Source organism: Arachis stenosperma, chromosome 1 (genome assembly GCF_014773155.1).
Source record: "Arachis stenosperma cultivar V10309 chromosome 1, arast.V10309.gnm1.PFL2, whole genome shotgun sequence".
NCBI lineage: Eukaryota > Viridiplantae > Streptophyta > Magnoliopsida > Fabales > Fabaceae > Arachis > Arachis stenosperma.
Window position 1 is genome coordinate 43,945,674 of NC_080377.1, and position 72,089 is coordinate 44,017,762.

At 36.0% G+C, this 72,089-nt stretch overlaps 4 protein-coding genes and 1 pseudogene across 5 annotated transcripts; 2 read left to right on the plus strand and 3 right to left on the minus strand.

The window, feature by feature from the left end:
* Positions 1 to 6,630: 6,630 nt before the first annotated feature.
* On the plus strand, positions 6,631 to 8,734 carry LOC130966134 (60S ribosomal protein L15-1). The gene is made up of 4 exons (XM_057890906.1): positions 6,631 to 6,741; positions 7,085 to 7,251; positions 7,910 to 8,107; positions 8,195 to 8,734. Exons 1-4 carry the CDS (start codon positions 6,738 to 6,740, stop codon positions 8,438 to 8,440), a joined length of 615 nt encoding a protein of 204 aa, XP_057746889.1. The 5' UTR covers positions 6,631 to 6,737; the 3' UTR covers positions 8,441 to 8,734.
* A 434-nt stretch (positions 8,735 to 9,168) lies between these two features.
* Positions 9,169 to 13,107, minus strand: LOC130966124 (uncharacterized). Its single transcript, XM_057890896.1, has 7 exons — positions 12,783 to 13,107; positions 12,342 to 12,512; positions 11,220 to 11,384; positions 10,980 to 11,144; positions 10,222 to 10,356; positions 9,905 to 10,002; positions 9,169 to 9,591 (listed from the first exon to the last, which is right to left on the minus strand). The coding sequence occupies exons 1-7, from the start codon at positions 12,957 to 12,959 to the stop codon at positions 9,390 to 9,392; spliced, it is 1,113 nt and encodes a 370-aa protein (XP_057746879.1). The 5' UTR covers positions 12,960 to 13,107; the 3' UTR covers positions 9,169 to 9,389.
* Positions 13,064 to 14,539, plus strand: LOC130979071 (probable methyltransferase At1g29790; annotated as a pseudogene).
* A 7,957-nt stretch (positions 14,540 to 22,496) lies between these two features.
* On the minus strand, positions 22,497 to 23,675 carry LOC130944095 (uncharacterized). Of its 2 annotated transcripts, none has more exons than XM_057872287.1 (3): positions 23,554 to 23,675; positions 23,249 to 23,397; positions 22,497 to 22,912 (listed from the first exon to the last, which is right to left on the minus strand). In XM_057872287.1, exons 1-3 carry the CDS (start codon positions 23,557 to 23,559, stop codon positions 22,894 to 22,896), a joined length of 174 nt encoding a protein of 57 aa, XP_057728270.1. In that variant the 5' UTR covers positions 23,560 to 23,675; the 3' UTR covers positions 22,497 to 22,893. The 2 variants fall into 2 exon arrangements, with proteins under 2 accessions (XP_057728270.1, XP_057728346.1); XM_057872363.1 differs by having other exon boundaries at positions 23,245 to 23,397; positions 23,554 to 23,654.
* A 662-nt stretch (positions 23,676 to 24,337) lies between these two features.
* Positions 24,338 to 26,794, minus strand: LOC130979082 (uncharacterized). The gene is made up of 4 exons (XM_057902441.1): positions 26,571 to 26,794; positions 25,270 to 25,543; positions 24,880 to 25,059; positions 24,338 to 24,679 (listed from the first exon to the last, which is right to left on the minus strand). Exons 1-4 carry the CDS (start codon positions 26,792 to 26,794, stop codon positions 24,338 to 24,340), a joined length of 1,020 nt encoding a protein of 339 aa, XP_057758424.1.
* Positions 26,795 to 72,089: the final 45,295 nt, after the last annotated feature.

Consider the following 72,089-nt stretch of genomic DNA (forward strand, 5'->3'; position numbering starts at 1 on the left):
TACACAAAACGATAGAAACGTTTTGTATGTGACTAAAGTTTTTTTAATGGTCTAAACAAAAATGGTACTGCCGTTTTGTGTAAAAATAAATAATTAAAAAGAGATAAAAATGGAAAACGGCGATAACATTTTGTGTTAAAACGAATTTTTACCGTTGAGACTAGTCAAAATGGTGCTGATGTTTTGTAGAAAAGTAAAATCATCGTCGACGTTTAGTACTAGTATGAATAAAAAATTATAAAATTAACTATAAAAGGTGCTTGGTGTTGTGCTGAAACCACTTTGAGCAAAGTAGAAAGTGAGCAAGACAAAGTTTTTTGTCTTTAAATTTTGAGAGTTCAAAGCTCTTAGTTCTTTAGTAGTTGAAGTTGTTCTTCATTTGTTGAGTGAAATAAGTTGTAGGTAAATGTAGTAAGTATATAAAATGGAGAGTTATGTTAGTTTAAGAATATATTTCAATAGTCAAATTTTACATGATACACATGAGGGTGTGAGTTTTTTGTGTGAGAATCCATGTGTTATTGTTGTTCCTCTTCCAATAACATATGAAGGACTTAAAAGTGTACTTTGTCAGATTGTAGATCATCAAAGCCTAAAGAGAGTGACAAATATTTTGTACAGGCAGTCTATGTTAGTATTTGATGATTTCGTTCAATTTCAAATAATGCATGTGGCTGATGAGGCTGGGATACAAGGAATATTTTTGACCTATCATCAAACTAGAGCACGAGTCTCACTTATCAAATTATACGTTGAGTTCAAAGAAATTGAAGATGATTTTTTAGAACCCAATATAGAATAGATGGATTATAATACCGAAAGTGAGAAAGAATTTGAAAGTAATTATCAAGTTGTTGGTCCAACTGAAGATGTGAATAAAGATGATATATCAATTGAAGAAATTTGGCAGATGTTGCTAACACACTGATATATCAACATCTATCTGGAGAGCCATTATTTATGCATACTTTGAATCTTGATGTTATATGCTTGTACCAGAATTTTCTGAATATGTCAATACAAGTAAGTTTATTATTATTATTATTATTATTATTATTATTATTATTATTATTATTATTATTATTATTATTATTATTATTATTATTATTATTATTATATGTGTAATTAGGATTATTTGAATTATTATTATTATTATTATTATTATTATTATTATTATTATTATTATTATTATTATTATTATTATTATTATATCATTCGTGTAGTGTCTCCTGTTGTCGCAGACAATGAATTCGTTGTTGGAATGGAGTTTAACTCCAGAGAGGCTGTGATTGCAGCAGTTAAAGAGTATACCATTCAGAAGGGTGTCAATTATAGGGTGTATGAATCAGAACTGACGATATTTTATACTAAATGCATATAATACGGAACAAGTTATGATTAGCTTATCAGAGTTAGTCTTATAAAAAGACAGTATTGTTGGGTGATAAGGAGGTATAATGGTAGTCACACGTGCATCATATTGAAAGCAATATGTGCATGAGGTATATACGATGGGAGAGATCCAAAAGGTATACAGAACCCAATTCAGGCCACTAGGAAATCCAACAACATGGTATGTGTATCAAGGACCACGACTAGTTCCCTATCCTCACCTCAAGCGAGTAGCCAAATGTCGTCCTAAAAAAACACGCTTTTTGAATGAGATGGATGTGCGTGATTTGCGTGGTCCGAGGCGTTGTAGGCTTTGTGGTGGTGAGGGTCACAGCCGAAGTAAATGCCTGCATCATGGGGGAGCTAGTGCTAGTGGCTCGGCTTCGAATGAGTAGTTGTCAGCTTGGCTTATTTTTAGTTGTGTCCATTTATCTCATTTAATCTTGTATTCATTTGTATCCATTTAACTCACTCTTATCTAATCTTATTTTTAGTGGTGTCCATTTAACGTATTTAGGGTGATATTCAGTTGAAGTTTGGTTCTTTCAAGGCACGTTTCACACAATTCAATCCCCTCAGTCTCCTCCTCGTCAACTGCATCGTCAGTCTCCTCCTCGTCCTCTTCAGGCATAAAAATCTGTATTAGAGTCTGGCGACATCCAATCCCCCTATGGACACTCCTACCAGAATTAATAGAAATTCTCTGCATAGAGTGCTCAAAATAGGACTGTGGTGGACGCCTCCCATCCAAAGATAATCGATCAGGAACAACTTCAGGCACCGACACCTGTATAATGTCCTGGGTAGAGAATAAATTATTTTCCCACTACCTTGAACCCAATCAATAATGTGCTTATATTGATCCTCATCATGTGCCGATGTCCCTGGTATTTGTGTCAACGAAAAGTGCAGGACCTGGGTCGGTATGTATTCCTCACGCATGGTAGAGGGCTATGTATATGGCTGTACGGCAGGCTGAGTGGAAGGTTGTGCTATTCCTGTGAGTATGGTGGATATGATATAACAGGATGAGTGAAAGGTTATGGATATTTTTCTGCATATGATGGGTATAAAATTTGTGGTGGGTATGCATATGGTTATGGATGTGGTAGGCATGGATATGGTGGGTATGCATATGGTTGTGAATATGGTTGTTGTTCTTGCTGAGGTGGGTGTTGTTGCTGAGGTAGTTACTCTTGTTGATGTGATTGCACTTGCTGTGATTGTTGGTCTTCATTGGCATGCTCAGAGAGACGCAGGTGATCACCGAATTACGAACATACCAGTCCAAGTACTGGTCAGATGGTTGGTAGTGGTCGACATATGCACCGGTCAATATGGATGCAGGACTGTTTAACCATTGTGAGATCCATTCTTCGTGTTCCATGCCCTCGTTCTTGTTTTTTGGACCCGTCAGCAGTATGTTATGGGACGCGCCGAGTTTCATAGGTCCGACTGGTAGGTCTTGATGAAAGCCAAACTGTCTTCTGATCCTATCAGTGGGATGCTACTCCATAGCCTCAAAGTATATTAAAGGCACAGTCGCACTCTAGAAATCTGCACCATCGTTGATTTCAAATGGAATAACATGCGACACAATCCGGTTGGGACCGTATGCGTCCCACACAAACTGTAAAAACATATCAAATCTCAAAGTTATAAATGCGCAATCATCAATTTAATTTAGCATAAGAAAAAGCATAAATGACAAAACACGTACCTAGTCCAGAGAAAGATCGTCCAACCTGCTCCTGACCTCCGCAGTTGTCCAATTTTTATACTGCTCCATAGCTGATTGATAATCATTGCACCTGACATATTGCAACAACTCGTATTTTTATAAAAATTCGGACATAACCTCCCCTAAAAGTGGACTTAACCACCTTTAAAGATTCCCTCAATTCATAAATCATTTCAACCATCAACCACAATATCATCAAATTAAATCATAAATTATTCATAATATTAGTTACTACAGTAAAAATCACTAAATCCGTATCTTATCTAAATTATATCTGTGAGTGAGTAGAAAGCTAGTATCCATCGGTAGTGGTCCTATTGACGGCATTCATATCCATGCCCATACAAGGAGCAACGGCAGAGCACCATCTATGTCCTTACAATCATACCTAGATGCCCGACATAAAGATCGATACATTTGTGCAAGGCAAGGTGAACCCCAACTAAACTTATGAATCTGAGAAAATTCACGAAGTAACGACAAATACTTCTAGTGCATAGGGATTTCAAACTTGTCACTAAATAACGTCATTCCAAATAGACACATTATGTGACATTTTACATAAATTTTCTTACTTACTGGGTCAGTCAAATGTTGGCGCCACTTTAGGGTGCAGAACCATGCTAGCTTGATTCCGCTTCCTTTGTGGTCGTTCGGGCCAGGAGCACTACCAAATTGGGTCATGCACCTATTCTCTAATCCACTTGTGCTGTAGTTAGTTGATCCAGTAACTGGCAAGCCGTGAGTTCAGAATCCAAAAATCATGGCGACGTCCTCCAAGGTAATCGTGCACTCGCCATGTGGAAGATGAAATGTGTGCGTTTCAGGCCGCCACCTTTCAACCACTGCGTCTATAGTTGGACCGTGAGTCATGATCCTCCCAATCTAAGATATATGATAGAACCCACTCTCTCTTAGTTGTTCTTCTACCTAGCATCATATGAGTCTATTTGGTTTAATTGTCTCGTGTGCAAATTTCTTAAACCTTGAAAACAAAAGTAATAACTAACAGTCAATAACCAGAACTAGTCAATAATTACTATTACTAAATTAATACTCGGTTTAGTAACAAATATAATTAATAATTACTAAAAATCCAAATAATTTATAATCACTAATTGAATTATTAATTATTAAACACAACAGTAAACATAAAAATTACTTACATATACAGAATATTGAAGATATTTTGATATATGCTCGTCAGCACGTGTGATGTCACATTTTCACATTTTTATCTTTAACTCTACAATAAATAAATATACGACCGTTGCTTATATTTTTCTTTTTCCTTTTTTACTGAAAACATTAATAATAATAACTCTTAATCTATTTACTAAACACATATCCTAAATATTAATAATTATCCGATCTAAATTTGTTTCTATTCTTTTAAAATATATATTGCAAAAAAGCCTAAAATTAGTAAACATAGATAAAATTTAATAACAATAATTCTATTTTTCAATCAATAATTAAAATAAAAAAGCCTAACGGTATATATATTAATAATTAATAAGAATTCGGTTTTATTATTAATTTCTAAACGCACTACACATATAAATTAACTAGAAATTCAAATGAATAAAAACTAAAACATCTAACATTTTATATAAAAAATTCTAAAAAGAACCCATATTTATTAAATAATAATCAAGGCTAAAAAATTATTTCCTAATTAAATAAATAATTCTGTCTTAAAATCAATTATTTTAAACAAAACTAAAATTGCTAAATAATTATGTTTTTTAATAAATTATTTAAAATATAACTAAAGTTATTAAAAAAGTGAATTTTCAAAAAAAAAAAACTAAAATTACTAAAACGGGCTGTTTTTTAAAAAAAATATATATAAAATGAAACTAAAAGTAATAAAATTTCTGTTTTTTTTAAATTAATTAAACTAAAAGTAAAATTTATACTAACACAATTTATTAATATTATACACTAACAGAAATTTATTAACACTAACAACTAATACTACTATTATAACTACAACGAAAAAAATATATTTTTAAACTATTCGGCACTAATAATTAATTTATTTATCTACTTAATAAAAAATTAATTTAAAAAAATTATATACTGTTTGTTTTTAGAATATTTAATTTAAAAAATAAGATTAACTTTAACTAACTACTAATAAAACGTATAAAATACTAACTTTTATTTATATATCATTAGCTGTCGCTTTTTTTTTTTGGTTATAGGATAAGAAAAATCCAACTTTCAGAATTTTGTTCTTCAAATAGAATGAGAATGGAGATGGAGACTCGACTGAAAAAGAAAGAATGAAGGAAGAAGGGAGTTGGCGTTTGGGTTGACATGCGGCAAGAGAGAGGAAGTTGCCAAGTGTCGCCAATAAAACGTCGGCGATGTTTTGTTCAATATGTCAGTGATATTTTTCTTCATAACGACAACAACGTTTTCATCACGACTCTCATAACGCCATTAATCATGCATGCTAGTTCATTTTGGTGGGTAACACCAATATTAAAAACAATATTGACCCAATATTAAAAATAAAAAGTTTAAAAACTCTCTATGATTTTAAATTATTTTTTATTTAATAAATCACAGCACATCTCAATTTTATAAGTAAAAAGTTTTGTAATTCAAAAGTTTTAAATTATTTTTAATAAATTTTAAATTTTAATTTTTTATATTAATAAATTATATCAATTCTTACTTTTTAAATTCATCTAAATTATACTATAAATAATTTTATTTTAAGAGATTATATTTTATACCTACAACTACTTATATTTTGTTTATAGTGGAATACACATATATCATGTACATTATTTTGAATTTAGAGTTTTAGATTTATAATCACATAAAATTTAGTATATATCTTATTTGTATTCGAGATACTTTTTAAAAAAATATAACATATTTCGGTTACAGTACAAAAATTGATGTAATAGGAGATAAAAAGTAAATATTCACTAAATTACATATTAATTTATTTATTCAAAAAAAATCCAATGATCGAATTATTGTAGGTATTTTATAAACAAAACATTTAGGTAGCATTTGTTTTGAGGTACTAAGACAGAGACTGAGAGACTGAGATTCAGTATTGTGTTTGTTAGTTCAGAGACTGGTACTAAAATTTCTGTCTCTGTCTCTAAAATTTCAGTATTTCAGTACCTCAAAAAAGTAGGGACACAGGGGACTGAAATTTTTAGAGATGAAGACTGAAACTTTAATAACATTTTATACCTAAAATACTTTCATTTCAATTAATTAATTCCAATTTTACCCTTTGTGAAAATTAAATTAGAATTTCATTCTTGTTTCAATTCCTGTCTCCCATTTTGCACCAAACAGAATACTGAGATTTATTTCAATCCCTGTCTCTTAGTCTCCGTCTTTCAGTCTCAGTCTTTCTGTCTCTGTCTCTCCACCAAACGCTACTTTAGGGCTTATTTCCTTGCGACGGGAAAACCATTAAATTAAAAATTAATAAATAAAAGGGCTCAGAATTCGCTTCACTGTAGCTGGCCCTGTCTATAAAATGTTCGAGCAGCACCTTCAGTTACATTTCAAACCCTAAAGCACCACCTTCCTTCACTGCGACTGCGGGTGTTCCTCCGCCACCATGGGTATTCTCTCTCTCTCTCTCCGCTGTTGTGTTCTTACGATTCAACGACCATTTCGCATTGATGCCCTCGTGACGTTTTAGTCTATTCTCATTGTTAATATTGGCATGCATGATGTTTAGTTTTCATGGAAATTGTTTCCATAGTGATGGACATTGGTATATCATATAGCTTGAGATATTTCGGTTTCAGATGATAACAGTCTGTTCCACTTGTTTGTGCTTTCGATTTCCTTGACCGCAGTGTGCCTAGCATTTTATTTGTATCTGTGAGAGAAATTAATGGTTGTTATATGATTTGGTATTTATCTTGCGTTGTGTTGTGTTGGGTATGAATACTTGAATAGGTGCTTATAAGTATGTTTCGGAGCTCTGGCGCAAGAAGCAATCGGATGTAATGAGATTCTTGCAGAGGGTAAGGTGCTGGGAGTATCGTCAGCAGCCTTCCATTGTCCGTGTCACTAGGCCAACCCGCCCCGACAAGGCTCGTCGCTTGGGTTACAAGGCCAAACAGGTCAATTTCCGTTTATGTGATGGTTTTATTGCGTATTGCACTATTTATGTTGTGTTTTTCTTTGCTAGAATTTATCTTGAAGTGTGCCAACAATCAATTACCAAGTAATAAGAATGATAAATTCTTTCGTCGTTCTTATTTTTACTTGTTTAGGAGTTAGGAGTAAGTGAAATAGTTGTTTGATTGAGTGACCTTTGTGTATTTTACCATGATTATGATGAGATGCTGGTTATGCGGTGTCCTGAAGCATATGCATTTCCCCCATGTGGGATTTTTCATGTGCAATGATTGGATGCTTCCTGAGACCAGCTATAGTGAAATTCACAGTCGGTCAATACCAGGCATTCTTTTTCCCTTGATATAGAATTTGCATTTGTCAAGATCCGACACAATTTTTGTTACTGCGATAATATATATTGTTTATGAGATCTTGAAATAGATTGGGGGTTAAGCGGGTGTTGTGATTCATTATGCAATCTCTCTTGTAGAGTTGCATAGATGCAACAATTAGACTCTTTGTGAGGGCTAAAGCAAACTAAGCAGCCAATCATCTGACCAAGCAAATTTCTTTATTACAAAATTTGCTTTTGTCAAGATCTGGCACAATGCTTACGCATTCGATACTATCTAATTTTGACTGTCTTTTGTAATATTCCAGGGATATGTGGTTTACCGTGTTCGTGTGCGAAGGGGTGGCCGCAAGAGACCTGTTCCAAAGGGTATTGTTTATGGCAAGCCCACGAACCAGGGTGTTACTCAACTGAAATTTCAGCGAAGCAAGAGGTCTGTTGCTGAGGAGAGGGCGGGACGGAAGCTAGGTGGCCTCAGGGTCCTCAATTCTTATTGGGTGAATGAGGTTTGTTAATTTCTCACATTTTTTAAGTGAGACATGATTATACACCAGTCTTGTTCATCACATAGTGCAATTGTTTCATGCTTACAGGACTCGACATACAAATACTTCGAGATCATTATGGTGGATGTTGCGCACGCAGCTATTAGAAATGATCCAAGGATCAATTGGCTCTGCAATCCGGTCCATAAACACAGGGAACTTCGCGGCCTCACCTCTGCTGGGAAGTCTAACAGGGGTTTACGTGGCAAGGGACATCTTTACCACAAAAATCGTCCTTCCCGCAGGGCAACCTGGAAGAGAAACAATACCCTTTCCCTCCGCCGTTACCGTTGATTTCACTTGTTATTTTATGGTGCTTCATTACTTTTTGGAATGCATTATATGTTGATGGTGTTTTTATGACTTGGATATTGATGAGTTTTGAACCAGTAGGTCATCTTTCTCCGGAACCTCATTAGTGTTAAAGTAGTGGAGACCAATATTGTAAGGTTTGTTATATGCCAGAAATTTTTTCTTGTGTTGCTTTCGTAAGTTCTTTCTCATGGGAAATCTCGTGCTATGGTAATTTTGGGGTATGTACTAGACTTGTAATTTTAAGTCATGGAATTTAGATTCACGTGAGAACAAGAGATGAATGTAAACAATGAAATAAAGCGCCTTTTAAGGAATGCAGGAAAAAAGAATAATTTATCCAACTGCACTGAATGAAATTATTGCAGGCGAGCTTTCACTACTAGTAAGCCGAAGTTGATCATTTGCAAGTTTCATGATTTAGATTGATGCTAAAACTTTGAAATCTTAAAAAGTCAAATATCGTATGTAAATATGTAATTGAGAGGCCAAGTAACTCGGATTTTTGCGGATTTAAGAGCCATGTATAGACATTACTACATTAGAAGCCACAGTGCCACACTATATCCCGGAAATTATCAAGTAATGAGAACAGAAAAAGTACCAGACTAATAAAAGGACTTTTTTCTCTCTAGCGGCTGAGTTTTCAGCGGTTACTGATTTGGATGATCTGAATCAAGTATATTGCACAATCAATTATATTAACCTACAATTATATCAGTAAATAAAATCCAATAATATCTGTTGGCCAAAGAAGCCCACTATTTCTGAAATAATATATTGTCAATTAACAATTCAGTTTTCCTGAAAGTATATTGCATGAGCTACGAGCTAAATTTCGCAAAGTACTAAAACATAGCATCTGGGTGGAAGGAATGTAATATTCACAAAGTATTCAAGTACTTCTATTTACGTAGTGATAGTAGACATATCAATTTTTAATCTCATCCATAACTTCCTCAATAGTAACAAATCTTCCATATTCTATAGAGAGCTGTGCTGCAACTCCCATTGCAACAGATATCAATCCATCTTGCAAATCTACAGCAGGACCCTTTTCACCTTTGGTCCTTATTGCAGTTAAGAAGTTAAGGTGTTCCAGATAGCTGGACCCATGGTGCAACCCATCATATCTGTAGATGCATACAAAATACATGAATAAATGATTATATTCACAGATGATAGCTCATGATCATATACATCAGCAACAATTACAAAGTGATATCCCACTTGGATCAAACTACATTAAAGTGCTTTGTCTTAAATTATATCTTTGTTTAGCTCAATTATATTAAAAAATCTTAATTTCTTCCTAGACTTTGTTGGGTCTCCCTCTATGTATATAGCTATAGAACTATACTCCAACTGATCCATTAAATTCATTTAAGCAACTTAAATCTTATACTGATAATGATGAACTAGTTAACAGATAGAGAAGCCACCAACTTTATTCTGGGATCTTCAGCCTTTAAAGTCTGAACACCATCTCTCCCTGCTTGACGTGTACCAAAGTGCACGATACTTTCAGGAACATAAGCCTCTCCCTGTTAAAAATATTTTGAATTCAGATGCAAAGAATACTAATAACCATCTTGACATGAATAATGGATGAAACTTTCTTTTCTAGCCTTAAATGAACTATATCAGTGAAAGAGATCAAACTGCAGCATAATTGATTGGCTTCAAACAGTCAAATTTGTTGTTGTCTTAAGCAGGTTACCATAAATTAAGTACATTAAGTGGTGAAAGGAAGAGTAATTTACCTTTCCAACATCACCAACAACAGATATTTCTTGCTCATTTTTACTTCCTTCAGCAAACATACAAAGATCAAGCATTCCTCTAGAACCATTATCAAATTCGACAATAACATAAGCATTGTCAATGATATCTGGCACCTGTCCAAAATAATTTTTTTCAAGTAATTACAATATAAAAGGACATTGCATGAAGCAAAAACCTGATGCTAATTGCAGTTTTTAAAACACAATCACATCATTCAGTTGGAAGTTAGAACTGTGACAATAAGAACTTAAGTTCTTAAATCTGAACCTGGTAAAACAAAATATATCTCAACATAGCAAAAAACCAGTCAGCAGTATTTTACCAACAAAGAAAAAACACCAGGGAACTTCAACTCTGTTTAATCAAGGCTTCATGTTAATCACATATTTAATCACTAATGTCTCTCTAACATACCTGCCATGGGTGCATAAGATTAGGATATTTCAATTTAGCATTCTCTCAGATTATTACATTCATTATTCAGAAAGACTTTTGCTCAGTCCTATAAAAAGGTTATCTATTATACATTTAGTTCACTATCATTTGAAAACTTTAATTTGTTCAATATATCATGGAACTTAAGCCAGCTTAGTGCAATTTCTATTTCTGGATTGAAGAATGATTTTAGATATTATAAATATTATAATAAGTCAGTAGTAGTAAATCATATAGGCCACTAATAATATTGTGATTAAAAGTTTGGTATCACTGTAACTAAATGCAGCATCAGATCTACCTTCCCATCATATATTTCATCCTTGTGATTAACATCAATAGCTCCAGAAGCCATCACACGAACAGGATTTGTACCAACAAACAGCCTCATCAAATCGAAGAAGTGGCAACACTTCTCTACTAGAGTTCCCCCAGAGTTAATATTGAACCGATTCCAATTGTTCACCTATGATCAGTATCAGCATTTCAGCTTACTTGCTATGAAAACCAAAACATATAGTCTTAGTTCTAAAAGACTAACCTTCACCAAGAAAGGGAAACGGTGCTCCCGAATCGCTACCATTCTGACCTGTCCAAGGCTTCCTTCCTTAACTATTTCTATCAATTTTGCAACAGGTGGCATGTATCTATATTCCAAGCCAACTTGTACCAATATATCTGGTCTCTTTCTAGCAGCTTCAACAACCTAATCCAAAGACATAGGAAAACAGATTAGTGCATTTCCAAATAATCAAAGGAAATATAAACAGCATTATTTAACATCTGCAACTAATGCTTCAAATCATCATCAAAAGATGCATCGTACCACATACGGAAATGATATACCCTCCTAAACTCCATCCTAATTATCCTCCTAATTTCTAAACAAGGTAAAAAGTTAAATGTACTTAGTCTCTTGAAAACATAAAATACACTCACTATCTTCAATTCGAAACCAGGGTGACAATTTAGGAGTATGTATCATCATTTATCCAAATATTCTGCGTGTTGAATTTAGAGAGATGAGAATGCTAGTTGTATTACACCGTAACCATGGCATCTACTCATTTGCCAAAGGAAAAATGTTTACGACATTTATGTAGCATGCTTCATTGGTTTACATACTACTACAATTTATATCAAAACTCTGCTACCAATAATTCTAACTTCAACGGTAAAAGTATAGTTGATATCTCCGATCTTGATTGAGAGACCAACCAAGAAGATAACAATCTACAAAATCTTTTTTTTACTAGTCTGTCCTTAATGTAAAAGTACATTAAAAGAGTAAAGCTTCTTTCTGGTTTTCAAGATTCTCGCAATTGTTTGAATTGGTCATCAAGATTTTAAAAATATCAATTTGATCCCTAAAGTTACACTTTGTGATTCACTTTGATCTTTCTGTCAATGAGCATTACTAAATGTGAGGGGCGTCACTTTGTACCTTCTGTATCACAAAGTGACACATAATCACCGTTAGTGAAGTACTTCAATGCAAAGACCAAATTGAATAGAGGAGTGTAACTTCAAGGACTAAATTGCTATTTCAATATCTCGAGGACCAATTTGAATCTTCGGGTCTAGGACCAGATTGAACCTTTACTCATAATCATAACCCAGTTGACCTGTTAGCAGAGACAAATCCATAGAATGAAGATCAAACCTCTTTGCAGTGAGAGACAGTGGTGCACAGTGGCTTTTCTACAAGTACATGATGGGGTTTAGGATAATTGATTATGTCCATTAGAATTCTGTAATGGGTCATGTTAGGTGTGGATACCACCAATACATCACACAGTTCACTTTCCAACAACTCCTTGTGACCTGAGAAAACCTTCACAGCTTTCAATGTCATTCACCTTATAAACAGCAAAATAAGATTCATGAAGAGTTGATTTTTCAAGATAATTGCAGCAAGAAATTTTCAAACGGAACTTCATACAATAAATTTCACCATTCGAAGTAAAGATATTATTATTAATATTATCACCAGTGTCCAAGTTTATCAAAAAGAATTCCTCAGCTGGTAAGATTTTTATGCTTTGGGACCTAAACTTGTAAACCCTAAAAATGATGAATAATTCAAAAGAATGATTGATGATACCTTGAGAGGCCAACTAAAGGAATGTGCTAATTCAAGGGAGAGTTGCTGCGACGGAACATGAGGATCAGCAACCGCCACAACCGCCACGCCTTCGCCGCGAAGATGGTGTAAGTTCATCAGATGCTCCCTTCCCATCATTCCCACACCTATGATCCCATACTTCACTATAGCAGCCATGGATTCTGAATTTCTGAAACCACTAACTGTTCCGAAAACTAAAAACTTCACACCTAAGTTGTTGTTGTTTATGGAGTGAGTAATCTGACAGTCATAAAGGAGACATGGAAATTGAAATCCATTTATTGGTTGTTCGGTATCCGACAATATTACAAGTCAGCATTAACCAACTGTTTGACATCTTTCACTTCTCAGCAAGGTTTACATGGCTCGGTCCGGTATGAAGACTTATCCGGATCTGAAGCATTTTTGTACATATTGGTCTGGATTTGAAGCGGCTTGAATTTAATTCGGTAAAAAAAAAAATAAAAAACATTCAGAAGAATACTTCAATCGAATTCAGATCATATTTCGAATCACCCGATTCGGTGAGGATACATATTCTAAAATTATTGTTTTGTGTTTAAGAATTAAAAAGTATAAAATTTTAGACTAATATATAATATTTTATATTAGAGAAAAGGATAAATTAGTCTCTGACTTTTTATTCTGGAGACATTTTAGTCCCTGACCATTGGAAAATACTTTTAAGTCTCTGACATTCTTAAAAGTTGGACGGATCAGTTCCTCCGTCCATAAGCCACCGTCAGACCCAACGGAAAAGGCTGACGTGGCTCTCTCCTCTGCTTACCTTGGCATCACAGCTTCCCACGTGGCACATTAGTGAGATGGAGCTTTTGAAAAATGGACACATAAGTCCCTGTTGCTCAAAACGACATCGTTTTATGTGCTACCCTAATCCTTACCTTCTTCAATGACACTGAACCTTGTTCTTCTGATGGCAATGGTGGCCACCAACATCCTCTCACTCTATCACCTCTCTTCAACTCTCCAATCGCCAAAATCACCCCCTCTCCCGCCGCCGCTAGCTACTTCTCCCGAACCGTGCCGCACAAACTCTCATCCCCTCTCCCTCAAGCCCTTTCCCTTCTTCACTCCCCAATTTCTCTGTAATTTGGGACCATTACCCTTGCAAATCCTTCGATTGTTTCCACCGCCAAAACCCTAACCTAGGCTTCAACCCTTCCTCTGATTCGTCCAAGTTCACAACCTACAAGACCGACCTCGATCTCCCGATCTCGCAGCTCTTCCAGATTGCCAAGTCCACAAAGTCAGTCATCCGGCTGGGCTTCGATGTCGGTGGCGGCACTGGGTCATTCGCCGCCACGACGAAGCTCCGCAACGTGACAGTTGTGACGACGACTATGTGCATGGGTGTGCCATACAGCGAGGCGGTGGCGCTAAGGGGGCTTGTGCCACTTCACGTGCCGCTGCAGCAGCGGCTACCGGTGTTCGACGGAGTGGTCGACCTTGTGCGGTGCGGGTGTGCCGTGAACCGGTGGATTCCAGTGACGATGATGGAGTTCTTGCTGTTTGATGTGGATAGGATTTTGAGAGGTGGAGGGTACTTGTGAATTGACAGATTCTTCAACAAAGGGGTGGACTTTGAAAAGCTGTATGCGCCATTGATTGGAAAATTAGGTTACAAGAAGGTGAAGTAGGCCGATGGGAATAAGACTGATGCTAGTGATTTTTTTTGTGCCTGTAAGCTACATTGTGAATTTTGGCTGTGTACCTAAATTAAAAAAAAATTGTGAACCACAAGTTATTCGAGTGAGTTGCAGCTGAGGCATATTTTTTATTCTCAGGGGAAAAAATTGGTTTTTGTTGTTGATCACAGGGAACTAAATCTTGTATCTTTGGTGCATTTAAATACCATAGAATGAGCATATACCAGGGTGAAAAAAAATGCTGGCTGAGGCACAAATCTCGGTTATTCCGGATACTAACCTTAACCCGGAGAATGCTGTTTCAATCCAAAATGGGGATCCTGTTGTTTCTTCATCTCTTTCAAATGCAACCACAACTCAACAGCCAGGTTGCTTGTTTACTTTCGTCCCTAATTTGTTTCATTATAACTTATGAGTGATGTCAGGCTTTGGTGATTAATATGTTTCATGGTTGAGAAGTATAGACGAAGGAAGATCGACGAATCTGCACACTGTGTTCTTCAATGTTCTAAATCTAAACGCTTCGTTTCCAGTCTTTGAATTTTTTTTAAGTACAGGGACTTATTTGTCCAATTTTTAAAAGTACTCTTCCAGTCAGCAGTCCACATGTTAATCCGTCATGCCACGTCATCAGAACGGAGCCACGTCAAACTTTTCTGTTGGGTCTGACGGAGGCAATTGGACGGAAGGACTCATCCGTCCAAAATTTGTGAAGGTCGGGGATTTAAATGTATTTTCAAATGCTCAGGGACGAAAATGTCTGCGGGGCAAAAGGTCAAGGACCTATTTGTCCTTTTCTCTTTATGTTATTTATATGAGACTTACATATTTGGTGTTATTAGTATTAATTTATGATTATGTTTTAATTTTAAAATTTGGTTAGTATTTATTATATTTTTTAAAATAAATTTTGTCATATAAAATAATTGTTAGAGATTTTGGACTACTCTCATACTAGCATTTAAGAAGATAATACTTTTTGTCTTGAATTTGTGTTTTTTAACCAATATTGTTTAAAATTAATTATAAATTAATCTATTTATTTTTAATAAAAATAATTGTTAAACTAGGATAGAAATACTAATGCGGAGTTTTACAACACCACAACTCAACAAGTACACCATATCGTATCAAGTAATATTATGGGAGTAAGTTATCGCTCTCACGAGAATTAACAGACTGAGCATGCAAGAGTTAATCGATTATTCTAATTACACAATAACAAATTAGAATTTTGGAAATATCCATTAACACAACAGAGAGTAAACTGAAGGCAAATTGTAAACAATTAAGGAAGTAGTACAAATAAAGAAACATTAAGGTTTCAGAGATGCTTAAAACTTCAGGAAGAATGTTTTTCACTATTTACTTTAATTATGCAAAGATGTATCTTACAACGAACCCTAATTAATCAAATCTCAATTTCTTGATCAATTAATTATGATAAGAGGTGAAGCACATATACTGATTCAAAAATCACACAATTCTCAATACTTAAAACCTAGTTGATTTAATGTCACCTATCAAGCCAAGTTCAAAACTTAAAGAATTGAGAGAAGAGGTTTCAAGTTTAATTCTAACAAACAACTTTTTCAAGATGAATATAGAATTCAATTCAGATTTAAACTATTTTCCAATAGATTCAAACCCTTGTGATGAAGAACGAAAATTTAATTCTTAAAAAATATCAATACGTTAATCAAAAGTAGAAAAGTAATAACATTAGCCCATAATAATAAACAAATCTTTAACATTAACAAAGGAGATTAGTTGCTCTTAGTACAAAAACAAAATCTCTGAATTGTGAAAATGGCTGGAAGAAGAGAGCCACCTGAGTGTCTCTCCCCTTTAAAATACTAACCCTAATTTAAGATTAAAAAAAATCAAAATTAAAACAGAATCAAATCTAAATTAATTAATGTTTTTCAAATAGTTTTTCATCGTAAGTTAAATTGTAGATAATTATTCATCAATGCTTCAAATCATGGGCCTTGTGCTCAAACTTTAATCATCAACTCAAGTGCTTTAAAGGATTGGAGATTAAGAGAGATTTAGCAAGAAGTCACAAGCCCTGGGAGTGGCCCATGATAGTGCGTGAGGCGCATGAAGCCTTAAGTAAAGTGCAAGCCCAACAAAGAGGAATTAGAGGTCTCTGTTTGGTAGTGTGAAGCGCACCAAGCTACATGTGAGGTGTATGATGTGTTGCGTGAAGTACAACAACACATGCGTGAAGCGCAAGCTTGGAGGGCAGCCCTTGGAGGTGAGGTTGGGGCTTGCGCAAGGCGCATAGAGGAATACGTAAAGCGCATGGGATGATAGTGCCCCCTAGGAGAGTGCTTGGATGCTGCGTGAGGCGCATGTGGGGCTGGCCATGGAGGATACTTTGAGGCTTGGTTGTCCTTGGAGGCTTTGTGATGAACAAAACTCTTCTGCTTAGCTTGTTCTATCCTTGTCTTGCTTGTTCCTTTTCTTTTTTGTTTGTGCTTGATTTCTTTCAAGATCTCCTGTAACAAAAGAAATTCACACACTCAAGATAATATGTACTAAACCATGAATTGATTACTTAAAATAACAAGAATCATTAGTTTATGTACTGAAATAAAGAAGAAAAAACTACTAAAGATGCGGATGCATCAGATACAAAGATGCATGAAATTATGATTAAAGGCCTGGTTTTTACACGGTTTTTATCCGATATAATTGTGGTCCAAATGTGTATAAATTTTATCGCGTCTAGAGTCACATTAGGATCTAAAAAATAGGCCTGGTATATATTTAAGGCTGGATTTGAATTAGGACAAACGCGATTTCACCTGACTCATGTACACTCCTACTTCTTACCTCCTAGCGTCTTACTAAAATATCGTCTTTCACTTTGTATTGGGAGAAAGTTATACACTAACATTGAAAATCGAATATGATTTGCACCGCTATTGAGTCATTGGTCTTGAAATTTAATTAATTTAATAATAATTCAATCAAAATAATCAAATTATAATAAAATAGTTTATATAATCATAAATAAATACATAAAAATAAAAATATTTATATTAAATTGTATTTTTATTATATTAATCAATATTAATATGTTAAATTATAATTTTTCGACTAAAATTTTATATTAGTAGTGTACTATATAATCATTTGATTAAAATCTTTTGGTGATTTGTATTTTTTGAATTTGCAGTAGATTTATTAAGAATTTAGACATTTTAATCATTTTAAAATTATTTTTACCTTTTGAACACAACGTATTTTTAAAATTATACGTATTATAATTTATCTATTTAGTATTTTAAATATAGGTATGACCTATGATTAAAAAAATAAATTAAATAAATGTTACCCCAAACGAGAAAAAATCTTAATAAAAAGAAAAAAATATTTGTTGGACCTAAAAAATGACTAATTTATATTTCTATTGGTCTATTATAAGAGTAAAATATAAATTCAAACGTATCATTTCTCACTTCCTTGTATTATACTAATAACATATCATAAAAGATGACTAAATTTTTAAAGTAATATCTTAAATTTATAGCTTTTATTATTTTATTTTCTCAAATTCAAAATTTACAATACTGATTTCTCATATTTAATTTTGGATATTATATTACTTCTTGAACCTTTTCTAGCACCAAATCAATATACGAAGTGTTGAGTTAACTTTGACTTGCCATATTAAATACGGGATTAAACAACATCATTTTGTTTTGACGGTTAAACAAGACAAAATTAAAAAAACAAAAAAAATTTATATAATATACAAACTGTTTTATCTTTTTTTTTTTTAACTTTTCTCCTTTTGTTCCTCGCTTCTTAACGATCTTCTTGCTCTTTTGGTGTATACACCATTTTTGTTTTTGGAAAAAAAGTCAAAAACGGTTCAGATTTTAATTCCGATTGATTCACCAATTCTCGAATAATTTTACCGTTCATTACTAATTTAAGAATTGGATGATTTCGTCTAAGGTTTGAACTGGATTGGCTATCGATTTTTAATAGAATAGTTTGACTAAACGATTCAATTCAATTTCCAGAACCATTATTAAGATATTTAATTTTTTAAAGGCAATTGTGCTCTCTGATTGGCTATCGATTTTTAGTAGAATAGTTTGACTAAACGATTCAATTCAATTTCTAGAACCATTATTAAGATATTTAATTTTTTAAAGGCAATTGCGCTCTCTTATGCCTTTATCCAAATGATGATTAGATTTTTGACGGTTTAGAATTCACAAATGAATTCTCGTTGCAAGTATAGATTCTAAACCAACAAAAATCCTTTCATACAAAAGATTGTTTGTCACAAGTAACAAACCCCTAAATTTATAAACCGAAGTATTCAAACCTCGGGTCGTTCTCCCTAGGAATTACAATAAAGTGTCTTGTTATTGGTTAGAAATGTGTTTTGGGATTTTGGATAAGAAGCATGAAAAGTAAATGGCAATGAGAATAAACTAACAACTATAAAAGACTCTTGGCAAGGTATGAAAATTAGAAGTCCTATCCTAGTTATCCTTTTCAATTGTGATGAGAATTGTTCATTGCTACCACTTAGTTAACCCTTACTAAATGAAGGAAAGTCAAGTGGATGAATTGACTTGAGCCACAAGTCCTAGCCAACTCCCAAGGAAAGACTAGCTTTAGTGCACTCCAAACCAATTAGCAATCTCTCCAATTACCAATCAACAAAGGAATTAGATAACTCAAGTGTCACTAATTACTCTACTTAGGCCAAGAGGAACAAAATCTATACTATATCTAGAAGAGACATTTCAACAAACACATAAAAGACAATAAAAGTAAACAACATAAATTGCAAGAATTAAAGAGAGATCTAACTACAAAGGCAAGAGATCAACAATAGAAAAGCAAAGAAGAACAATTATTATGAATTACCTCTTATTGAATTGAAAGAAAATGGAAAGAACAATAGTAGATCTACAACAAAGTATAAAAACAACATAAAGGAAATTACAACAAAGAGTAGAAGAATGATGAATGTAACAACAAAGAATTGAGAAGTAGAAGTAGAAGAGAACATGAATTAAAACCTAGATCTAAGAACTAAACCTAATCCTAATCCTAATTCTAGAGAGAAGTGAGAGCTTCTCTCTCTAGAAACTAACTCTAACTACTTCTAAAACTAAACTATGACTAATGATCAAAAGTATGTTGACTCCCCTTCAATCCTTGGCTTAAATAGCATCAGAAATGAGTTGGATTGGGCCCACAAGGCTTCTAAAATTGCTGGCCACGAGTTGCATTAAGTGGATCATGTGCCACCATCGGTGCGTCCGTGTACTGTGCGCGTGCGCGCCTCTATGCGCGATGCAACTATAGCAAATCTTATATCGTTTCGAAACCCCGGATGTTAGCTTTCTAACCCAACTGGAACCGCATGATTTGGACCTCTGTAGCTCAAGTTATGGTTGTTTAAGTGCGAAGAGGTCGGCTTGACAGCTTTCCGGTTCTTTCATTTCTTCATGAGTTCTCCAACTTTTCATGCTTTCTTTCTTCATTCCCTTGATCCAATCTTCGCCTCCTAAACCTTAAATCACTTAACAAACATATCAAGGCATCTAATGAAACCAAGGTGAATTAAATTTATTTATTTTAAAACCTAAAAAGTATGTTTTCACTCTTAAGCACAATTAAAGGAGAATATACAAAACCATGCTAATTCATTGGGTAAATGTGAGAATAGGTCTACAAAAATACTCTAAATTCAATACAAGATAAACCGTCAAATTAGGGTTTATCACCAAACTTATTAAAATTCACCCAAATTAATATTAAAAGAATATCTAAATTACACAAGGACTTTTAGAACTCGTTAGAGAAGTAGCAAAAGTTTTTTTTTCTTTTGAATTATGAAAGGTCACGTGTTTGGTATCATTTTTAAGAAATGCTTTTAACTTTTCGAAAAGTTAATTCAGAGTTTTTGAAAAAAATAAAAAAATAGACTTTTCTCCTTCTCAAAGGTTATTTTACCACTTTCATTAAAAAAATGACTTTAAAATAAAAGAGACCATTGTGCTACTTATGATTTTGTGAAAAATATTTTCTGTTTCATCTATTAGAAGTACGGTCCCTCTACCACTTTTTTCACACAATGTTCCATTTGAACCAGCTGTTACATATGTCATTTCCAGATTTTTTTATCATTCTACCATTCTATTTTTATTATTAAATTTATATTTAACATTGTGTGTAGTATAAAATCTGTTTCATTTTTATTTTTTTCACATGATTTTGATAGTTGTTACAACAAGTTCTTGATCCCAATAAAAGTAGAGGAAATTCTAGGGAAGAATCGAAAGCGCTAGAAAAATGGAACTAATAAGAAAACAGATAAATAATCAATTGCCTAATAAAGGAATAAGTATTATTTTGGTTCCTAAAGTTTAGAATCAAAATCAAATTCGTCCCCAACGTTATTTTAGATTTAAAATCGTCTCCAACATTTCATTTGGTGTTAAAATCGTCCTTTTTAAAAAATTTTTTTTCTAGATGACAAAAATGCCCTTTTTCCACCAGTTCACTTCCATTAACAAAATTCAAAACTATAAATCCTTCTGCTTCCATTAACAAAATTTAATACAAATACTTAAATACAATTAACAAAATTTAAGATTGTGATGAACAACATTAAATTCTTCAAATCCAACAACAACAATAACATATTCAAATTAAAAAAAAAACAAAAAGAATAAAAAAAAGCAACAGCATTCAAAAGCAATCCAGAAACAATAGAACAAAACAAGAACAAAAATTATTTTTTCAATCCAACAACAACAACAGAAGATTCAAATTTATTAAAAAAAAAAAAACAGAAAATGAAAAAAGCAACAACAATCTTAAACCAAGAACAAAGATTAGAAAAGGTGGTTGCAGTGGCAGCAGCGACGTAAGGAGGGGAGCAGCTCAGCGGCGACCTCCTTCAGCCCCGATGGAAACCACTGCAGGGTTTGTGATGAATTTGAAAATTAGGGATTGTGATGAATAAGAACAGGAATTAGAAACTTGAATCTTAACTTACTTGTGATGGCAGTGACGGTGGAGCTACGTGGTAGTTGTGGCAGTAAATCTGAATAGCGGAGAGTAAGGAGGGAAGGGAAAGGAAGGCGCAACAGTGATACTGGAAACGCGAGGAATACAACCACCACCACTACCACCACCTCCCCGACGGCGACGACGAACAAGAGGCGAGGCACGGTGAAGCAAGGGCGAGGGGGCAGGCAATGCACGACGACACGAGGTCTAGGGGGAGGATTTTAAATAAAAAATAAGATTAGGGACGATTTTGATTTTGACCCTTTACCTTAGGGACCAAAACAGTACTTATCCCTTATTTTAATAGGTGAATGCTATAGTGCCTATCACTTTCTACTTAAGTTACTAAAAATGCAATAATTTACCAGCCAATCCTCTACAGCCAAGAGATAGCTTTCATATTTCATTAGCTCTTCAACAACTCCTTGATGTGTATCCACATTGAAACTCATTGCAAGCAGTCCAGTTTGCCAAGGAAACGATTTTGCCCAGTTTACATGTTTTAATGCATAACATTGGTAAAACATGCTCCTAGAAATGAATTATCAGAACTTATTTATACATTGCAAAGACACTATACCATTAACCAAGACAAGTTTCCAGCTTTATTAGAGCAGAGATGTTATGTTACTAACATTTCCCATTCTCACGGTTGCACAGAATAACCATTCACCCAGCTACCCTCATGAACCATGGTTCTGAACTTCTGATAACCTAAGGGTGTACTTGTGAATTGGGAATCCGGAGAGAAAGAGGGAGGGGAAAAAAAGGAATCTTAACAGTAAACAGACTTGGCTTTACTTATAAAGAAGCCATTCCCTTCCCTTCTTTCCCTCCAAGATCCCAAGGATTGGATAAAAAAGTTCCCATTTCCTAAATTTAAAAGATAACTTCCAGAGGCAAGTTCCATTGCCTAATAATGATAAATCCACAATCCTTCACTGTGAAAGAACCTCAAATGATCAACTATCAAACCAGCAAGAGCTTGTGTCTTTATTCTTACTATTTTGTGAAAAGAAAATACAGAAATCATGTCCAAAAAAATCTATGCCAACCATGGTACACAAAATGTAAAAATATGAATTTAAACAGTGCTGAACTGCCGATAGATGAGTTCATAGTACGCGGAAAACAACCACTTTAGATATGGTAAGTCGGTAACTAAATGCATTTACTGATTTACATTTGAAGCAATAGTAGTGATGGTTAAATTTGCTAAAAATCTTCTAATCTAATAGTAAATAATCAATCACCTCCTCCAAGCATATCCAACAAATACAAATCCACTAAGCTAGATCAAAGAGCTCTCATATCATTATCATCACAACCATCATCATCATCAATGTCACCAATATCATACCTCTCTATATCAAAACCTTGCTCCTGAAACAGCAAGAACGCACGGCACATCAAGATCTCATTATCTCTCAGTATCCCTATATTTCAATCTACTACCACTACCATTTGATTAAGCATTCACACAAAACAAAAAATAAAATAACAAGAAATAAGGAAATAAAAATACAAAGAAAGTAAAAGAAATTCAGCGTCTACTTGATCTTCTGAGTAGCCACCGGCATTTTAAGCAATTTAGTTACGTGATTTATGAATGTAACGAATCATTTCCAGATCCAAGTAAGCAAATAGAAATTTCGGTACAAAAAATTGAAAACTAAAAGAAGAAAAAAGAAAAAAAAAGAAAAAGAAAAGCACACCTACGTCTGTTTGGAATATGAAGAAGAGGAAGGTACGCGCTTGTTTCGGAACATCATGTAACCCACCGGAAGCACAACTCCGATCATCATCACGGCGGCTCCGATCAGGTACCTCAGTGGGCTTGGCGGCTCCACCTCTACCAACGTCCTTACCTGCACCATTATCGCAAATCACAATCCACAACGACCACAACGTTCCGATCCCAAATAAATGAATAAGAAAGACGAAGACTGAAAAGTGAGAACAGTAAACCCTAAAGGAAAACGACGTCGTTCAACTCGATCTGGTTCCCAATTAGATCGACTTACAGGCATATCGAGAAATCTGTGGAAGAGAACAAGTTCCTACTGCTCAGTGTCTTTTCCAAAAGGAAGCTTCTTCTCCTCCTTTTTTTTTCTCATTTAACTGAAATCACTTGGATGAAATCAATTCTCACTTATTTTTTATTGTTTCTCGCCCCTTATTTTTGTGTAAATTTCATTTTAGCCGCTTATTATTTTTTTTTGTACACGTGTTATTTTATTTAAATTGCCCGTAGATATCTTCTTTTTGGTGGCTCCATTATGTTGGATTCTGCTTTTTTCACCCTAGCCCAGTTTTGAGGGTTTTTTTTCTAATTTTAAAAAAAAATTACCTGACCCCAAAAGGAAAAAAACAAAAAATTTACTATTTTTTGTTATGAAGTAGTGTATGAACCGTCCACAAAAAATTTATAAAAGTAAAAAAAAATTGTGTGTTTGAATATTTAAAAAAATACAAAATAATTATTATGTTAATAAATTTATAAAATTATTATTAAAATCAAAATTTAACTTAAAAATAGTGAGTAATAATCATTTTACATTTGTTTTAAGTAAAATAATTATACATTGATACAGAATTTAAAATAAAATTAAAATATTTATATTAGAATCCTATTTTTTCAAAGACTTCTCTATAAACAATATTGATGGTTGAATTTGCAGACATTCCTACGTGATTCATAAGTAAAACTTTTAAACCTCTTTTACTCTTAACTAATGAAAGTGCCACATATAGTTGGCCATGTGTAAAAACTGGTTTGGACAAGTACAATCCAACATGAGATCAAGTTTATTCCTGAGGCTTATTAATTGTCATGGCAAACGATACTATTATAGGAAACTGTCTTCGTTGGAATCTAATTGGGACGGTTTCATTTGTTGGTACCATATTCATTCTTGGAATCAAAGCAATATGACCAATATTGTTACCCGTTAAGACTTCACATTTTATGACATGATTTCCAAGCTTCCTAACTTGTAGCCCTGTACCATTACAAAGACTACTAGATTTTTCAATATTCCTCATTAACATCACCGGAACACCAATCTTAACTATTAATTTATGTTGAGACAAACCGGAGTAATTTATGCTATTCAGTAATTCAGGACCATAGAGATCTAGTTGACTCTCCTATTTCCTTCATCCATACAAATCGAATCCGAACTAAGATATAATTTTTTTTCTCCAGGAATGATATCCATCAGATGGTTGTTGACCTCTTCAACGATGTCTAGCCTGGGAGCCAGTATAGTTCTTGCTTTGAAAAAAATCCTTTGAGGACTTGTTATCCAAAATATTTGGATAAAAAAATGAACCAACTCATTAAATGCCTGGTCCGAAGAAGGAATAACAATATCTCCTGGAAGACATATCTCCGATTCACCATCCATATTGTCACATATTAGACTTTCACAAACTTTCAATAACCACTCACTAAATTGTTCTGTCTCATCTTGATCTGAAGTAGTCATTCCTACAAAGAGTCTCATATTTTTTGTTAGTTTGAGCACCTGACAAAACTTCCAAAGGTAAGACATATTCACGGTTGAATGAATGATATCTTGTCTCGATCTTTGTAAAATGACAAAAAGAATTTGTCTAAAGTCTCTACCTAGTACAACCACTTTTCCTCCAAAGGACAAATCTTTTTTATATGATGGAGAAAACCTCATGATATCACCTAAGCATTTATCAAGCGTTTCATAGTAGTTCCTACTAACCTTTGGAGTCTCATCCCAAATTATAAGTTTGACTTTCAACAGCAGCATTACTTGAGAAGAACCAGGTTTGATGTTACATATAGAATTCTCAGTTATATTCAGCGGTATTTTGAACCTTGAGTGTATCGTTCTTCCATTGGAAAGAAGTAAAGAAGTAATACCACTTGAAGCAATGTTTAACACAACATCACCCCTTGAGCGAATCTCAGCAGACATAAGGTTCCAGAGAAATATTTTTCCAGTATCCCCATGACCATATACAAAGAAAAAATCCCTTCATCACAATACACAGCTGTAACAATTTAATCGAATGCATATTTCTGCTCAGGTGTTGCGATGGCTAACATGTTTGAAGCATTTTTCTTTAAATCATCCCTATTAAAGTTTAGCTCTTCTCTGATAACCCTTTCGGTTAACAAAGAACTATCAACTTCAGTTGCTAAAGGCATAGAGGATAGTCTTTCAAGGTTTTACCATAGGAATGTAAGATCTTGTCTATATCCATTAAGCACAACTGATTAATCTCATCATCTGACATGGTTAACTCTGCATATTATGCGATACTAAAAAATTCAATCAAATTAAAAATGATCAATAATGAAGAACTTTTATAATTGCAATTATAAAAACTCACTCCGCATGTTCATCACGGTTCTCTGTCGATACAAAATATCATCTGAGAGTTCATGCCAACATCTTTTCCAGACATGTTTTGGTCTTGAGATATTGTTGGATGTTAATAGAATCACAAATAACCTTCTAACTTATGATCTTGAGGCCCACAAGCTTACTTCCTTAATTGCATCCATGAATTCTCTGTCATTTTGCAAGAGTCCAAGGACGAAGCATGCATCTCTATATGTAGCATAAATTGTTCCTCCTACTGTTCTTATATCTCAAAAATTCATACATCCTATTTGAGTATTCAAGAGAAGTCGTTGGTAATATTATTTGGTATTTGCTGCAAAAAACTTGGTTACAATCTCACTTTTAAATTGCTAAATGGATTAGGTTACGTGATTTCAATTATTATGTAGCTACACATCCGCATAAGATTAATTTTTCTAAAAAATATAGAACAATTCTAATGTAGATAAATCGAATAAAATAGACGTGGGGTACATGCTGTTAAGATTTTAAATTTAAATCATAAAATAAATAAGATCAAAATTAAATATAAACTCGTCATTACCTACAGGTACATGAGTCAACCATCCAATTGCAAAGTCTTGCTTTCGAGGAAACCTTTGAAGTATCGTCCTTCCAAACAAACTTGGTTGGAAACTCAGCATAAGTCAGACTTCGAGCATAGGAATATAACATGTTCACTGTCATCCATCCCAAAAATATGGACTTGAGATATTGCTCTTTCGACGATATCATTCACATTAGAAGTTTTACTATAAACCACAGGTTGCTTATTCTCCAAATGGAATAGAAGTCTAATCACAAATGATTCTTTCTCTTGGATTTCGTATCCAAATAAACCAGACTGCCTTACATGCCGAAATTTATCTACAATCATAGTAATTCCTAATTTTGTCAACAACTTGTGTGGCTTTTAACGGATCACCAGCGGTGTATAGGGTAGTTGTTACGCGGTCATTGCCCTTGTGTACATACTTAAACAGATACTTAATAGAACTTGTTTAGTATGTGTATTCCACATTTATGTGGCACCCATCAACAATTCTAGATTATAAGGAACAATGAACTTATTGTCTAGTACACATTCCCTTTTCTTCACTGTTCGATCATTATCATTACGTCTATATTTGAGAAATCCGGCTTCATCAATGAGTGTTTGTTGTTTAAACTCTTTGGGATAACATTTTGAACAGGATCCATTCTTCATGCAAAGTGAATTCTTGTTGTACGGACCACATGGACCATGTACCATATAATTTTGAACAACTCCATGAAGATTTAGCCTTTCATTTTCATCAGGAATCTCAGCTGTTATATGTTTGTCTATGTTATCTGGTGTTTGTGGCTTGAACTCATTACTCATGAATAAAAGGATATATGCATGTGAAAGTCCTCTCTTTTAAAACTCTATAATGCAAACATCCAAAAATGGAAAAAAGACAAATAAACAAAACATTACAACATAAGATTTTAATAAGGTGTTATATAAACATAGATTTACATCCCAAAATTTTGCCAAAGATTTTTTCCTCTTTTAGGTCATCAATCAAACCATCAAGTTTGATCTTGAAAACTCGACACAATATATCAGGGCGATCTTCTACCTTCAATCCAATGGGAGTCACTTCTCTTTTTATCTCATCCCATTCAGGATTATAGGTCATAGTGATAAAATAGCTAGGATATCCTGCATATCTGCAAATTGCAAATGCATCTTTACAATTATTCATCATGTACCTAGGTTCACTAGTAAAAGTACTGGGAAGAATGATTCTTTTGCCAAGCCTTGTAGCATCTACATCCCTGTTTATAAGACTTTCATGCAGACATTTGTATTTATCAACCCTTAACTGTGGTTGTTTACACCTAAAGAATTTTATCCTCTCTGATTTCACCATTGTGTAGGCATCTACTAGAAACTGTTGGAATAATCTCTTTGATCTCAGAATTAACAGAGATTCACCTGTCCTTTTCTGTACGTAGTTGAAAAGTAAAGAATTATCGCAAAGTGATTATTTTATTTTTTTTGTAGGCCTAGCGGAGATAGAATCTGATGTTGCAATACCCAAACGAAATCCATCCTCCCCATACGAAAACAACAATGGATATTGCAAGGCTAAATAAGATGGGTGAAAAACATCAATCTGTTGGAACTTTCTAGTTTGACTCTCTATAATAATATCTCTATCTTTGGTTAACTGTTCGACATCACCAATAATCAATACAGCCACTTCAGATGTAGATGGCAAGTTGTATGTCCTGCCATCTGTAGTCCTTTTACTAATCAACTTAAGCTTTATGTTTGTGCAATTTTCCTGTTGGTACCTATCTCTTGCATAGCGAAAACTCTTTGCCAAGCTATTATATTTGTCTAGCATGTTTCTTAATATTGCCACAATTTTCTTATCCCGCTCATTTATAACTTCATTGGGACTGCAAAAAAAAAAACACAATAAATTTTATGTTATTTTCTCTCACAGATAAAAAATAACTATAATGTTTAACTGGTTGCATGAAGATTACCAAAATGTGCCTATCCGATTATCAATCTCATTTTCTGTGTCATAGATATATAGTTGGGTAAATGTTGATTGCAGACTATCCAGAGGAATAAGCTACTAATGCTTTGGTAGTTTTGACCCCAGGCTTAAAAATTGGAGCAGCAGTTCCATTATTCACCCCATGGTCAATTTTTTTGACCATTGATGTAAAACAAAACATTGAATTAAATGTCATTATATCTTTTAGAAAAATGAATACTTCTTTGATCTCCTCTAGTATGAAGCTGAATGAGCTCATTAGGAGGCACAGAAAGTAGAGAAAGCTCGATCTTTCCTTCCATACAACATAATGAAAGCTTTGGTTGGGGCGACTGTTTGAATTTAGCAAGCCTTTCTTCATACCACATCCATGCTTTACAGTGTTGACATTGATAAATAGGATTTTCTATATCCCACACATCTGCTGAATGAACTCTCTTTAGATACTTAGTTGTCATACCGATGCAATTTAATCTACGATATACACAAAGATGCAAATAAACATACAGATAAAAGTTTTACGTACCGTCTAAAGTTTCTGAGGATGGTATAAAATTATCTTCTATATTCACATCCGACATTGAATCATCATAACCATTCAAATGGTTTCAACAGCAGAAACCACATACATTCAACTCTTTCACCATCTTAGTACAGGTTAAACTGAATAGAGTTGCGGCCTTCTTATCGAACACAATAAAAGTTGTTGTAGCAGTACCATAAAAAACCAACAAATACAACCTATACCTGCTTTTTTTATTCAAAAACATCAATTAACACTTGGCCTGCCACTCTTTAGTTACAATAAAATCATAAAAATTATATTCAACAAAATTTAAATGCTCAAACACAATTTTTTTAGGCTTATTAGTTTTCTAGATTTTAGTATAGCAGAAGAGACGTTGGTATAAAATTGTTGTAGGTATATGAATTTTTTCTATGCACTCTATCTCATTTTGCCAATTTTTTTTGTGGATAGATAATATTTCCATCCATCAAAGTAATTTTTGTTTTTAATAAATTATTCTCTTATTGTTTACTAATTGTTGGTATTAAGTTAGATATTGCTAAATAAATTAAAAAGAGACATAATCAATTACATGACTATATTGCTTTTTTATGAAAAGATTGCACAAATAAATTCAATTAGAGTCGTACCTATCAACCACATTATTCACGTCCTTATTATAGCCATCGCTGAAGTATGTATTCGCATTAGCTTCTGCCTTCACGCTATAAACACAAGATTTATACCACCAACTTAAAATGGGTTCAACATCAAGAACAGCGGTAAGAACAACATAGAATCCAACTACATAGGAACAGTTTGAAAGTAAAAAAATAAACAATGAACCATACATAAAAAAGTAGATTTCTATAAGGCACTCACATCAGCAGCCGCATGTAACTCCTTTATTGTCTTCCTTTGAGTGGAATATAAAACTTCATCTTCATTAACATATGCTGACTTGCCAGAAAAGCACAGACAGGTACTGCGATATCTCTCTATAGTACACGCTATTTATCAATCACAATGCCATAAAGATACAGTTAATATGTACAACCATAAATAATTCACAATATTGGTATAATACATTTTTTGAAGCATCACAGCCTCAAGAACATCTGGATTTATCAAGAGCCTGGTACCATACATAATGTTCTGTAAAATATTAGTACCTATGTACAATAATCATTGCTTAAATGAGTTGTACAATTATACATGATAGAAAAATTATCGAATGGAAAGTAACCAAAAGTGTCCTTAGATCTAAAAAATAACTATAATCTACTGTGAACCTAATCAATTCGTAAAATTTTTTTAGCAATGAGCTATACAAAAAATATTTATTACAAATATAAAATAATAAAAAATATTATATAATAACAAAAATATAGCTTGAAATTATATATTGATTAATTAATTGTTGAGTAATTCAACATAGAATTTACAATAAAATAAATAAAAAATTGGTGATACAATTTATTCACGTGTATATAATAATATTTTTTATCACTTCAAATTTTAATTTCTAAAACGCCAGCCATTTGTCGGAATTGTTATTACTGTTTTCTATAATTTTACTTGTAATTTCATATGATCAAAAGTATTAAAATACAAAACACAATATTTATAATTTTGCTTCCACGACATGTAGTATCACACTCTAAAATTTAAAAACAAAAAATTACTATTATATATAACATCACACCATAAAATTTTAAAAGTAAAAATACCTATTGAATCACATTCCAATAATTAGTAGAAATAGCTACAATAAGATATAACCATTCGACAGTGGTCAAATCCTCACATACATTAAAAATTCTTTACTCTTGCAAATTAAAAAATAACTTCTGGTAGCTGTTGCTCACCCGCTACCATAAGACCCTTGATCCGGTCCACCATCTCTCTAAGAACAGCAATATTAAGCTTTAAACTGCAGAGAAAATGTAAATTATTTAAAAAAAATTGCTTATATAAACATATTAGGTGTTGAATAAGGACATAAAAAAACGCACTCGTCATTCTCAATATGAATGACCAATATGTCAATAAGCTTTCCATCTTTCACATATTTTCTCTCACCCTCTACATCGGTCATAACTCCAGCAATGTCTAAAATAAATATCAAAAAGAAGATTATGCACAAATCACCCGTCTTAGTGATATTTTGTCATAAAAACAAAAGAAAAATCAACTTATGTACTTGTCATAAATCATACACTTACTAACAAAAAAAAATGTTGAGGAGAGTATTCCATAATTTTTTTTAAGAGGGACCAACTTAATACCATATAACGGTATTGCATTATAGAAAGAGGGTAAGACAATAGTTCTTTTTTGAAAAAATATTAAAAAATGATGTGATGTTGTGCAGTATAACCCACAATTATTGCTAACTCTAAAGTATGTAAAAACATACACAGCTCCCTCCGATATCAATGATTCGAGCACAAATATTAGATCCTTACCTATAAAAGCATGCATAGTTATTTCCTATTTTTTTCACAAAGCAAAATATTTTATTATTCACTTTCTACACACAGTACCAATAAGATCCAACTAAGTAAACAAACAAAATTTATATAAAATATTTTTTTCAACAAAAATAACTGAATAAATTAAAAATATGATTTAATTTCAAAATATTAAGTATTAAGTATTAACTAACGGATTTATATTCACCCAAAAAAAGAATATACATATAATGGATTCAAATATTTAATATTTTAATGTATACTATCATTATATTTTACACAAAAATTTAATTATATATTAACACAATAATTAAAATATTTAATTTAAAATGATTAATTTTATTGTTTAGTGACTTTTACTTGAGTATAAAATTTTTGTACTTGACTTTTTTTCATGCAACTCATATGAAAAACAGGTTGAGAAAACTTTTGATTTATTTTTTTTAACCATAGGTATTAAAAAGAAAAAATTTGTGATGACAATTATACATGAGAATTAAGTGTTATGTAGAAGAGGGTTAAAATTAATGACAATCATGCATACGATTTAGTCATGCTCTTATTATTTTTCACGCTTTTTTCTCCATACATATTTGTTTAATGAGATTGATTTAGTCTAAAATTTTGAATGTTAAATCAGTAGAGGCTATACTCCTTGGTTCTCAACAGTCAACACTACCTGGAGATGCTTGGCACAAACTTTTCTAACACAAATCTCTCTTGGTAGTTGTCACCCATACAGGAGGAGAAAATTTAAGTCTTCAAGATGAGAATAATAAATAAAGAAGTAAGGAATAATCTTATTCTCAATTTTGTTGTGATGTGCTTTTTATTTCTTATCATAGATATACATTATGCTTTTTAAGGATGTGAAAGCAAGAGTGACTCAAATTTTGTTATTTTTGGTCGGCATAAACTCTTATATCCAATCTTCATTATTTAGTGATTATGTATCTTGGCATTAGTGCATGCCTTTGCAACCTAAAATTTATAATTTTATATAACTGTTTATGAAAATCTTGGTAAAAGTCCCCCAATCCCTCTTTTTATTGGCCTAATACAACATGAGCTATATATTAAATCTGTTTTTGGCTGTAGAACCTTTTTTTATGATGAAAAGCTTATGTTTTCTTGTAGAAAAACACAAAACTAGATTTTGTTCTTATTCTATTTTTGAATAAATAGTCCCAAGAAAAGCAGAAACTGCTGAGGTTGAAATTATGACAATTATGAGGTGAGGATCATATAAATATAGGACTAAATGTATGAAAACAGAGAAATAATTGTGTGTATGAATAAAATTAGAAGTATCTGCTTATCCATTAACACCATTTCAATGGAGCTAATGTATTTGGGGTCTTTGAATCTTGGTAAAGACCAAAGTCTGATTACTCTGGTATGAATCTTCCAACATTCTTTTGGCGGTGCAATCATCTCCAACAAATCATATCGCCTAACCATTTTTTCTCCAGTGAAAAAAATAAGAGCAAACGTAAATTCTAGCAAGTGCGTATGGTAAGATTGTAGGACCACACCTCTTAGACTTTTATAGAAATTAAGAAGAGGTATATTTTCGAGTAAATCATTTTAAAATCGAAGTGCATCCAAAATCACATATCCTCCATAATCCAAAAGAAGAAAAAATCCGTCTTAATGATTAAAAAAAACGAAAAAAGATTTAAATTGAAAATAAAACATTTATTCTACGTCATAAATACTAACAAATCAAAATGTACTGAATAAAAAAAGGGGTATGAAAATAAGATCTGAATCCATGCCTTCCTTGTAGCAGCTCACCTCCATCAATTACAGATAGAGAGTGTCCCAGTGTGATGACAATCTGAACAACAACAACATCGGTGAAAGTCTCCTCTTGCCGGACCACTATCTAACATCTCTGGTCACATTAGAATCTCCGATTGTCGTTGACCTCCTCGCCAGCACAACCCTGTCATCATCCCATTGCCGTATGAGCAACCAATATTCTCATCTTCGCCGTTCTGAAGTTGTCAGTGCCAAGACGCTGTTCTCCATTGCTGGCGTATATGCTTGCTTGCTGGGAGAGAGAAGATCCAAAAAGACTAAAAGAGGACTTTGGATGTGGGTTAAAATTAATTGTATGAGATTTAGATAGATTTTTTATCTGCCCAACTTGGAATCGAGATTAGTCTCCGTAGGCCTATATTTTGTTAAGATGCAATGGAGGCAAGCAAGACAACATGGTGTGGGTCTTATTTTTTTATTCCCTTTTTATCACAATTCACAAGTTCTATGTTTTGTTTGATTGTTGTATAAATCATGGATCTACATTGGGCCGCCTAGAAAATTAATTTATTTTGCTTACGTTTTAAAATGAGTTTAATTAATAATTTATTATATAAAATTATTTTATATTTTTAATAAATCAAATTTAATGATATTAGTTAATAATACATAGAATAATTCTATTTAAAATGAAGAAAGTTTTGTCTTATATTACTTTTGCTTACGAAAATATAAAACTTAAAACTTATATTAACAATCCACAGAATATAAAAGGTTAAGGAAATAAGGTGATTTATAAATCATCTTTAATTTATATATAATATAATTAAATTTAATGAATTCAATTAGAATAAACAACAAATTATTTATTTTATTTCAGACTTTATAAATGAATAAACCAATTAACTAATATAAGGAATTACAATTAATGTAATAAAATTAATCAAGTATTATATACTATAATAAATTACATTGATATTTAAATATCTAATCAAATCAATTAGCTAATATAATTAAGTCATATCAAAATACTTAAAAATGCACCATTCTTAATTAAATATTATATATACTATATAAACTACATTTAAATTCATTTTTTCGTGCATATATAATTTAAAGTAATTTACAATTTATTTGATTGAATATTATAATATAAAATAATTTATAAATTAACATTAATTCATATATAGTATATAATTAAATTTAATGAATTTAATTAGAATAAATAATAAATTATTTATTTTATTTTAGACTTCATAAATAAAAAAATCAATTCACTAATATAACGAATTACAATTAATGTAGTATAATTAATTAAGTAATATAAATTAGAATAAATTATATTGATATTTAAATATTTAATCAAATCAATTAGTTGAAATAATTAAGTCATTGCAATAAATTGCATTGAATGAATTAAAATAATTAAATCGAAAAACACTCTCCGGAGCATGCCACGTCAGCTCCATCATTAAGTGTAGAAACCCGATGTTTATATAATAGAATAGATTACAGAGGTGTATAATCTAATAATATTGAACGTTTTAGTTTTTTTTCTTAATAAAGAGTTTTCTTTTAATTATAATTAAACAAATTGTTGGGTACGATTTGATATATTGCACAATTAAAAATTTTGAAAAAAATCTGATTGGTCTGATTCATGAAAATTGAAATTTAAAATTTGAATTATAAATTGGAGGGTTTCGATTTGTTTGTTTGATTATATTTAAAAATTCAAACTCTCAAATCATATGGTTTGATTTATGTAAGTAATTTTTTAATTTAAAAAAATAAATCGATCAATCCAATTTGTATTATGTATGTTTTAATATAAAATTGTATGGGTATGATTTAGGAAAGGTTAATTTAAACACTTTGCCTTTTTTATTTTTGTATTCTTCTTTTTCTTTGTCTTCGTTCTTTCTTTCAGTAAAAGCTCAGCAAAGGAAAGCAAGTGACACTGAGTGAAATAATTTCCATTACTTATAGTAATGGAATTCAGCAATCTCCAAAAGGTATCCACATGTTTTATATCAGGTACATAGTATCCAATTTTTTGAGGTGGTTCAAGATATTGTATTTGGTAAAGTTTATCATCAGCATAGGTAAATAATATATTATAATTTGTGATTGTTAGCATTACAAATGATGCGGTTCGATACACATTATTTTTTTATCTATTCTATTTTGATTTCTGTTCCGAGGGTTATCTGAAACTATAGGCTGATTTCGGATGAGATCTTCTGTGAGGGCTGGAGCTGTTGTGTCCGACTTGTTGGACTTGATGATGGTGCTGATCCTTCGTCCCCGGAGGGTGGGGGGTACCTACAAGGGACTCCGATGCTTAAGTTAGCAAGGGTATTAAGCAGGTTTTTAGTAAAATCAGAGTATGAGTTATACTTGGGTGCTCTAGTGTATTTATAATGGTGTAGGGTGACCTTCTTAGATAAGATAAGTTAGTTATCTTATCTTATCTTTATCTTCGAGCGAGGTCATCTTATCTTTAAGGGAACCACCTTTATCTCTATAGGCTTGGGCCGCCCTTGGATTCGGGTCGTGTTCCTCTGCTAGGGCCCTTTTATTGGGCTTTCTTGTGACCTGGCCGAGCTCTTTAAGAAGAGGTCGGGTCATCCTGACCGAAAGAGGTCGGTCGCTTTGTCCGTAGAACATCCCGGGTCGGACACCTCGACCCAGGGTATGAACAGTGCCCCTACTCGAGCTTGGTTTTTTATCTGGCAGTCGAGTCTTGGTTTTAGGACTTCGAGCCTTCTCGGGTAAAGCCGAACTCGAGCATTTTGTCACTTTATCTTCCGTAGAGCTCTTTCTTGAATGCGGAACATTTCTGTTCCGTTTCTTCTGAAAGCGCGCGCTTTTGCCTTTTAGCGTTTTCCTTGGGAATGTGCGAGGGTTTTTAATGCTCCCAATAATTTGTTCCGTTTCTCTTGATTTTTCTCTTTTCAAATTTTTGTATCCAAGAGACGGTTTTCCTTTCCCTGTAACTTCCCTTTTCTTTCGCCGTTTCCTGTTCTGCACTTCTCGTCTCTCTGTGAAGCTTTGGCCTTCGCTTGGTGCTTCTGCTTTGTGATCGATTCTCTGCTACTCGCTTTTCAAAGTTTTCTTCCTTCTTCCAGGTTGGTTTTGATTTCTTCCTCACCTTTTTATTTCTGCTACTTTTGCTTTTGATCCTTTTGATGATGCCTTGATTTTGTATGCTTGGAAAGCTTGAACTTTTTTCTTCGTTTCTGTCTTTCGAATGCGATTCTTCAATAAAGTTTTAATTTTGCCTGAGTTGTTGTTGGAAAGCTTGCATCTTTTTGTACTACTATGCTCGACTGTCGCTATGATGTATGTTTCTGATTTTTTTGTCTTTCTGTATGCTTTCGGCTGGATTTCCTGGCTCTGGCTTCCTTTTAGGGTTGATTTCCGTACTGCCATTTTGAAAAAGGTTATTCCTTTGATAACTTATTTGCTTCGTTGATGATTTTGCTATACTGGTTGATGACTGCTCTTCAGTAGAGATGGTGGTTTTTGATGACTTTCTTTTGACTTTTCGCCGTTTTCTTCTCAGGACACTCGTTTTGTTTGAAAAGATGATTTTATCTTTGTAGCTATTTCACTCTGCTATTGCCTCCAAAGGATGCCCCTGGACCTTGGTGTGTGTCTTGGAGTTTTCCTTTTACTATTTTTGTGTACTTTAAGGTCGCGGTTGCTCGAGTTGCTTCCTTTTTGTCCAGACCTATTTTTTGGGGTTGGTAACTTGTTTCCTTTTCTTTGTAGGATTAGTTGGCCATGTCGTTTCGCAAAAATATTGTTGAGGCATCCTCTAAGGTACCTGAGGGGATGTCCGAGTGGTTGGACTCCCTGGTGTTGCTGTGTGTATTCCTAGCTAATGCAGAATGCACAGAGCTTAGGAAACACCATCGGATCTGTAGTAGCGAGAATCAAGAACGCAATTATGAGTTGGTGGAACCCGATTCTGATGATAGGGTCTGCTTTCCTACTTCAACACAGGGAGAGCGTCCTTTCTTTTATGCTTACGATTTTTTCTTTAGCCAGATGGGAATTACCCTTCCTTTTACTTCCTTTGAGACTGACCTATTGTGGTCTTGCAACGTGGCCCCCTCTCAGCTTCATCCAAACTCTTGGGGCTTTATCAAGATCTTTCAGATGGTTTGTCATGAGTTTGGCATTAAACCCTATTTAACCCTTTTTCTGTATCTCTTTGTGTTGACCAAGCCTGGGACTACCAAAAAGAAAGCTTCTTGGATTTCTTTTAGGTCGGCCTAGGGACATAAAGTCTTCTCCATGTATGATGAGTCTTTCCGTGATTTTAAGAATTATTTTTTCAAGATCCGAGCTGTTGAAGGAGCTCGTCCTTTCTTCCTGGATGAGAATGGTGAGCCTCGTTTTTCTTTAGAGTGGCAGAGGAATGTAGTTGTGTCTAGGTATACCTGGGAGATGTTAGACGAGGTCGAGCAGGCCTTCGTTGCTGCTTTAGAAGACATTTGGGGGGATGATGAGCGGATAATTTATACGCTTTTTGGCATTATTTTTAGGTTATTTTTAGCATGATCTAGTTACTTTTAGGGATGTTTTCATCAGTTTTTATGTTAAATTCACATTTCTGGACTTTACTATGAGTTTGTGTATTTTTCTGTGATTTCAGGTAATTTTTGGCTGAAATTGAGGGACCTGAGCAAAACTCTGAGAAGGAGGCTAACAAAGGACTGCTGATGCTGTTGGAATCTGACCTCCCTGTACTCGAAATGGATTTTCTGGAGCTACAAAACTTCAAATGGCGCGCTCTCAACGGCGTTGGAAAGTAGACATCCAGAGCTTTCCAGCAATATATAATAGTCCATACTTTATTCAGGAATTGACGACGTAAACTGGCGCTCAACGCCAGTTCCATGTTGTTGTCTGGAGTCAAACGCCAGAAACACGTCACGACCCGGAGTTGAACGCCCAAAACACGTTACAACTTGGCGTTCAACTCCAAAAGAAGCCTCAGCTTGTGGATAGATCAAGCTCAGCCCAAACATACACCAAGTGGGCCCCGGAAGTGGATTTATGCATCAATTACTTACTCTTGTAAACCCTAGTGGCTAGTTTATTATAAATAGGACTATTTACTATTGTATTAGTCATCTTTTGGCCATTCGGTCTTTTGATCATTCAGGGGGCCGGCCATTCGGCCATGCCTGAATCTTCATCACTTATGTATTTTCAACGGTGGAGTTTCTACACACCATAGATTAAGGGTGTGGAGCTCTGCTGTACCTCAAGTTTCAATGCAATTACTACTATTTTCTATTCAATTCTCCTTATTCTTATTGCAAGATATACGTTGCACTTCAACTTGATGAATGTGATGATCCGTGACACTCATAATCATTCTCATCTATGAACGCGCGTGACTGACAACCACTTCCGTTCTACCTTAGGCCGGGCGCATATCTCTTAGATTTCCCAACAAAATCTTCGTGGTATAAGCTAGATAGATGGCGGCATTCATGGGAATCCGGAAAGTCTAACCTTGTCTGTGGTATTCCGAGTAGGATTCCGGGAATCCGGAAAGTCTAACCTTGTTTGTGGTATTCCGAGTAGGATTCTGGGATTGAATGACTGTGACGAGCTTCAAACTCCTGAAGGCTGGGCGTTAGTGACAGACGCAAAAGAATCAAGGGATTCTATTCCAACCTGATTGAGAACCGACAGATGATTAGCCGTGCTGTGACAGAGCATAGGACCATTTTCATTGAGAGGATGAGATGTAGCCATTGACAACGGTGATGCCCTACATACAGCTTGCCATGGAAAGGAGTAAGAAGGATTGGATGAATGTAATAAGAAAGTAGAGATTCGAGAGGAGCACAGCATCTCCATATGCCTATCTGAAATTCCCACCATGGAATTATATGAGTAACTATTTACTATTTTATTTTCTGTTTATTATTTATTTTCGAACTTATCCATAATCAATTATTATCCGCCTGACTGAGATTTACAAGACGACCATAGCTTGCTTCATACCAAAAATCTCTGTGGGATCGACCCTTACTCACGTAAGGTATTATTTGGATGACCCAGTACACTTGCTGGTTAAGTTGAACGGAGTTGTGACCACACATAGTTGTGAACCATGGTATTGGCATCATGTTTTTGTCGCCATTGCTAGGGAAAGAAAAAGCAATGAATTTTACAAAATACAATAACAAATGAATCACAATTTCATCTACCAAGTTTTTGGCGCCGTTGCCGGGGATTGTTCGAGTGTGGACAACTGAAGGTTCATCTTATTGCTCAGATTAGGTAATTTTCTTTTCAAAAAGTTTTTCAAAAATCTTTCAAAATTTTTTTTATTAATTTTCGTTTTTCTAAGAATATTTTCGAAAAAAAATATAAGAAAATATAAAAAATCATGAAATCATAAAAAAAAATATTTTGTCTTTCTTGTTTGAGTCTTGAGTCAACTTTTAAGTTTGGTGTCAATTGCATGCTTTAAAAATTTTTTTCTTGCAATTTTCGAAAATTCATGCATTCATGGTGTTCTTCATGATCTTCAAGTTGTTCTTGACAAGTCTTCTTGTTTGATCTTGATGTTTTCTTGTTTTGCATCTTTTGTTGTTTTTTCATATGCATTTTTCGTTTGTTAGAGTCCATGCATTAAAGATTTCTAAGTTTGATGTCTTACATGTTTTCTTTGCATAAAAAATTTTTCAAAATTATGTTCTTGATGTTCATCATGATCTTCAAAGTGTTCTTGGTGTTCATCTTGACATTCATAGTGTTCTTGCATGCATCATGTGTTTGATCCAAAATTTTTCATGTTTTGGGTTATTTTTATGTTTTTCTCTCTCATCATTAAAAATTCAAAAATAAAAAATATATCTTTTCCTTAATTTTCTCCAAATTTTCGAAATTTTGGGTTGACTTGGTAAAAAATTTTTAAAATTAGTTGTTTCTTACAAGTCAAGTCAAATTTTCAATTTTAAAAATCTTATCTTTTTCAAAAATCATATCTTTTTCATTTTTTTTATTATTTTCGAAAAAAAAAATTTTTTTCCAAAAATTTTTTTTCAAAATATTTTCAAAATATTTTTCTTAACTTTATATCATATTTTCGAAATTACACTAACAATTAATGTGATTGATTCAAAAATTTGAAGTTTGTTACTTTCTTGTTAAGAAAGGTTCAATCTTTAAAATTCTAGAATCTTATCTTTTTAGTTTCTTGTTTGTTAAGTAATTAATTTTAATTTTAAAATTTAAATCTTTTTAAACCATATCTTTTCATCTTATCTTTTTATTATATCTTTTTCAAAATTTTATCTTTTTCAAAAAAAATTTGATTTCAAAATATCTTATCTAACTTCTTATCTTCTTATCTTTTCAAATTTGACTTTAATATCTTTTTCAACTAACTATTTGACTTTTTGTTTGTTTCTTATTTTTTTCAAAACCACCTAACTACTCTTTCCTCTCTAATTTTCGAAAATATCTCACCCCTTTTTCAAAAATTCTTTTTAATTAACTAATTGTTTCAAATTTTAATTTTAATTTTAATTCATCTTTAATTTTCGAAATTACTAACTCCTTTTCAAAAATATTTTCGAAAATTCCTCTCTCATCTTCTTCTATTTATTTATTTATTTACTAACACTTCTCTTCATCTCTTATCACCTCCCCTATCCTTACTCTTTATACAGACTATTCATCCCTCTCCTTCCATTTTCGCCTTTCTTCTTCTACTAATAATAAGGATCCTCTTTACTGTGACATAGAGGATTCCTCTTCCTTTTCTTTTTCTCTTCTCTTTCATATGAGCAGGAACAAGGAAAAAGGCACTCTTATTGAAGCAGATCCTGAACCTGAAAGGACTCTGAAGAGGAAGTCAAGAGAAACTAAAATTCAATAATTCAGAGAAAACTTTTCAGAAATTTTCGAAAAAGAAGAGGAGATGGCAGCCGAAAATAATAACAATGCAAGGAGGATGCTTGGTGACTATACTACACCTAAGGCCAGAGAAACCTCAAAAAAAAAAAAGAGAGAAAAAAAAAAGAGAAAAGGGAAGACAAAAAGCTTCTACCTCCAAGTCATGGGAGATGGAAAGATTCATGTAAAGGGTCTATAGCTCAGTGGTAGAACATTTGACTGCAAATCAAGAGATCCCTGAGATACCTCAGGGGATACATTTTCCTCCACACAATTATTGAGAGCAACTAAGGATAGGAGCACCAAAATCACTGAGGATCAAGCAACAGAGGCAAGGAAGAGACATAGAGGAGCTCAAAAAGCACCATTGGTCCTTCAAGAAGGCGCCACCCTCAATAAGGTGGACTCATTCCTTGTCATTTTTTTCTACTTTTCATTTTTTTATGTTATATGTTTATTTATGTTTTGTGTCTCTACTTTATGATCATTAGTAGTTAGTCACTATGTCTTAAAGATATGAATAATTCCATAAATTCTTCACCTCTCTTAAATTAAAAATGTTTTTAATTCAAAAGAACAAGAAGTACATGAGTTTTGAATTTATCCTTGAATTTAATTTAATTATATTGATGTGGTGACAATACTTTTTGTTTTCTGAATGAATGCTTGAACAGTGCATATTTTTGATCTTGTTATTTATGAATGTTAAAATTGTTGGCTCTTGAAAGAATGATGAACAAAGAAAAATGTTATTGATGATCTGAAAAATCATACAATTGATTCTTGAAGCAAGAAAAAGCAGTGAAAAAGCAAAAGCTTGCGAAAAAAAATGGCGAAAAAAAATTAGAAAGAAAAAGAAAAAGTAAGCAGAAAAAGCCAATAGCCCTTAAAACCAAAAGGCAAGGGTAAAAAGGATCCAAGGCTTTGAGCATCAATGGATAGGAGGGCCCAAGGAAATAAAATCCAGGCCTAAGCGGCTAAATCAAGCTGTCCCTAACCATGTGCTTGTGTCATGAAGGTCCAAGTGAAAAGCTTGAGACTGAGTGGTTAAAGTCGTGATCCAAAGCAAAAAGAGTGTGCTTAAGAGCTCTGGACACCTCTAACTGGGGACTCTAGCAAAGCTGAGTCACAATCTGAAAAGGTTCACCCAGTCATGTGTCTGTGGCATTTATGTATCCGGTGGTAATATTGGAAAACAAAGTGCTTAGAGCCATGGCCAAGACTCATAAAAGTAGCTGTGTTCAAGAATCAACATACTTAACTAGGAGAATCAATTAACACTATCTGAACTCTGAGTTCCTAGAGATGCCAATCATTCTAAACTTCAAAGGATGAAGTGAGATGCCAAAACTGTTCAGAAGCAAAAAGCTATAAGTCCCACTCATCTAATTAGAATTAATATTCATTGATATTTTGAGATTTATAGTATATTCTCTTCTTTTTATTCTATTTGATTTTCAGTTGCTTGGGGACAAGCAACAATTTAAGTTTGGTGTTGTGATGAGCGGATAATTTATACGCTTTTTGGCATTGTTTTTAGGTTGTTTTTAGCATGATCTAGTTACTTTTAGGGATGTTTTCATTAGTTTTTATGTTAAATTCACATTTCTGGACTTTACTATAAGTTTATGTGTTTTTCTGTGATTTCAGGTAATTTCTAGCTGAAATTGAGGGACCTGAGCAAAACTCTGATAAGGAGGCTAACAAAGGACTGCTGATGTTGTTGGAATCTGACCTCCCTGTACTCGAAATGGATTTTCTGGAGCTACAGAACTCTAAATGGCGCGCTCTCAACGGCGTTGGAAATTAGACATCTAGAGCTTTCCAGCAATATATAATAGTCTATACTTTATTCGGGAATTGACGACGTAAAATGGCGCTCAACGCCAGTTCCATGTTGCTGTCTGGAGTCAAACGCCAGAAACACATCACGACCCGGAGTTGAACGCCCAAAACACGTTACAACTTGGCGTTCAACTCCAAAAGAAGCCTCAGCTCGTGGATAGATCAAGCTCAGCCCAAACATACACCAAGTGGGCCCCGGAAGTGAATTTATGCATCAATTACTTACTCCTGTAAACCCTAGTGGCTAGTTTATTATAAATAGAACTATTATTTACTATTGTATTAGTCATCTTTTGGCCATTCGGTCTTTTTATCATTCAGGAGGCCGGCCATTCGGCCATGCTTGAATCTTCATCACTTATGTATTTTCAACGGTGGAGTTTCTACACACCATAGATTAAGGGTGTGGAGCTCTGCTGTACCTCAAGTTTCAATGCAATTACTACTATTTTCTATTCAATTCTCCTTATTCTTATTCCAAGATATACGTTGCACTTCAACTTGATGAATGTGATGATCCGTGACACTCATCATCATTCTCACCTATGAACGCGCGCGACTGACAACCACTTCCATTCTACCTTAGGCCGAGCGCATATCTCTTAGATTCCCCAACAGAATCTTCGTGGTATAAGCTAGATAGATGGCGGCATTCATGGGAATCCGGAAAGTCTAACCTTGTCTGTGGTATTCCGAGTAGGATTTTGGGATTGAATGACTGTGACGAGCTTCAAACTCCTGAAGGCTGGGCGTTAGTGACAGACGCAAAAGAATCAAGGGATTCTATTCCAACCTGATTGAGAACCGACAGATGATTAGCCGTGCTGTGACAGAGCATAGGACCATTTTCATTGAGAGGATGGGATGTAGCCATTGACAACGGTGATGCCCTACATACAGCTTGCCATGGAAAGGAGTAAGAAGGATTGGATGAATGTAATAAGAAAGTAGAGATTCGAGAGGAGCACAACATCTCCATATGCCTATCTGAAATTCCCACCATGGAATTATATGAGTAACTATTTACTATTTTATTTTCTGTTTATTATTTATTTTCGAACTTATCCATAATCAATTATTATCCGCCTGACTGAGATTTACAAGACGACCATAGCTTGCTTCATACCAACAATCTCTGTGGGATCGACCCTTACTCACGTAAGGTATTACTTGGATGACCCAGTACACTTGCTGGTTAAGTTGAACGGAGTTGTGACCACAAATAGTTGTGAACCATGGTATTGGCATCATGTTTTTGGCGCCATTGCCAGGGAAAGAAAAAGCAATGAATTTTACAAAATACAATAACAAATGAGTCACAATTTCGTCCACCAAGTTTTTGGCGCCGTTGCCAGGGATTGTTCGAGTATGGACAACTGAAGGTTCATCTTGTTGCTCAGATTAGGTAATTTTCTTTTCAAAAAGTTGATGCGGAATTTATAACCACACTTACTAACCGGCAAGTGCATCGGGTCGTACCAAGTAATACCTTACGTGAGTAAGGGTCGATCCCACGAGTATTGATGAATTAAGCAACAATAGTATTTGATAAAATTAGTTAGGCAAGCAGAAAAGGATGTTGGAAGTTCAAAAGCATTAAACAGTAATGTTAGACTTTCAGAAAGCAAAAGCAGCAATGAGTTGGGAATAAAATTTGTAGAAAATAGTTAAGGCTTCAGAGTTATCTATTTTTCCGGATTAACTTTTCTTACTAACTATTTTAATTATGTAGGATTTAATTTATGGCAAACTATATGTGACTAGACCCTAATTCCTTAGACCTTCCTAGTCTCCTCTAAAATTCATTAACTGCCAATTCCTTGGTCATTTAATTCTAATTAGAGGGTAAAAATCAATTTTCAGTTTTCATGCCACAAAAACTCTAATTACCCAAAAATAAGGGGATTATATGTCACGTATCCCCTTAAATCCAAATAATTAAAATTTAGGAGAATATGTTTTCAAGCTATTGTTCAAGTATAGAGCTTTTCCAAGTTATACAAGAACTCAAATAGAAAGAGAGTCATACTTCCGTTCCACCCAAATTCATAAAATAAAGAACGAAAACAATTCTTAAATATAAATCCAAGACATAAATTTAAAATAGAAAAAGTAATAAAATCAATCCATACAAATAGACAGAGCTCCTAACCTTAACAATGGAGGATTAGTTGCTCATGGAATGCTAGATGTAAATTTGTATAGAATTCCCTAATGGAATCCCTCTAATGTAATGTGTTTCCAATAAAAGAGAAGTCTCCCCTTTTTATAACTAATCCTAATAAATTTAAAATCTAATTATCTAAAATTAAAAATAATATCTTTTCCTAAAAGATAAGATTTGAATTTAAATTTGAATTAATTAACAGATCTTCAGTTGATGGGTGGGGACCACTTGATTTGTCCATTCTGCAACTTCTAATTTGTATTTTCTGGGCTAGAAACTGGGTCAAAAGAGTCCAGAAATTGCCCCCAGCGTTTTCTGTATTATTGCAGATCGCGCATGTGACGCGTCCGCGTCGTCCACGCGATTGCGTCATTTGTGCAAATTCTAGTCCACGCGTTCGCGTCAGGCACGCGACCGCGTCATTGCGATTTCTCCATTCCGCGCGGTCGCGTGAGCCATGCGTTTGCGTCGGTCTTCGCTGGTCATCTCTTTGGTTTCTTCTTTTTCTCTACAGAAACTTCATCAAATCCCTCCGAATGCTACCTAAAATAAATAAAATTGCACAAAACTCAAAATAGCATCCATAGTGGCTAAAATATAATTAATTCTTAATTAAACTCAACAAATTAGATGCAAATTTACTAGGAAAAGATAGACAAGATGCTCACGCATCACAACACCAAACTTAAACTGTTGCTTGTCCTCAAGCAACCAAAACTAATATAGGCTTTGGGTGTGAATTTGCATGAGAATGAGAGTTCGATTAAGCTCATGTCTCTTTTTATAGTGGGGTTTATAACTATAATCTTGAATAGGTTTGGCATCTCACTCTCCTTTGGATCAAGAATGTTATTGTCATTCAGAATTAGAATCCGGATGATATTATAAATTCTCTGATCTTTACATTTCAGTTTAATCCTTGAACACAGCAACATTTACTTTAATTTATTTTTCTTTGGTGCTTTGCACCTTGAGCCTAGCCTTGACTTTAAATGTTTTGTCTCAAGCTTTACTTGACACAGAAACACCACAAGCACTTAACTGGGGAACTCTTTTTGAGTTCTGATTTTTCTTTTAATTACTCCCAGACAGTGGTGCTCAAAGCCTTTGGCATACTCTGTTAAATGCACTTGGTCTCGACTCTAAGTATTCTGTCTCAAGGATTACTTGACACAATCACACCACAAGCATATGACTAGGGAAACAACTCTTTGAGCTTTTAATCATGTCTGACCTCCCTAGTCACTGATGCTCAGAGCCTTGGACCTTGCTTTTATTATTATTTATTTATTTATATAATGATTTTTTTTTGCTGTTTCTTTTGCTTCAAGGATTAAATTTTTGTTTATTTCAGAGAAGTCATCATAATTCTCTAAATTCCTATTCCTTATACATCAACATCTCTTGATTCAAATTCAAATATGCACTATTCATATCATGCATTCAAAAATCACAGAAAATACCACCACATTTAATTAAATAAGACTATTCTTAGAATTAAACTCAATTTCTCATGCAATACATCACTTCTTTTTCTTTTCTTTTTTAGATTCAAGTTCAGTGAGTGGTACATGAAACATCTTTTCAACATTAAAGCAATTAAAAGAAAACTAATCCTATGATTCTAACTAATAAAAGATCATGCAACAGACAAAGTAAAATAGCAGAAAGCCAGAACATAACATAGAAAAAAGAGGGGAGGAATAAAAATGAAAGGAACTCAACCACCTTAGTTATCCTAGCAGTCGCTTTATTCTTCAGGTTGTGCTCCTTCGTGAAGATGATTCGCCTCCCTTTTGTGCCAGAAAACCAATAAGCGCAGCGTCCAACAACACCAAACTTAAAGGTTTGCTTGTCCTCAAGCAAATAAGAACTGAAAATAGAAGAGACAAGTATTATGAGGAGAGAAAAATAAAAGGATAAAAGAATAAGAGAGAATTAGGATTGGGAGAGAGAGAGAAAAAGAAAACTGGGCGGCGAATTAGTGTGGCGCAAGCGACGCGAACGCGTGGAGCACGCGGTCGCATGGGTCGCGCATTCTTCTTAATGACGCGTTAGCATCAGGCACGCATTCGCGTGACTTGTATTTTGTGCAATTCGCGTGAAGCCAGCAGCGTGCCCGCGCGACTTTCTGTTCGCATGGCTTGGGATGCCTATTTTCATACGACGCGATAGCGTCGATCACGCTAACGCGTGGATGGCCGTTTGTGTAATCGACGCGATCGCATTGGTCATGCGTTCGCATGACCAATTCCGTGCGTTTAGCACGACTCTTGCCCCAAGCCAGCACAACTCTCTGCCCAAACACTCTTTTACGTCGATTTCGCAGGTCACGCGAACGCGTCAGTGACGCGGCCGCGTGGGCGGCAAAAAATCACAAGCGACGCGAACGCGTGGGGCTTCTTTGTGCGAAAGGCTCCATTCTCGCGCCACTCCCGCGCAACTCTCTGTCAAATTTATTTTTTTCACACACATACGTCTGACGCGAACGCGTCAGCGACGCTTTCGCGTCGTGTGTGCAAAATTTTTTTTTTTGAAATATAGCTTGAGGTGTTCGGTTCCTGGGAGAACATAGCTGCAAGATCAGAAAATTAGTAAGAACTCAATAAAAATAAAATAACTAAGAGAAATTATTACGAAAAATAGTGAAGGATACGAAATTATCGGGTTGCCTCCCGACAAGCGCTTCTTTAACGTCACTAACTTGACGGTCAATTCTGCTAGTTCAGCAGATGAGTGGACCTCTGGCGGTCAATCTCGCCTCCAAGATAGTGCTTCAACCTCTGGCCATTCACGGTAAATTTCCTGTCAGAATTTTCTTCCTGTATTTCCACATGACCATATGGTGAGGCTCTGGTAACCACAAACGGCCCTGACCAACGGGATTTCAGCTTCCCGGAAAAGAATTTGAGCCTTGAATTATATAGAAGCACTCTTTGTCCTGGCTCAAAGACTCTGATGGCAATCTTTTTGTCATGCAGTAACTTGGTTCTTTCCTTATAGAGCTTGGCATTCTCATAGGCTGAATATCGGAATTCATCAAGCTCATTCAACTGAAGCATCCGCTTAATTCCTGCAGCTTCTGAATCAAGATTCAGATACCTAACTGCCCAATAAGCCTTGTGCTCCAACTCAACTGGCAAGTGACAGGCTTTGCCATAGACTAACTGATATGGAGACATGCCAATTGGAGTCTTGTATGCTGTTCGGTATGCCCAGAGAGCATCATCAAGCTTCCTAGACAAGTCCTTTCTTGAAACACTGACAGTCTTCTCCAGAATCCTCTTAAGCTCCCTGTTAGAAACTTCAACCTGTCCACTTGTCTGAGGGTGATAGGGGGTTGCCACTTTATGACGGACTCCATATCTATACAGAAGAGAGTCTAGCTGTCTGTTACAGAAGTGACTTCCTTCATCACTAATGAGTGTCCTTGGGACGCCAAATCGGCTAAAGATATACCTTTGAAGAAAGCTCATTACCACTTTGGCATCATTAGTGGGTAAAGCTACAGCTTTCACCCACTTGGACACATAGTCAACTGCCACTAGAATATAGTTGTTTGAATGTGAGGGTGGAAATGGTCCCATGAAATCAATACCCCACACATCAAACAACTCAACCTCAAGAATCCCCTGCTGTGGCATTTCATAGTTGGCAGGGAGATTCGTGGCTTTCTCACATCTGTCAAAGTGCTTTACAAATTCTCTTGAGTCCCTGAAGAGAGTCGGCCAGTAAAATCCGCTTTGAAGGACCTTTGTAGCTGTCCTTTCACCACCAAAGTGGCCTCCATATTCAGAACCATGACAGTGCCAAAGAATCTGTTGCTTTTCCTCATCTGGGACACATCTCCGAATTATTCCATCTGAACACCTTTTAAAAAGGTATGGTTCTTCCCAAATGTAGTACTTTGCATCAGTCAATAGCTTCTTCACTTGTTGCTTACTGTACTCCCTTGGGATAAAATTCATGGCTTTGTAATTTGCAATGTCCGCAAACCATGGTGCCTGCTGAATGAGGAACAATTGTTCATCCAGAAACGTCTCAGTCACAGCTGTGGGTGGTTGTACTCCTACTTCAGGCTCAATTCTGGAAAGATGGTCAGCTACTTGATTCTCTGACCCTTTTCTGTCTTTTATCTCAATATCAAACTCCTGAAGGAGCAACACCCATCTGATTAATCTTGGTTTAGAATCCTGTTTGGTTAGAAGGTACTTCAAAGCAGCATGATCAGTATAAATAACAACCTTAGAACCAAGTAAATAGGACCTAAACTTATCAACAGCATACACAACAGCTAATAATTCCTTTTCTGTAGTTGTGTAGTTCTTTTGGGCATCATTTAACACACGATTGGCGTAGTAAATGACATGTACAAGCTTACCATGCCTCTGTCCTAAAACAGCTCCAATAGCAAAATCACTAGCATCACACATTAATTCAAATGGTAGATCCCAATCAGGGGGAGCTATAATGGGGGCAGAGGTAAGGTTTGCTTTTAGAGTTTCAAAAGCATGCAAACAATCAGAATCAAAGATAAAAGGAGCTTCAGCAACCAAGAGGTTGCTTAGAGGTTTAGCAATTTTAGAAAAATTCTTTATAAATCTTCTATAAAATCCTGCATGACCCAAGAAACTCCTGATTGCCTTAACATTAGTAGGTGGTGGTAATTTTTCAATTACCTCCACCTTTGCTCTATCAACCTCAATCCCCTTACTTGAAATCCGGTGTCCAAGAACAATGCCTTCTGTAACCATAAAATGACATTTTTCCCAATTTAAAACAAGGTTTGATTCTTGACACCGTTTCAAGACAAGAGATAAATGTTTAAGGCAGGATTCAAAAGAATTACCAAAAACAGAAAAGTCATCCATAAATATCTCAATAAACTTTTCAACCATGTCAGAAAAAATTGAAAGCATACACCTCTGAAAAGTTGTTGGAGCATTGCAAAGTCCAAATGGCATTCTCCTGTAGGCAAATACTCCAAAGGGGCATGTGAACACTGTCTTCTCTTGATCTTGAGGGTCCACTGCAATTTGATTATATCCAGAATATCCATCTAGAAAACAATAAAAAGCATGACCAGCTAACCTCTCAAGCATCTGATCAATGAAATGGAGGGGAAAATGATCCTTCCTTGTAGCAGTGTTGAGCCTCCTGTAGTCTATGCACATTCTCCATCCTGTGACTGTTCTTGTAGGAATAAGCTCATTCTTTTCATTCTTGATCACTGTCATCCTGCCTTTCTTGGGAACTACCTGCACAGGACTTACCCAAGGACTGTCAGAAATAGGGTAAATAATTCCTGCTTCCCATAGTTTCATTACCTCTTTTTGGACCACCTCTTTCGTAGTTGGATTGAGTCTCCTTTGTGGTTGCACAACTGGTTTGGCATCATCTTCAAGGAGGATCTTGTGCATACACTTGATTGGACTAATCCCTTTCAAGTCACTAATGGTCCACCCAAGAGCTGTTTTATGGCTCTTGAGCACAGAAACAAGCGCCTCTTCCTCTTCAGGCTTCAGGGAAGAGCTAATAATCACTGGATAGGAATCATTTTCACCCAAAAACACATATTTCAGAGAAGGGGGTAAGGGTTTGAGCTCAAGCTTGGGGGCTTCCTTCCCCTTTATAGGCGTGTTCATTAGCTCCTTTTGGGGTGGTGAATCATCAACTTCAACTAATTCATATTCAGAGATAGGATCCAGAACATCATCTAGTACCTCAGCTTCCAGTACTTCTTGAACAAGTGGTTCAATAACATCTATCTTCATGCACCCCTCAGAATCATTAGGGTGCTTGAGAGCTTCAAAAACATTTAGGACCACCTGTTCTTCATTGACCCTCAGGGTTAATTCACCCTTTTGTACATCAATCAGAGCTCTACCTGTAGCTAAAAAGGGTCTACCAAGTATAATAGAGGATTTTACCTCCTCTTTCATGTCTAATATAACAAAATCAACAGGAAAAATAAATGGTCCTACTTTAACAAGTAAATCTTCAACCACACCTACAGGTAATTTAATAGAAAGATCAGCAAGTTGAAGAGAAATTCGAGTAGGTTTTACCTCCTCAATTTGAAGCTTTTTCATCACTAAAAGTGGCATGAGGTTGATGCTAGCCCCAAGATCACATAAAGCTCTCTGAATGGCGACTTCTCCAATGGTGCAAGGAATGACAAAACTCCATGGGTCTGGCATCTTCTCAGGAAGGGTGTGTTGAATAATAGCACTACATTCCTTGGTTAACACCACGGTTTCTTGCTCCTTCCAATTCCTCTTGTGGGTCAACAATTCTTTCATAAATTTAGCATAGAGAGACATTTGCTCCAGAGCCTCTGCAAAAGGGATGTTGATCTGCAGCTTCTTGAAGACATCTAAAAATTTAGAGAATTGCCTTTCTTTGGACGCCATCTGAAGCCTCTGAGGATATGGCATTTTTGGCTTGTATTCAAGGGCTTTTGGTAAGGTGGGATAAGTGTCAAGAGAGTCAGGAAACGGGTTGTCTGCACGCTTAGGTGGGGCGTGCTCTACCTCTTCCTTTTTCTCCTCTGGAGCTTCCTTTTCAACTAGATCTTCATTGACCTTGGTCTCAGAACCAGCTACCTTACCACTTCTCAATTGAATGGCCTTGCAATCTTCTCTTGGGTTCACCACTGTATCACCAGGGAATGTATTTGAAGACCTTTCAGGTAATTGCTTGCTCATTTGACCCATTTGCACCTCCAAGTTTCTAATGGAGGCTCTAGTTTCTTGCATGAAGCTCATCATCATCTCCCATTTAGAATCTTCTTGAGACTTTGAATTTGTCTGCTGAGATGGTTGTTGTTGCTGAGACTGAAATTGGCGGTTATTATAGTTGTTCTGTTGAAAACCGCCCTGAGAACTATTGTTGAAGTTCTGAGGTCTCTGAGGTTGATCTCTCCACCCAAAATTTGGGTGATTCTTCCATCCCTGATTGTATGTCTTAGAATATGGATCATTGTTGGGATTTCTAGGACCACTCCCTATGTAATTCACCTGTTCAGAAGAGGGTTGAGCATAATCATAATTATCATTTTGCACAAAGTTACCTGTCATGTCATAGGATGTATCTTGGGGTGGATTTTGAGTGTTGATAGCTGAGACTTGCATGCCACCCATCTGTTGAGTAAGTAGATTTATCTGCTGAGACATAAGCTTGTTCTGAGCAAGAAGAGCATTAACAGCTTCTACTTCCAACACGCCTCTTTTCTGAGCGGCCTCAGAGTTCACAGGATTCCTGTTAGATGTGTATAAATATTGGTTGCTTGCAACCAATTCAATCAGCTCAATAGTCTCCTCTGGTGTCTTCTTCTTGTGCAATGAACCGCCTGCAGAAGTGTCTAGGCTCATCTTGGACATCTCACCCAGGCCTTCATAAAAGATATCCAGTTGGGTCCATTTGGAGAACATGTCTGGAGGGCATTGCCTAGTCAGTAGCTTATATCTCTCCCAAGCTTCATACAGAGTTTCACCATCCTTCTGTCTGAAGTTCTGAACCTCCAACCTAAGCTTACTCAACTTTTTAGGTGGGAAAAATTTTTTGAGAAACTCAGTAACAACCTTGTCCCAAGTATCCAAACTCTCCTTTGGTTGGGAATCTAGCCATAGCTTTGCTTTATCCCTCAGAGCAAATGGGAAAAGCATGAGTTTGTACACCTCTGGGTTTACTCCATTTGTCTTCACAGTATCACATATCTGCAGGAAATCAGAAATAAATTGATTTGGATCTTCATGAGGAAGTCCATGATACTGGCAGTTTTGTTGCACCAGAGTGACCAATTGTGGCTTCAACTCAAAGTTGTTTGCAGTTATAGGGGGCGCCACTATGCTTTTTCCATAGAGATCCGCAGTAGGGGTAGAATAAGAGCCAAGCACTCTTCTCTGCTGATCATCCCCATTCGGATTTACCACATTGGCATTAGCATTATTATTTGCCATAGTGGATTCTACAGCCTTGCAAAGTCTTGCTTGTTGTAAACGTCGCCTGAAAGTTCTTTCAGATTCAGGATCAAAGTCTAAGAGATGTTCTTTGTCTCTGTTCCTGCGCATAAACAACCAGAAGACAAGAAAAGATGGGACTCTCTACGTTAGAGTGTAGAGAAGTCCCTGTGAGGTAACCTGTGTAAAATAATAAAATAAAAATACTAAATAAATAAATAAAAAATGCGAAAGTTTTAAAAATAAAAATAAACAGGAATAATTAAAAAATAAAAATAAATAGAGAACACCAAACTTAATTTCAGAAATTTTAAAAAAATATTAGTGCTATTTATTTATTTAATTTATTATTATTTTTTTAAATTAAAGGTAAAAATAAAACAAAACTAATTATAGAAAAAATCAATAGACGGAAACAAAAAACGAAAACAAAAAAAATTAAAAATAAAATAAAATAAGAAAATAAAATAAAAAAATAAAATAAAAATGAAATAAATAAAAAAATTAAACGGACTAAAGGAAAAAATATTTAAAAAAAAAACAAAAAAGAAATAAACGAACGGGGGGAACGAAAAAAGGAAAACAAGGGAAATTTTTTTTTAATTTTATTTTAAATTTTTTTTTGAAAAATAATAAAACAATATTTTTTTAAATTAAAATTAAAATTAAAACGCCTAATCTAAACAATCAAACAACTAATAGTTGTTAATCACAGTCAATTTCCGACAACGGCGCCAAAAACTTGATGCGGAATTTGTAACCACACTTACTAACCGGCAAGTGCACCGGGTCGTACCAAGTAATACCTTACGTGAGTAAGGGTCGATCCCACGAGTATTGATGAATTAAGCAACAATAGTATTTGATAAAATTAGTTAGGCAAGCAGAAAAGGATGTTGGAAGTTCAAAAGCATTAAACAGTAATGTTAGACTTTCAGAAAGCAAAAGCAGCAATGAGTTGAGAATAAAATTTGTAGAAAATAGTTAAGGCTTCAGAGTTATCTATTTTTCCGGATTAACTTTTCTTACTAACTATTTTAATTATGTAGGATTTAATTTATGGCAAACTATATGTGACTAGACCCTAATTCCTTAGACCTTCCTAGTCTCCTCTAAAATTCATTAACTTCCAATTTCTTGGTCATTTAATTCCAATTAGAGGGTAAAAATCAATTTTCAGTTTTCATGCCACAAAAACTCTAATTATCCAAAAATAAGGGGATTATATGTCACGTATCCCCTTAAATCCAAATAATTAAAATTTAGGAGAATATGTTTTCAAGCTATTGTTCAAGTATAGAGCTTTTCCAAGTTATACAAGAACTCAAATAGAAAGAGGGTCACACTTCCGTTCCACCCAAATTCATAATATAAAAAACGAAAACAATTCTTAAATATAAATCCAAAACATAAATTTAAAATAGAAAAAGTAATAAAATCAATCCATACAAATAGACAGAGCTCCTAACCTTAACAATGGAGGATTAGTTGCTCATGGAATGCTAGATGTAAATTTGTATAGAATTCCCTAATGGAATCCCTCTAATGTAATGTGTTTCCAATAAAAGAGAAGTCTCCCCTTTTTATAACTAATCCTAATAAATTTAAAATCTAATTATCTAAAATTAAAAATAATATCTTTTCCTAAAAGATAAGATTTGAATTTAAATTTGAATTAATTAACAGATCTTCAGTTGATGGGTGGGGACCACTTGATTTGTCCATTCTGTAACTTCTAATTTGTATTTTTTGGGATGAAAACTGGGTCAAAAGAGTCCAGAAATCGCCCCCAGCGTTTTCTGTATTATTGCAGATCGCGCATGTGACGCGTTTGCGTCGTCCACGCGATCGCGTCATTTGTGCAAATTCTAGTCCACGCGTTCGCGTCAGGCACGCGATCGCGTCATTGCGATTTTTCCATTCCGTGCGGTCGCGTGAGCCATGCGTCCGCGTCGGTCTTCGCTGGTCATCTCTTTGGTTTCTTCTTTTTCTCTACAGAAACTTCATCAAATCCCTCCGAATGCTACCTAAAATAAATAAAATTGCACAAAACTCAAAATAGCATCCATAGTGGTTAAAATATAATTAATTCTTAATTAAACTCAATAAATTAGATGCAAATTCACTAGGAAAAGATAGACAAGATGCTCACGCATCAGGGGAGCCTCCTCATCTTGAGACCAAGAAATTTCTGGGGGATCCGTCCTTGATTCGTGCTATTCTGGGTATTTTATAAACTGTGTTCCCATGTCTTTTGTTCTTTGCTTTCTTTTCTGGATATTCACAAGTTGTTTGTATTTTTCCTGTTTTTCAGAGATGTCGAAGAATAATGATTCACTGAAGGCCTTTAAGAAGGCGAGGAAGGCTACCGCGGAGCTCAGAACATCCCGACAAAGGTGGTCGGGGAAGGGTCTTCCCAAGTTTTATCGAAATCGTCCATCTCGAGCTCTCTTGGGCCGAGGAGGATGATTTCGACTCCCCGGATTCGTTTGGTCGACCCACCTCAGCCTTCAGTGGGTACCTCTGCTCCTCCAGTTGCTCCTCCTCCAAAAAGACCTCGGACTGTCGAGCCGTTTAATCTTGGTGCTCCCAATTTTAATGCCGTTGGGTTTGTAGACCAACAAATTGCTCCCTATGGTGTGATGCCTACCGACGATGTATCCATTCTTCATCATCTAGAGTTTATTACTCGGAGTGGTGTTACTCTGGCACACATGGGGGCGACTTTGTACCGAACTACTCAAGATCTTCTTATTCATACTACCAAGGCTTTTATGGAGGAGGAAAAATCAGAATTTGACCGAATGAAGGGTTTGAAGGAGGAGCTCGAGGTGGAAGTGGCCGAGCTGAAAAAAGAGCTAAAGGGGGAAAAAGCCCAGGCTGTTGGTCTGGCGGCTGCTGCGCAACTGGCCGAGGATACGGCCCAAAAGCACAAGGATAGTTATGTTACTACTTTTAAAGAGGTGATGGAGCTCAGGAGTAGGTTGGAGTCTGTTCAGGCCGATTATTCTGAACTTCAAAGTCATCTCGTAGGAAGTGTTACTACGGCTTATGAGAATCTGAAAGAGAAATTCCAAGTTCTTGCGCCAGATCTCGACTTTTCCCTTATTAGTCTGGATAATATTGTTAGGGATGGTAAGATTGTCCCTGACGACCCCGACGATGATGATGATGCCGTCCCTCCTCCAGTTGCTTCTGTCAAAGCCTCTGTTGTCCCGTCTTCCTCAACCTCGGCAGTTGAAGATACTCAGCTGGAATCTGATCCAGACGTCCAGATTTTGAACCGGGATGACGGGACAGTGGGCGCAGTTCCCTTTCAGACTCGCCCTCCTTCTCCCCAAGATGCTGCTACTGGGAAGCCTTTGAATCCTCGATAATTTTTCTGATATGTTTGTGTATAGCCCGGTTTTTGTGGGCTTTTGAACTCTTTATTTTTGTAAGTTTGTGATCTCTGACTTTGGATGCTCCAGTTGCTACTTTAGCAACTTTATTTTGAAAAACGAAATAGTTTCTCTTGCTCTTGGGGTTGGCTTCAAGCGGCCTCTTGAGTCTTTGCTTTATGGTAACTGCCTTGTTTTTGTGATATGCTTGCTTGCAGCTTTCTTTAGCATTTACCTGGAGTCTTCGGAGTGTTTTTTATCCGACCTCTTTTGATTGCCTTTGTGCTCCTCGTTTTTGCCTTAGTTGAAGCGTCCGTTTAAGGCTAGCTGTTTGTTTGAGTATTCTTTTGATAGAATACTTTTTTGATTGACTTTGGCAAGGTTGAGGTCTATCGGGTCGAGTTATCTCCCCTCTGTTGGTTGATTCTCTCAGTTGATCTTTCTTGAGTTATTTTTAGTAACCCCTTGGGATTACTTTTTATAACTTTTTGTAGCTTTAACCTGACTTCTTCATGTTGGTCCCTGTTCTGTTATCCTTTTTCTTAGATCTTGTTTAGATCTCTTTTGAGGCTTTACCTTTTGTAACTTTATCTTTTTTGGGCCGACTTTGTCATGTCAGACGTCGTCGAGTTACTTGATAATCCTCTTTTTTGGACCTTGTTCAGGTCTCTTTTAGGGATTATCTTTTGTAACTTTATCTTTCCGGGCCGACTTCATCAGGTCGGGCCCTGTCGAGTTGACTTGATAATCCTCTTTCTTGGACCTTGTTCAGGTCTCTTTCAGGGATTACCTTTGTGGCTTTACGTCTTTCTAGGCCGACTTTGTTACGTCGGGCCCTGTCGAGTTACTTTGATAATCCTCTTTTTTGGACCTTGTTCAGGTCTCTTTAAGGGATTATCTTTGTAGCTTTACATCTTGGACCGACTTTGTCATGTCAGATCCTGTCGAGTTACTTGGTAATCCTCTTTCTTGGACCTGGTTCGGGTCTCTTTCAGGGATCACCTTTTGTAACTTTTATCTTCCCGGGCCGACTTTGTTACGTCGGATCCTATCGAGTTACTTGACAATCCTTTTTCTTGGACCTTGTTTAGGTCTCTTTCAGGGATTATCTTTTGTAACTTTTTGTAGGAGCCCGACTTCATCATGTCGGGCTCTTCGAAGTTATAGTAATCCTCTTTTATAGGGTTGGCCAGACCTCTTTCCAGGGCTTTACTTATAACTTGGTTTGTTAGGGCTGGTCCGACTTTAGGTGTCGGCCAGCCTTTAAGCTATTTTATAGCAATCTATTTTATTAGGACCTCGTCAAGTCCTTTCTATGGATCACTTTCTGTAGATTCTTGTATTATTCTATTTTCATCTTTGCCAATTTTGTAGAATTTTGGGTTTTAACCCTCGTTTTTATCGTGATCGCACAGTGAATTTGGTTTTCACTTTCTGTCGATCTGTAGCTTTATAATCGGGCGATGATTGTTTTTAGAATAATACGACTTGAACGTTTGTAGAAAATCTGAGAAAAATTTTATTAAGAGAAATGCAAATATATACATGCAGGGGTTAGTTTGTAGGTCTTGGGCCTGGCACCTTGTTAAAAAGCCTTTTCAGGAAAAAGAGTGTGCCTTGTCTCAAGATCCCTTATCCTCCCTAACATAGTACCTTCTTAAGTTGCAGGCGTGCCATGACCTTGGCAGCTCTTGCCCGTCGAGTTCGGAAAGCCTGTAGTAGCCCTTCCCTAGTACTTCTATGACTCGGTAGGGTCCTTTCCAATTTGCAGCCAGCTTTCCTTTTCCAGGTCGAGTTGTTCCAATGTCATTTCGGATTAGAATGAGGTCATTCTCCATGAAGGTCCGCTGTATTACTTTTTGATTGTATCTGGAAGCCATTCGTCGCTTCAATGCTTCTTCCCTTATCCGAGCTCTTTCTCGGACTTCTGGGAGTAATTCGAGCTCTTCCCTTTGAAGTTGGGAATTGGCGTCTTCACTATAGTAGATCACTCTAGGGGATCTTTCTTCAATCTCTACCGGGATCATGGCCTCCATCTCGTAGGCTAATCAGAAAGGTGACTCTTTTGTCGTGGAATGTGGAGTCGTTCGATATGCCCATAGGACTTGCGGGAGCTCTTCAGCCCAGGCTCCCTTTGCATCTTGTAATCTTCATTTTAACCCTGCTAATATAACTTTGTTAGCAGCTTCAGCTTGCCCATTGGCTTGTGGGTGCTCAACAGAGGTGAATTGTTGTTTTATATTCAGGTCGGCCGCTAGTTTTCTGAAGCCTGTGTCTGTGAACTGGGTACCATTGTCTGTAGTGATGGAGTATGGAACTCCGAACCTTGTGACGATATTTCGATACAGGAATTTCTGACTTTTTTGAGTTGTGGCATTGGCTAGGGGTTCTGCCTCGATCCATTTTGTGAAGTAGTCTATTCTTACTATGAGGAATTTGACTTGTCCTGATCCTTGGGGAAAGGGTCCGAGGAGATCGAGTCCCCATTTTGTGAATGGCCATGGTGAGGTTACACCGATGAGTTCCTCGGGCAGAGCGGTGTGGAAGTTGGCATGCTTCAAGCATGGCGAACATGTCCTTACGAATAATGTGGCTTCTTTTTGTAGGGTTGGCCAATAGAATCCGGCCTGTAGTACTTTTTTGGTGAGTGCTTATGCTCCGAGGTGATTGCCACAAATGCCACTGTGTACTTCTTCTAAGATATCCTTAGTATTGTAAGTCGGCACGCATTTTAGCAATGGTATTGAAATCCCTCTTTTGTATAAAGTGTTATTTATGATGGTATAGTATTGTGCTTCCCGTTTTAACCTTTTTGCCTCTTTCTCATCTGTAGGGAGGGCCTCTGTTGTGAGGTAATTAATTATGGGGGTCATCCATCCCTGATCGCGACTTGTTATGGCTAGGACCTTTTCTTCTTCCGAGATTGATGGCTTCTGTAGAATTTCTTGGATAAGGCTTCTATTATTACCTCCTGGTTTGGTGCTGGCTAGTTTTGAGAGTGCATCGGCTCGGGCATTCTGTTCTCGGGGTATGTGTCGAATCTCATGCTCTTCGAGTTGTCCGAACTGTTCCCTGGTTTTGTCCAGGTACTTTTTCATAGTGGGATCCTTGGCTTGGTAGCTGCCTGTTATTTGTGAAGTGACTACCTGTGAATTGCTGAAGATGATAAGGTTTTGAGCTCCGACCTCCCTAGCCAGCTTCAAACCTGCTAGTAGTGCCTCATATTCCGCTTGATTATTCGAGGCGGGGAACCCAAATTTGAGAGAGAGTTCGATCTGGGTCCCCTGGTCGCTTTCGATTATTACGCCTGCACCACTTCCCGTTTTATTTGAGGATCCGTCCACGTATAAATTCCATTTTGTGGGGACTTCCGATGTGTCCGTAAATTCCGCAATGAAGTCGGCCAGGTATTGAGATTTGATGGCCGTCCGAGCTTCATATTGAAGGTCGAATTCGGACAACTCGACTGCCCATTGCAAGATTCTGCCTGCCAAGTCTATTTTCTGTAAGATTCTTTTTATGGGCTGGTTGGTCCAAATTTTAATGGTGTGAGACTGGAAATATGGGCGAAGTCGTCAAGATGTTACTATGAGAGCGTAAGTGAACTTTTCTATTTTTTGGTAGTTCAACTCGGATCCTTGTAATGCTTTGCTGAAAAAGTATATGGGTTGTTGCCCATTGTTGTCTTTTCGGACCAGTGCTGAGGCTATTGCCCGATTTTCCACTGCGAGGTACAAGATGAGTGGTTCTCCTTCCCGTGGCCGACTCAATATAGGTGGCTATCCCAGAAATTTTTTGAAGTCTTGGAAGGCTTGCTCACATTCAACTGTCCATTCAAACTCCTTTCCCTTCCTTAGAGTGGCGTAGAAGGGGAGAGATCTTATTGTGGATCCCGCCAGGAATCTGGACAAGGCTGTCAGCCGCCCGTTGAGTTGTTGTACTTCTTTGATGCAAGTCGGGCTTTTCATGTCGAGTACGACCCTGCACTTGTCCGGGTTTGCCTCGATTCCTCTCTGTGTGATCATAAAACCCAAGAATTTACTAGCTTCTACTGCGAAGGTACATTTTGTGGGATTGAGTCACACGCCGTGTTGTCTTATGGTGTTGAATACTTGTGTCAGGTCGGATAATAACATCTCTTCATTTTGCGTCTTCACTAGCATGTCGTCTACGTAGACTTCCATGATCTTTCCGATGTGTTCCGAAAAAAATTTATTCATTAATCTTTGGTAAGTGGCTCTCGCATTCTTGAGACCGAAGGGCATAACAATGTAGCAGTAATTTGCCTTTGGGGTTAAGAAAGAGATTTTTTCTTGGTCAGGTGGGTACATTGGGATTTGGTTATATCCCGAGTATGCGTCCATAAAGGAGAGGTATTTGTATCCGGAGGAGGCATCTACCAGTGCGTCGATGTTTGGGAGCAGATAAGGATCTTTCGGGCAAGCTTTGTTGAGATCGGTATAGTCAGTGCACATTCTCCACTTCCCATTTGACTTTTTTACCAAAACGACATTAGCAAGCCATAGCGGGTATTTGACTTCTCTTATGAAGCCTGCCTCCAGTAGAGCTCGTACCTGTTCTTCCACCGCTTGAAAGCGTTCTGGTCCTAGCTTTCTGCGCCTTTGTTGTACCGGCCGAGATCTTGGGTAGACTGCTAGCTTGTGGCACATTAGTTTGGGATCTATGCCTGGCATGTCTGCGGCCTTCCATGCAAAGAGGTCGGCGTTGTCGCGTAGGAACTGTATGAGTGATTCTTTTATGTCCCCTTTTAGGAGTGTGCCGATGTTGGTTATTTGGTCCGGGGTGTTCCTGATCTGGATTTTCTCTATTTCTCCTTCAGGTTGTGGGCGGAGTTCCTCCCGCCTCCGAACTCCACCGAGCACGATTGTGTGGAATTCTTCTCCTCTGCCTCTGAGGTTTAGACTTTCGTTGTAACAGCGACGCACCATTTTTTGGTCTGCCTTTACTGTGGCTATTCCTTCTACGGTTGGGAACTTCATGCATAGATGCGGAGTCGTGACTATTGCGCCAAGTTGATTTAACGTTGTCCGACCTATTAGGGCATTGTAGGCTGAGCTTACGTCAACGACGATGTAATCTATTTTAAGTGTTCTTGACTAACTTCCCTTTCCAAAAGTTGTGTGGAGCGGGATGTATCCCATTGGTTGAACCGGGGTATCTCCTAACTTGAACAGGCTGTTCGGATATGCTCTGAGTTCCTTTTCTTCCAAGCCGAGTTTGTTGAAGACAATTTTGAATAAGATATCGGCAAAGCTCCCCTGGTCTATCAATGTGCGGTGAAGATTTACGTTTGCCAGTATAATAGTGATCACCATGGGATCGTCATGCCCTGCCGTGACTCCGAATGCGTCTTCCATGGTAAAAGTGATCGCCGGGATGTCGGGTGTTTCCTTCTTTTCTGCGACGTGGTATACGTCTTTGGGATGTCTCTTGCGGGATGATTTGGAGATTCCTCCCCCGGCGAATCCACCGTGTATCATGTGGACATGTCTTTCTGGCGTCTGGGATGATCGTGCGGTTGGTCCGACGTCTTCTGCTCTTCTTCTTTTCCTTTGTTCATTATTACGGGTGGCTAGGTAGCGATCTAGCTTCCCTTCTCGTACGAGCTTTTCTATGACGTTTTTCAAGTCAAAACACTCATTGGTGGAGTGCCCGCGGATCCGATGATATTCGCAATATTCAGCCCGGTTTCCTCCTCCTTTTTTGCCTTTGAGTGGTCGAGCTGGTGGTATTTTTTCTGTGTTGCAAACTTTTCTGTAGACATCCACAAGAGACACCCGAAGAGGGGTGTAATTGTGGTACTTTTTGATTTTTTCTCCATGTCGATCTTCCTTTTTTCTGGAATCTTTGTCTTTATCCCGAGGGGTGAACCCTGCTTTTGAGGTCTCTCCTAATCGGGAGTTTTCCTCCATGTTGATGTACTTTTCTGCTCGCTCCTGCACCTCGTTCAGAGATGTGGGGTACTTCTTTGATATGGATTGACTAAAAGGCCCTTCTCGCAGACCATTAATGAGACCCATGATGGCAGCTTATGTTGGAAGGTTTTGTATATCCATGCATGTTTTGTTGAATCTCTCCATGTAGTTACGCAGGGTTTCCCGCTCTCCTTGTCTGATTCCTAGTAAGCTCGGAGCGTGTTTAGCTTTGTTCTTTTAGATGGAGAATCTGGCTAGGAATTTTTTAGCCATGTCATCGAAACTTGAGATGGACCTAGGAGGGAGATTGTCGAACCATCTACTTGCTGTTTTTGTTAAAGTGGTTGGAAAGGCTTTGCAACGAACTGCATCTGAGGCTTTGGTAAGGTACATTCTGCTTCTGAAGTTGTTGAGATGATGGCTGGGATCTGTAGTGCCGTCGTATAAGGTCATGTCTGGGAGTTTAAAGTCCTTTGGGATTTTTGTCTTCATGATTTCCTTGGTGAATGGGTCTTGCTCCTTTCGTGCGTTGTCTTCGGGAGTGGATCGGCTGGCTTTTGTCTTGACATCAGCTTCAAGTTTTAGGAGTTTGGTCTCCAGTTCCCGGTGTCGCCTTATTCTCTTTGCAGATCCTTCTCGTCCTCTCGTTGACGTAGGGCGTCTTCCTCAAGTTGTTTTAACCGATCTTGGAATGCTTCCAGGGCTCCCTCGTTTGGGGAGTTCTTATTGTTGATTTGGGGAGTATCTTTTGGCGTTGTGCTCACATTTTTGTGCGGTGTTCTTTCTTCTAGATCTGAGGTGTGATCGTTGTCATGGTCGTCCGCCATGGTAATGGAATGACTTCCAGGTTCCCCGGCAACGGCGCCAATGTTCCGAGGGTTACCTGAAACTGTAGGCCGATCTCGGATTAGATCTTCTGTGAGGGCTGGAGCTGTTGTGTCGGACTTGTTGGACTTGATGAAGGTGCTGATTCTTCGTCCCCGGAGGGTGGGGGGTACCTGCAAGGGACTCTGATGCTTAAGTTAGCAAGGGTATTAAGCAGGTTTTTAGTAGAATTAGAGTATGAGTTATACTTGGGTGCTCCAGTGTATTTATAATGGCGTAGAGTGACCTTCTTAGATAAGATAAGTCAGTTATCTTATCTTATCTTTATCTTCGAATGAGATCATCTTATCTTTAAGGGAACCACCTTTATCTCTATAGGCTTGGGCCGCCCTTGGATTCGGGTCATGTTCCTCTGCTTGGGCCCTTTTATTGGGCTTTCCTGTGACTTGGCCGAGCTCTTTAAGAAGAGGTCGGGTCATCCTGACCGGAAGAGGTCGGTCGCTTTGTCTGTAGAACATCCCGAGTCGGACACCTCGACCCAGGGTATGAACAATTTCTTTTCCATAAGATATTCTAGCAGAGTGCACAAACATGACATGCGTTACTAATATTTATGTAATGGATTGAGGTTTACACTCAGTAGATGAATGAGATCCGCGTGCATAGTATGTTTTGGCATTTGATGATGGACACGAATGGGGTCATACGACCATGAATCTAGTTAAGTGTATCAATTTGGTTTTGAAAGGGGCGCGCAATCTTTCTGCCCCTGCACTTGTTAAAGCAACTTTTTACAGGTTGATTGAGTTATTCACAAAAAAAGGGATAAGGTTGAGGCTCAAATTAATACTAGACAAGTATTCTATAAGCTTGTTACCTCCAATTTGCAAGCAAATCAATGAAAAACGGGAAAAACGGACCACAATCACAACTCCAAGATTCTTCAATGGCCTAAATTCGGAGTTGTGATTGTGGTGAGTTCCATGTCTGATGGAGTATGCCAGTTTCGGCTACGGTACACAAAGTCAATTCTAAGATTGTATCCCTTGCCTCGAGCAACTGGATTTAAGGCACCACCTATCATTTTACTTATAACACTTGCTTATAAATTGAATTTAACATGTTAGTCCAAATAATCAGGTAAAATTATCGAACACTAACAACAAATAAATCAACCAACTAATAAAATTCCATACAATTAAACTTAAACTTTAAAATAAACACAATTACATGCACTAAGCTCAGGCTCATCATCACTGTCGTCATCTGTAGTGAAATTAATAAATAATTAGCCAATAAATTAATAATTATTTAGAGAAATTAGGGAATTAAATTTTATAATATAGTGAAGTAGAAATATTAAAAATATGAATTTCGATACTAATTTTAAAGAATTTGGCCCAAAACTAGGTTAACGGACTATACCGATTGGACCGGATCCAAACCGGATCCAAGGCCTAAAAGCCAAACACTTACCTTCTTTTCTCCAAAATGAAATGCAATCACGTTGAATAAGGGGGCAAGGGTGGAACACAAAACTCTTACCTTCTTACATATCTCTCAATATGAAAACTTCGATCACCGCACCGTCTGTGGTCACATGACCACCATGTCGAGCTCTTTGAAACCATATAAGAATTTTGGTAAGTGAGGATTTTGATGTTTTGATGTGTTAGGATCAAACTAGCTTGTGGGAATTGTGGTGTTTTGTTCAAAACAGATGTGGGTAACGATAAGGAATTTAAAACCTTTATGAAATTGTTGAAATAACAAACCCTATTGTTAATTATGATGATGTTGTGTGCAATTAGATTAAATTATGTGAATTGGAACCAAATTGATGAAGTTGGAGGCTTGAGTTGAGTTTTGGGTGTTGAAAATCCATTTGGTAGAGGCTTGGAGCTTGTGAATAGTGGATATTTGAGGTGTTCTGAACTTAGAGAGGAATCATCCAAGATATGGTTTTAGTTTCTCGTAGATAATGTTTAATATAACGTGAAAACTTAGGCTAGAATACCATAGGATAAGTTGAACATTATGAATTTGATAAGGTTTAATAAATTTGGTGGAAATGTTGAGTTTATTATGATAACATGTTGATTATTGATGATTGATTATGGCAATGAATTGTGACGATGATAGATTGATTTTAATGAATTATGTGGTTTTGATTGTGGAATAATTAGAATAAAAGTAGTAAAATTGAGTATGGGCTTGTTATGGAAAGGATATGGCATTACTTTGACTATAATTTGTGTTGTTTTAGGGTGTGAAATTTTGGTTAAGAATTGAGGTTTTGATAAAAATAGAGGTTTGGTACTTTTGGTAAAACTTGATTTTTGACCAAATTCGGTAGGCCATAACTTGGCTTTCAGACCCTTAAATTTTGTCAAACTTGTTTTAATTGAAAATTGGATCCGTGAAGTTTATGCCGTTCAAAGACCAGACTAAAAATGATTTTTAACAAAAAAGTTATGCGCATTTGAAGTTTGGTATGAAAAATTGATTTCAGCAGACTTAACAGCTTTTCTGAAAAACACAGGGCATGCGTACACGGGCACATGCATGCGCACGCGAGAATTCCTTTTGTTTTCAATACTCGCATACGCATGGAGTGGATGCATACGCGAGAATGTCAAAATTTGCAAACATGCGTACACATGAGGCATGCGTAGGCGAGAATGCCCAGTTTTTCAACGCATGTGTACGCGACAATATGTATGCGTACACGAGCAACCCCATATGTTTTCGGCACCTACGTACGCATGGGGTGGCATGCGTATGCATGACCACCCTGTTTTGAAAAAGTTGTATTTTTGTGATTTAAACATATTTTCTAGCTTCTAAACTTCTATCTAAGATCTCAAATTTAGTTCCTAATCATAAGGAGTGGGGTGAACCTAGAGAGGGAGTTAACTTGGTAGTGAAGAAAGATTATGAAGTGATGATTTATGCTTGAGAAGTGCGAAAATGTTGTATATGTAATGAATGAAGGCTGTGTTGAAAATGAATGATTGATATTGAATGCATTATATGGCTTATTGCACTTCTATTATCTAAGATACGAGTTTTTCTGGATAGACGTGGTGGCTTACCACCACTTGTTCCAGGTTGAAACTCGATACTCTGTTGACACTATGTTGCAAGATGTGGTTGGGCAATTTAACTCCTTGGAAATTCTCCTAATGAGATGATAAATGAAAGATTGTGATTATATGCATAGACTCTTGGGGATGCGTGACAAACCCCAATTTGACGGTTTGTCTTGTATTGATTTTAGGGGATTTATAACCTTTTACCCACATTTATTCAATGAAATAGCATGGTTTTATAACTTCTCCTTTAATTGTGCTTAAGAGTGAAAACATGCTTTTTAGGTCTTAAAATGAATAAATTTAATTCACCTTGATTCTATTAGATGCCTTGATATGTTTGCTAAGTGATTTCAGATTTAGAAGGCAAAGATTGGATCAAGGGAATGAAGAAAGAAGCATGAAAAGTTGGAGAATTCATGAAGAAATGAAAGAACTGGAAAGCTGTCAAGCCGACCTCTTCGCACTTAAATGACCATAACTTGAGCTACAGAGGTCCAAATGATGCGGTTCCAGTTGGGTTAGAAAGCTAACATCCGGGGCTTCGAAATGATATAAGATTTGCCATAGTTGCTACACGTATGGTGGCGCGCACGCGCAAAGTACGCGCACGCGCCGTTGCTGCCACCTAGTTCACTTAAAGCAACATGTGGCCAGCGATTTTAGAAGCCTTGTGGGCCCAATCCAACTCATTTCTGATGCTATTTAAGCCAAGGATTGAAGGGGAATCAAGATACTTCTCATACTTTCATACTTTAGAAGTTAGTTACCAATTAGTTTAGTTTAGCTTGGTAGTTAGTTTCTAGAGAGAGAAGCTCTCACTTCTCTCTAGAATTAGGATTAGGATTAGGTTTAGTTCTTAGATCTAGGTTTCAATCTTTGCTTTCTTCTACTTCTACATTTCAATTCTTTGTTATTAGATTCATCTTCTTCTACTCTTTTGTTGTAATTTCCTTTATGTTGTTCTTACATTTTGTTGTAGATCTAGTATTGTTCCTTCTACATTCTTCCAATTCAATAAGAGGTAATTCATGATAATTGTTCTTCTTTGCTTTTCTATTGTTGATCTCTTGCCTTTGTAGTTAGATCTCCCTTTAATTCTTGCAATTTATGTTGTTTACTTTTAGTGCCTTCTATGTGTTTGTTGAAATGCCTCTTCTAGATATAGTATAGATTTTGTTCCTCTTGGCCTAGGTAGAGTAATTAGTGACACTTGAGTTATCTAATTCCTTTGTTGATTGATAATTGGAGAGATTGCTAATTGGTTTGGAGTGCACTAAAGCTAGTCATTCCTTGGGAGTTGGCTAGGACTTGTGGCTCAAGTCAATTCATCCACTTGACTTTCCTTTCTTTAGTAAGGGTTAACTAAGTGGTAGTAATGAATAATTCTCATCACAATTGAGAAGGATAACTAGGATAGGACTTCTAGTTCTCATATCTTGCCAAGAGCTTTGTTAGTTGTTAGTTTATTTTCTTTGCCATTTATATTTCTTGTCCAAAAGCTTAAAAACCCCAAATATAATTCACAACCAATAACAAGACACTTCATTACAATTCCTAGGGAGAACGACCCGAGGTTTGAATACTTCAGTTATTAATTTAGGGGTTTGTTACTTGTGACAAACAAATTTTTGTATGAAAGGATTATTGCTTGGTTTAGAAACTATACTTTACAACGAGATTTCATTTGAGAAATTCTAAACCATCAAAAATCCATTCGTCAAAATGGCGCCGTTGCCGGGGAATCGCGCACCTGGCGCGTACGCGTCCTTCGACCAATATACCCATCGACGCGTAAACATGCATGACGCGCACGCGTCGGTAAAAAAAAAGGAGTTTTTTTTTCTCGTCTTCCATTTTCTTTTGTTCATTACATTCGCATACTTCTACTCTTTCCATTTTCATTTTGTTTCTATAGCATGTTTTCAGTTTTTTTTCTAAGTGTCATTTCAATAATGGTGTTGGATTCTTACACTCAATTGTTGAGAGATTCTTGCATTATTTTGGTGCTTCTTGACTTGTTTGATATTGTTGGGTGATGAAACTTTTAAATCAATGCTTCATCTTGTATGACTCTTATGTCTTTGTGCATTGATATGACCTCATATTGTCTTTCATGACCCACTTCTTCTTATGTGAACTTGATGTGCCATATGCTCTTCATGCTTTGATTTTACTCTTGCATCAAGTATTAGTCAATATGCCATTAGCTTATATTGTTTTCTCACTTACATGCGTAGCTAACATGTAGTGAGAACCTTACTCTTATTTGGCATTAGCCCCCGCCTATGTTCTATCTGCTTCGATATCTTTGTTATAGGCTTAACTTTCTTTCTTTTTCTTTCCTTTTTGGTTGGCCACCAAGGAGGGAGAAAGGATAAGCTTTTAAATGGGGCAACAAACAAGTCATCCGTACTACCATTTGAGGAGCTCATCAATTGTAGCAACCCATCCACCCTGCTCTTCTTTGTATGCACCGAGGACGGTGCAAACTTTTAAGTGTGGGGAGGTCGTCCGACCGTTCGGCGATTTTGGGTGACAAACTTCTAATCCCAACACTTTTGCATTTTATTTTAGGTTTTTAGGATTCTTATTTCATATATATATACACAATAAGCTTAGTCAAAATAATGAAATTTTTCAAGATTTCTATCTATAGGGCACCTTAATTGATTTGAGTGAAAACTTTTCATAGAACTTGCTTGAATTATATATCTTGTGGATCATGTTTTGAGCTAAGAACACAAGCAAGTGAGATTCGAGCCTAATGGTGTGGTTACATCTTATAACCACTTAATTTTCATTCTTGTGTGCATTATTCTATTCCTATGATTGTAATCCTTGCTTTGTTTGATTTTTTATGTCCATTATTTTGTGTATACATGCATTTATATGATTGAGGCCATCATTTCATTGAGCTTACTTACCCAAATAGCCTTACCTTTTATCTTCCATTGTTAGCCAAATTTGAGCCTACGCTTAACCCACTGGTTCTTTAATTTAGCACATTACTAGCCTTAAAGTGAAAAACAATAAATGTCCTTATTTGGATCTTTGATTAGCTTAGGCTAGAGTGTGTGAGTATCATTCAAGTGTGGGAACCTTGGGACATTGGGTGAATAAAAGGGTAATTTTGTATTGTTATTGAAAATATTGGGAATTGGGTACATGCTCATGTATTGATTAAATGTATAGACCTTATGCATTAATGTTCTTGTGTATATAGAAAGAAAAAAAAATGAGAAAAAAAAAGAAAAAGAAAAGAAAAAAAAAAGAGAAATATAGAAAAAGAAAGAAAAAGAAGAAAAAAAGAAAGAAATAAAAAAGGGGACAAAATGCCCCAAAGCAAAGTGAAGCTCAATAAAGATCAATGCATAAGTGCTGTGAAATGAAAAGGAAATGCATGAGTATGTGAAAAAGTGAAGAATGGGTAGTTAGGTTAGCTTTGAATTTGTATAGGATGTCATAGGTTAGGTGGGAAGTTTAAGCTTATCAAATATTCAAATTCCAAGCTCACTTAACCATATATGCATCCTACCTTGACCCTAGCCCCATTACAACCAAAGAAAAGACCTCATGATATATGTATGCATGCATGAAGTATTTGTTGATTGTTAGAAGAAGAACAAATCTTAGAAAGCATGACTAGGAGAGAATTGAGAGAATTGACCCTAAACACTTGAGCGAATAGAGTGCAAACACATCCGGTGAGGGTTCGATGCTCAATTACATGTTTTCACCTATGATCAACTTTTCATGCAAGTTTGTAAAAATATTTAATAACTCAATTCAATTGTGGATTAGACTTGCTAGTCCTTAGCCCTTATGCAAATATGCTTCTTGGGAATTGATTTATTTTGACCAAGCAATTGCACTCATTTAGATAGTTGCATATAGGTAGATTGCATTTAGTTAGTTTCCATTGAATAAATACCATACCCTTTACTTCATTCTTGGTTTAAGCATGAGGACATGCTTGGTTTAAGTGTGGGGAGGTTGACAAACCCCATTTTGACGGTTTATCTTGTATTGATTTTAGGGGATTTTATAACCTTTTACCCTCATTTGTCCATTGAAATAGCATGGCTCTGTGATTGCCTCCTTAATTGTGCTTAGATGTGAAAACATGCTTTTAGACCCTTAATTTGATGGTTTTAATCTCCCTTTGATTCCACTAGATGCCTTGATGTGTTTGTTAGTAATTTCAGATTGAAAAGGGCTAGGAATGGATCAAAGGAGTGAAGAGGGAAAGCATGCAAAGTGGAGAAATCATGAAAAGTCAAAGAAGTTGAACTCGCCCATGGACGCGCGCGCGCACCTGGCGCTTGCGCGCACCTGCGAATCACTCCATGGACGCGTACGCGTGCTGTGCGCGTACGCGTCGGTGTTGGTTTATGATTTTTTAATGAAAACGTGGCCAACGAATTCTGAAGGGTTGTGGGGCCCAATCCTAACCAACTTTGGCGCCAAAGATGCTATTTAAAGCCAAGGATTGAAGAGCAAAGGGGGATTCCAACTCATTAGTTCACACACACTCATTAGGATTAGTTTTAGAAGTTAGTTTCTAGAGAGAGAAACTCTCACTTCTCTCTAGAATTAGGATTAGGTTTAGGTTTAGTTCTTAGATCTAGGTTTTAATCTTTGCTTTCTTCTACTTCTACATTTCAATCCTATGTTGCTACATTCAATCTTCTTCTATTCTTTTGTTATAATTTCCTTTATGTTGTTCTTAGATTTTGTTGTAGATCTAGAATTGTTCCTTCTACATTCTTTCAATTCAATAAAAGGTAATTCTTAATAAATGTGTTTCTTTTTATTTGTTGTTGTTTAATTCCTTGCAATTGAGTAGTGTAGATTTACTTTTCTTGCAATTTTACTATGCTTTCCTCTTATGCCTTCCAAGTGTTTGATAAAATGCTTGGTTGGATTTTAGAGTAGAATTTTATACTCTTGGCTTGGAAAGGTAACTTAGGACCTCTTGAGTCACTAATGTCCAAGTAATTGATGATTGGGAGCCATTGACTCTAGTTCTCACTAATTGAATTAGTGGAGAGTTAGGACTTATGGACTAGGATTGATATAGCTCATTTGACTTTCCTTTACTACTAGTTAGAGGATGATTTAATGAGATTAATCCTTGCCAATTCTCATATTGTGGTTAGTGATTAGGATAGAGATCCTTGACCACCAACCCTTGCCAAGACCTTTTTAGCCATTAGTTTACTTTCTTACCATTTACTTTCATGCTTCTTATCCAAAACCCCAAAATACATTTCTAACCAATAACAAGACACTTTATTGTAATTCCTAGGGAGAACGACCCGAGGTTTGAATACTTCGGTTATTAATTTTAGGGGTTTGTTACTTGTGACAAACAAATTTTTGTATGAAAGGATTATTGCTTGGTTTAGAAACTATACTTTACAACGAGATTTTATTTGTGAAATTCTAAACCATCAAAAATCCAATCGTCAATGCGCGCACGGAGGGACTGTCCAGGGTTAGCTACCGGACATGTCGAATTTGGCTATATAATCAACAGATGAGACTCATTAGCTATAGGGTAGGTATACATCATATGCAGTTGTCTGTTTTGCTTGAGTGTGCATTATTTGGTTTGCCTAATTGATTAACCATGTTTATCTGCTGTATGTCCTACTTGCCGTAATTGCATTCTACCTGTATTTTTTTTTGCTTGTCTTGTATGTATTTGCAATTGAGAGATCTCTCATGCTGGCAGAGGTG

Coding starts and splice junctions, on each gene's coding strand:
- LOC130966124 (XM_057890896.1), bottom strand. CDS start 12,959: ATGGCTGCTATAGTGAAGTATGGGATCATAGGTGTGGGAATGATGGGA. Junction 10,357..10,979: donor ATGAAATATATGATGGGAAG/GTAGATCTGATG, acceptor TATTTTGGACAG/GTGCCAGATATCATTGACAA. Junction 9,592..9,904: donor GCTGAAGATCCCAGAATAAA/GTTGGTGGCTTC, acceptor ATGCATCTACAG/ATATGATGGGTTGCACCATG.
- LOC130966134 (XM_057890906.1), top strand. Junction 7,252..7,909: donor TGGGTTACAAGGCCAAACAG/GTCAATTTCCGT, acceptor GTAATATTCCAG/GGATATGTGGTTTACCGTGT. Junction 8,108..8,194: donor ATTCTTATTGGGTGAATGAG/GTTTGTTAATTT, acceptor TCATGCTTACAG/GACTCGACATACAAATACTT.
- LOC130979082 (XM_057902441.1), bottom strand. CDS start 26,794: ATGATTGTAGATAAATTTCGGCATGTAAGGCAGTCTGGTTTATTTGGA. Junction 25,060..25,269: donor TTTGGGATGAGACTCCAAAG/GTTAGTAGGAAC, acceptor AAGTTTTGTCAG/GTGCTCAAACTAACAAAAAA. Junction 24,680..24,879: donor TTATTCCTTCTTCGGACCAG/GCATTTAATGAG, acceptor TGAAGGAAATAG/GAGAGTCAACTAGATCTCTA.